Source organism: Coturnix japonica, chromosome 3 (genome assembly GCF_001577835.2).
Source record: "Coturnix japonica isolate 7356 chromosome 3, Coturnix japonica 2.1, whole genome shotgun sequence".
NCBI classification, from domain to species: Eukaryota; Metazoa; Chordata; class Aves; order Galliformes; family Phasianidae; genus Coturnix; species Coturnix japonica.
In genome coordinates this window covers 33,260,158-33,332,246 of record NC_029518.1, presented here as the reverse complement: position 1 = coordinate 33,332,246, position 72,089 = coordinate 33,260,158, and the positions used below count along the sequence as shown (strand labels likewise).

General features: G+C 35.6%; 1 long non-coding RNA gene across 3 annotated transcripts; it reads left to right on the top strand.

The window, feature by feature from the left end:
- The first annotated feature begins 26,411 nt into the window (after window positions 1–26,411).
- Window positions 26,412–54,310, top strand: LOC107311383. Of its 3 annotated transcripts, none has more exons than XR_004306815.1 (10): window positions 26,412–26,496; window positions 29,238–29,392; window positions 30,251–30,371; window positions 32,631–32,742; window positions 37,192–37,299; window positions 42,137–42,347; window positions 47,982–48,235; window positions 49,463–49,671; window positions 50,098–50,165; window positions 54,155–54,310. It is a non-coding gene; the product is annotated as an uncharacterized LOC107311383 (long non-coding RNA). The 3 variants fall into 3 exon arrangements; XR_001554042.2 differs by lacking the exon at window positions 54,155–54,310 and adding an exon at window positions 51,873–52,155; XR_004306816.1 differs by lacking the exons at window positions 29,238–29,392; window positions 54,155–54,310 and adding an exon at window positions 51,873–52,154 and having other exon boundaries at window positions 26,424–26,496.
- The last annotated feature ends 17,779 nt before the right edge of the window (window positions 54,311–72,089 follow it).

The following is a 72,089-nucleotide window of genomic DNA, read 5'->3' as shown; positions in this document are numbered from 1 at the left end:
ATGAAGAATGATTATATTTTAGTAGTAGTAGCAATAGTTGTATTTAATACAAAGTTTCTTATATAGCCTGTCCTAAAGCCAGTGGAACCTTTTGGTAAATAACTTCCTATGATTGAATCCTAGGCTATCTTATTAAAAAAAGAATGTAGGACCTTTTTCACTGTCTTTTCTTCATGTGTGGGAACTTCTTGTGCTTTAAACATTACGGTCTGTCTTCTAGTTCGCCTCTATCTTCCCTTTAATACAGTCCTGTATTTCTATGTCTCTTGTTGTATTAGGCGAAATCGGACCCTCGGGATGTAACGTGAAAGGCCCTCCCCTGCTGGGTCATGCATATGTATAAAAGATAAGGATGAAACTGGATACCTATATAAGAGACCCTCACATTCCAATAAACGCCATTTTACCGCTCACCATAATGGTGTAACAAACAGCTGTGACTTGGTCGGGGCCGTCGATACACATTCACAAAGGGACTTGACTTTCCAAGTTACCAGATCGAGGTAACAGTCTCTGAAGTGTTCTTCAGTGACTAAATCATCCCACACACAAAGTCCTGTGCAGGCACCATGGGTAATCAAGAGATGGGAAGGCACAACCCAAGGGGAGCATAAGGATGCTGAGTGCAAAGTAGTGTTTTCATTTGGAGAAATACATAAAAATGCAGCAAATATTTATGGTTATGTTGTTCCTTGAGAAATATCAGGCAAGGTAATGGTATAAGAACTTATTATAGGGATAATAAATAATGTGTATTATGAATAAGAGTTGGAGCCATAAACATCACTCTTCAGCTACCTGCAAGTATCTGCATTACCGCTATTTTGTAATGTCCTATAAATAAGAATTTTCTGGACCAAACATATAACACATATGAGGTTTTAGGATCAAAGTCACCCATTTTCCTAAAGGGTGATGAAGAATACATTATTTATTGTAAAATTCACGTTATATCTAGTTTTAACTAGCTTTTGAGAAGAAGCTCAGACCAACCTTTAAATTCATAGCTGCATTTGTAAGCTCCAAGAAACAGTGCAATCAATGAGATTTAAATGTCTGCCCATCAGGTTGGATTGTATCTCTCTAGAGAGAAGAAACAAACAGATTGTTTTTCCTCTCAGGAGATATGGAAAGACTGTGAATTGCTTCAGAACAGCACAGAGTTGCCCTTGAAAGCAAAGAGTTTCTGTTTCTTCCTCTAGAGCAGAGCAATTGGTTCTGAATGGCATGGAAAATAGCTACTGGAAAGCAGAGTGCTTTAAAGTTTAAAGATGCAACAAGCAGGAACAACCTGGTAAGCATTATTTGTGCATATGAACAACAGCTTTCAGCCTCAGAAACATTATCACTGTTGTTAAGTACTTGTAGATACATTCATTTAGTTGTGACAGCATTAGACCACAGCTACTCCTGTTAATACTTGCAGCTATTGCTGGTGAACAACTGCATCAGGATAAGCAGACAGCTACTAAAAGCAAATATTACTGTGCCTCCTTATTACTTCTAGTTCAGCAGAGCATAACAGCTGTATCTCTATGCTGACAGAAAAGATAATAACAAGCCTTAATGGATCCAGCTGTTGAACATGCAGTCTTCTTTTGGCACCGTATATCAGGAAGAGATTTCTGGAGTTTTGTTAGTCCCTACTTCTTTTCCTGGCAATTGTTCTTGATAAATTCCCAGAACTATGTCCATCCATTTGATTATCTGGTAATATTGGGAAAGAAGCTGACACACTCTGAATTGTATAGTGCTTCACTAGACAAAGTTTAATGTCATAACATTTTCTTTGCCGAATGTTTACATTCATATTGCAGTATTCATAGAACAGAAAAGTGTCAGCTGTTGGTGAACTGAATGTCATATCACTACTTTTGACTACTTATGTCATGTTCCTAGATGGTGCTTCTAGCCACCAATATGCAGTATATACACTTCAGACTTCTGTTGGAGAAGTTACCAGTAAAACTGCTGGTAGGAAAGCTTCTACCCATTCAAGTCAAGGTAATCTAAACCAGCGTAATGAATAATCCCAGGGACCCACTGTCTAGCTCTGAAACCAATGGGTGTTGTTACGCTACCTTATTATTAAAAACAGAGTGGTTGTGGCCATATGGTCTTGTAGGAAATGTCTCTGGCCCATGACAAATCTCAGATCACCTCCAGGAGTTGTGTTACTTGGCTGCTAGTTTAAAAACATGTTAATAATTTTCCAGTGGTTATGCAGTTAAAGAGACTATGGTTAAATATGATGATGCTGGCACTTTTGAATTTACCGATTTAGATATAGACAGTAAGAGTCGTATTAGTCTGAAAATGCAATTTCAGGATTCTGGGCTAATTCCAACATAAAAGTCATTTGAGTGTGCACACATTCACTTGTGTTCACATTCACTTGTACATGTGTCAAAGAGTGCTGCAATCTACTTTTTAGAAAAGAAAACAAACTTATTTTATTATTTTATTTTTATGGTCTGCCTACTCTCAAAAGTGAGACAAAATAGTTAAGTTTCCCAAGCTCTCTTCTGGTCACCAATCCTGCTGGCAAGATTACTGCAATAAGTATTGTTCCCGTCTCCCACAATCCCTTCAATGATAATGACTGGGTGGAGGCCCATTGCTCAGATACCCATAGGTGTTCCTGACAGTTCCTGTGGATAGGGACTTGCTGAACTGTGACAACTATGAACTCTAACTTTCTTAGCCAAGACAGCAGTGTGAATTACTCTAGCTCTTGCTATTGGTTCCTGAGCTTGAATGCACCTTGGTAGTACACTGGAAGGACACAGCAATAATCAACTTAATGAAGGTTGCTGGATTGTCTGGGCAGCTTCTTCAGACATTTCTACTTTTCTTTTGCCCTCTGGCTCCTTTCTGACTGAGGCATGTATTATTTGGATGATTTGAAAAATTAGTCTGGTGGCTTCCTTCCCAGATCTCGGATTCCCCATCTCTGAGACGATCTGTAATCAGTCGCTCAAGTATCTAAATCTGGGTAGATTAATTTTAATTAATGTATGAGAGCTAAACACACAACTTACCTCTAGGTTCTGGGGATCTTGCTCAGTGGTGCCAGTAACAACTTTGCACCATCTCTTCAACATTTCTAGTACTTTCTACTTGCCAGGAGTAGCTCACCATCCCATCTACTATGCAGGCCTGGAATCCTTAGCATCATCTTCAGCCAAGCCTCAGCCGAAGGCTGGCTCTGAACTTAAAAGATTCTCTTTGCCTAATGGCTCTAAAATGCAGACACCGTTCCATTCCCTCCATTAGATCCATCCCTCATTCTTTCCAAACTTGTGTGTTGCAACATCCTGTCCTCTTTGTCTGACAGAGCTCATCCTGTTCTGCTTACTTTTATCCACTGCACTAGTTAGTCCCACTGCTTTCCCTCTTGAAAGCTTTGGAACTATCTTCCCTTTCCAAGTATCATTCTTTCAGCTTTGTGTTGTCCATTACATCTGACAAACATTTTGGTAGGTGGTCATTACTGGATTTGTCCTGTGCCAGCACACGGGAGACAGTGCAGAAATCACTGTCCACTGTACTTAATTCTTCAAACTGTCCTGCACTTAGTTTGCTAACAGTCTGCCAGGTAATTCCTGGAAGAGTTTAGGAATTAATAGTGGAGAAACTACCAATTGTGGCAGTTTGGATGTAAGTATCCTAATTCCAGGCCAAGTCTAACAGCACGAATGGGACCAGAGCATGCCAGCTGGTCTGAGGATGAATGAAGGGGCTCTGGCATTACCTCAGCATCAATGTTGGTTTTTAGGCTTCTAGGGGTATTAAATAGTTGTGGATTTCTACTGCAGAAAACAGGAAAGTGTAAGGTAAGAAGTAACTGGAAAGTGTAATGAAATTGTCTTTGTTACATATTTTCTCCTGGGACTTAAACTCCCACAGTGTTACTTAATTACTGCTGTTTAATATCCACTCTCAGAACAATCTCAGGGTTCCTCTGAGATTATTTCAGCCACCTTTACCAAAGATTAATGGTCCAGGCAGTGATTATAATTTTATTATCTAGTAATTACTCTGTAAAGTAATTGGGTCTACAGCCTTTCATAATATGGTGACATCTACCTACAAGATGCTTTTTTGTCACGAAGAAGGGGGAGAGATTATTTGAAATGATTCTACAATACTGTCTTCAGAATCATGCTGTTATAATTTCTTCAATGACAGTCTCAGACTTGCCTTTCCCATGTGAAAAATACACAGAGAAATTGTACATATGCTTTATTTGCTGGATCTGCTGTTTCAGTTATTACTATTGATTTAAAAGTTGGCCTATAAAAGGTAAGCCATCAATGGTTAGATACCTAAATCTCAAAAGAGAAATATTCAAAAATGTATTAAGATAGATGAGAGGATCTATTATGAGCAGTGATTTTTGTTACAGCAATATAATCGTGGATATCAGCTATTTCTCTCTCTACCTCATTGCCAAGTTCTCTTAAAAATTATTTTGCAGACACTGGAAATGTCAGACACTGCAAAGACTACAGGATGTAAATTATGTTTTCCAGAGAGCCTTTGATGTCACATATATGAATGATTTGGTACAGTTGTCCTCTGGTGGTTAAACTATTGAAAGCCCCTAATTTACTACTAAGGGCAGAAAACTGAGCTGAGATTCAGGAAACCTGGATTTCACTTCTGAAGCTGTGTTAGCCTTGAGAGAGGAACCTGAGCAGTCACTTCTTCAGTCTTCTTTTCCTTATGTAGAAAACAATGTCAGACTCTACTGATGGAAAGTAAAGCATAATAGATGTAATTGTTATGATTTTTGTTTGTCATAACTGTTATCCTATACCTCACTATGTGTATATATATATATTTAAGAAGCAATTTCAGATCTCTTTCATGAACTGTGATACCATAATGAATTAATGAATGCAGCTGATTTTCTTCTGTTACTGATTCTGATTTTAGGAAAGCATGCAACTTTGAAGACAAAGCATGTGAAGCAGAGTTTTATTACAGGTTTCAGTTGTTTGTGAGTACTTGACAATACTCTTTAATTTTCCAAGCTAGAGGTTGTTCCAAGATCTAAGGACTTGTTGCTATATTTGCAAAATAAAACAGTATTTATATTCATCATAATATTGATTAAACTATGAAAATGGTATTAGAAATTGTTTATTCTGTAACACAATCACCAGCACAGAAAGGGCAATGTGATTCTGGTAAGACTCCTGCTGTCTGAGCTCTCCGTGCATCCCATCATCTGTGACTCAAAGTCATGGGCTCTGCAGTGCAACCTCTGAAAGCAAGCTGCACAAGCCAGGTGACAAGTATCAGTTCCTACTCCTTCTTTCAGGACTGGATCCATCCCTAATGCTAAAAAGCAGCTCTGCGCGTGGAATGGTCAGTGACTGACAAAAGAGAAATCAGAAGGGGGAAGAAAACATTGTCTTTTCATGACCCGATTCCTGTTCGTAAGGACTCAAGTGTCAGGTAAAGGTGTTTTCTTTCTTAACCAGAAACAAATTTTTAAGGCTTAGGCAGTAAATGGTGGAATTTGCTAGAGAAATTTGTAAAATGGAGACATTTCTGTGTTTTCTATATGTTGGTGTTTTTCCAAGAGCTCTGACAGGTACAGCTGATACAGGGAAATGAGCAGCCATATCCCAGCAGATCTGCGTCACCCGGCCCTGCCCTAACTGTTGTATCAAATCACACTGAACCTTTCCTTTCCCATGCCAAGCTGAGTGTGCCTGGCATGAAGCCAGGAGGAACTGTTTCCTTGTTATCAGACAGGGCTGGAGAGAGATCGGCAGTAGTCATTACGAATGTTTTTTTGTCGTATCTCAGACTCCTTTCTCTCCATTTCCTCTATAGTTGCTGCAGTGGAAGGCCTCTGACTTTATTGCAGTAGCTCAGCTAATTGTAAGAGGAACACGGCAAGAGTTGGGGTTAACTGTAATTAAAAGTTCTGGAGATCTTTCTTAATTTCTCTGGCTTCATTTCAACAGAGGAAGTCAAGCTGATATATAATTCAGTGCATTAGTCGTTTTCACTCAAGTAAGTAGTTGATTGCAAACTCTCAATCGCATTTCCCTATGCGTCCCTGACAGGTAAAAAGGCGCATCACAAGTCCTCAATCCTTAGGTACTCACAAATACATATGTGTGTATGTGTGCGTGTATATCTGTATAAATATATTATATGTAAAACTATTCCACCTGTTCCTTTAGATTCAGGCAATGGCTTGTACTTAAACTAGGCAAACGCTTAATTGATTGGATATTTATCCTAAGTTCCCTTACAGTAGTAAGTTGGAATTACACAGAACAAAATCAAAGAACTTGTTTAGTACTTTAAAATCCTTAATGATCTGTAAAAGCCAGGGAATTGTGTTTTGGGCAAGAGCAAGTAACATGGTAGACAAGGATAAAAGTCTGTCTGGATCTGCCTCCTTATGAAAGAATAGAATATAAGTTGTTGTAATGGTGACAGGTGATTTTTCTCCTTAGAAGGCTTCAGTGCACTGGAAATCTTCCATTACCATTTTTACCAGACTTGACTCAAGTTCTGCATGTGAATTATTCAAATGCGAAAGAACAATTTCATTTAGGAAAAAAATACAACAAGTGTTATAGTACTGCTGCACAATGCTTTATCTTCATCTGTTGTGGCTAGTTACAAAACAAACTTGTCTAGAACAAAATCTTATGATTGAAGCTTCTGTATTTCATTGCATCTTTATGACATCTGGCTATCTGTGGCTCTAGCCTTGCTGACATAGTTTGTTTTTTTTTTTAAAAAAGCTTGATCCTTCCAACATAGTTGTACATGAGAACAAAACAACCAGGTATTGGCTTTAAAGTCCAAATGAAACATCCATTGTGTTGTATGGAGGGTGAGAGGTGGGGGGGAAGGGAATAAACACTTAAGTGTTTATTTTTCCTTTATAACTCTAAATTCTACAAGAAATTGTTTTCACAGTGTATTAACTTCTTCAGGTAGATATTAGATGCAGATTTGCTGCACAGTGAATTGGGTGCCATATATGAAACAAATTTTTAGAGAAGGTAGGAAAAATAAAAAAGAATAGCAAAAAGAATACAAAATGGCAATGATATGAGGAGGAATGGGAATTTACTAAATGTAATCAAATCAAACAAAAGAAGAGACACAAGAGTACCCAAAGTACAAGTCAAACCATGACAGTGTGATGGGAGAACGTGCTTTTCTCCATGGTGAGATGACAGACAGAGGCAGAGAGCAGCTGGGGTCCGGTCTGGAGTCCCACCCTGCTTTCTCCTCATGCAAAGTCCTCCAGGGATGCTGCCCCTCCCCTTCAGGAACCCAAAATGCCCAAAATGGTGGTAACACAGAACCAGAACATGAACTCTTTAACTGCCACTGTTCTGCATGATGTTCTGATGTGGTTTCGTGATTTCTGTTGTCAGAATTCCACAACATTCTGTTATTTGAAAGTGTGGGGTGTTTCTATTATTTCATCTAGGATCTTTTAAGATCTGGGTATGTTGTGAGTCACTTTCCCTATTTTGTATTGTTTTCCATTTTCATAGCACCTCCCTTCCTGACTTTTGCAAAGCAAGTTCCTAAGTACTGTAAGAAAGATTGTGCTTCTAATGATAACGTGAGTGATACTTTCAAAGCTGCGAAGCCATGTTAGTAAACTTGTAACACAGGTACAGAAGCTCCTTCTACTTCAGTGGGATCAGGAGTGGAGCCACACTTTAACAAGAGCACTTGATATATGCTCTCAGATTCTTGCATCTGTTTTAAGAATATGAGGAGAAATTTAGATGATGTGAATCAAATGGAGGGAGTTGTGCCAAGGTACATCTACCTAATATCCAGCAGTATTCTACTGCTCATTAGATTGTAATTCAGCCTATTAAAGAACTTTGCACTAACTCAGTGAAAGTGCCTAGCTGACAATAAATACTAAGATATGTAACTTCTGCAAAAAAAGGGCATTTGTTTCTTATATGGCATAAAGAACTGAGAAAGAATTAACAAGCAACATATGCATTGCCTTTAGAAATAAAGTGAACAGAATTTTGTGTAATTCACCTCTGAATATTTGTTAGACTACAACCTGATATATCTTGTAGATAGGTACAGCTAGAAATTTTTGTGCAACATTCACTTATAAAAGACAACACAATTCTTGGAACAATGCACCACAGGCTGCTTCCTCACCTGATTGCTATTAAATGTTAGTGATCATTTCAGTACTTTCAAAATCAAAAGAGGCAACATTAGCAGAGATTATAGCTTTTATCACTTATTGTTTTAGACTGAATACTTTCAGTGTGTCAAGTAGACACTATGCAATGCCATGAAGATGCAATGGCAAGACCTCTGTGTGCCCTGATATCATGAAATGAAGGGTATGTTTAGATTCTGGGTTCATTCCTCTGTTGAAATAACTGAGGAAGTAATGGTAGAATAAAGCAAATCTACCTCTGCTTTACAGCTAAGACCTCAAGAGGAAATTCAGCAAGAAAACACACTTTATCCTGTATAATTTATACAGTTGTTTTCATAACTCTATCATAATTCCAACAAAACACCTTAAGAAATGACTGTACACATGGTTGTACTGCTCATTTTATTTGGCTGTGATTAAGGGCATCAGTCATGTGAGCAGATATAGGTAGTTTCTACAGCATAAAGCAATCAAAATGATTTTTATTGTTAATGAAAGGTCTGCAGATGTGGTCAAGAGTGTAAAAAGATACAAAATCTAAATGCAGATTTATTTTTTTCTTTTCCTTTTAAATTACCATACAGTCCTTGTGTTGTCCTGATTTTCTTGCTGTGTTCTGTACTTGTATGTTTCTTCAGCAGTGAGATTAATAACTATTCCACACCAACTATAATATAAATAGAGATAAAAATATTGTGTAGGTTATTTTTAGGTTTTGTTTTGTCAGAAAGTCTAGTAAGAGCTTCTTAAATGTTCATCAAATCTGCAGGTTGGTTTGTAATTTGAAATATACTTATTTTTAGAAATGTGAGAGTTTGGGAAAAACTTCTGTTATTTTCCACTCTCATTTGTAAGAAGTCAAAAATTACAGCAAAGTAGAAATTGTTTTGTTCATTTTAAATTTAATGTTTTAACTGCCTTCTCTACCTGGGAATGTGTGAATTGGTTTAAAATAAATATAAGGTAGAAATAATTAAAATGTAAAGGTTCTTTAAATAATTTCATAAAATGTAATATTTGTTAAGAGGATGAGTTATTTAAAGTTACTTATTTGGATTACTTATGTTAGAAATGAGTGTCAATAAGTGTCTGCGGCAGTGGAATTTAAAATAGCTGAACCATAAATATATCCTGTTACTCGATGCATATATGTTTCATCTTACTGCAGCATTGCTAGCTGTAAAATGGGAACAATTAAATCCGTACATAATTTGAAAAGAGCAGGGATCTCAAAATAAGAATGCTTAAATAGTTAAAGGATATTGGTATTGCTACCTATCTGTATAATTTGCATTCTGAAATGAGAACATACTATAAAATGCACCCCCCATTTTCAGTCATTAAATCTAGATCTATCAGAAAGGCTGGTTTTATGAAAAGACAGTTCTGATCTAGAAATGTATGTTTTATGTTAATATGTATTACGGAGTAACAAAAGATGACATAAAAATCATAAAGAGCTTCTGTTTTATTTTGTATCACTTGCTATTTTTCATCTTCCTTGGTGTCAAAAATTGTATCATGCTCTGAAACAGCATTACCTTTACAGAGGAGCATATTCCATCTTCACCATTTGAGAAAGTGAATAGTATCACTTACCATTATGCAGAATTGTTTGCTGATTGATAGTATCTGTCTCACTGAAATTAAGATGGGTAATTTTAGCTTGGGCTGAAGGCAGAAATAATTGCAGCTCCACTGGACCTTCATTTGGCATCTTTCCTTTTACTGAAAGATACCTAAAGTAAATCTTTTAATCCTCTGGAGAGCTGGTATACTTACATGTCTACTAAAGACACTAGCAATAGCCTCAACTTGGAGCGTACAAGCGTGTTTGAAGATATACTGGCCTTAAAGCACAAGCACAGTAAGATGTGTTACTTTAGAAAATTAGAACTGCTGCAAACATATCTGCCAACATGGCACATTAAAAATGAAGAAATCTGGTGACATGTTAGCCTGTTTGTATGTGCTCAGCTTTCATGGTGGAGAATTACTGCTGTTTCATTCTTGGGACTCATGTGATCCTGTGTGCTGTTAAGGATGTTAATGTTAATCAGTGTCACTTGTAGTGTTAATGAGTATTATGCAGAGTTTCTCCCTGGATATTGGTAGGTAATTGGACCATAGCCATTAACTTCCTGTATGTCACAAGATATTTTTATAGAGGGTGGAAAAAAACTCTGATGACCAAACTCTGCACTGTTTGAATTATTGATCTACAGTGTCCATGAAAGGTATTGAAAGCCAAGTCTTAGGCTTTTCAAACAAACAAACAAACAGAACTCTTTCTGCTTACAAAACAGGATAGAATTTGTAGACTCAGCAGCAAAAGAACAAAATTCTTTAAGAATATCTGTAAAATATAGAATTGTGCTCTAAGAATATGTTTAATGGAAGTAACTAGCTTAAAGAGTCAGTTTTTCCACCCCATCATTTGAAGGACATTCTATAAGAGGCTTTGCCTCTTCGTTGCATTTCTTTAAGATAATATAGTGGAAAGATAAAGGACAATCTACTGATCTTGAGATACTTAGTATGATTCCACTCCTCATAATATTATTTAATGTTCAAATTTAAGAGGAAAGGAGATAAAGATAGTTACTCTGTCTTCAAACAAACAAAAAACAACAGCAGTTTTCTGATGTGTTTGCTTTTCAGCTGAGAAAATAAAACCAGAATGTTTTGTTTCAACTCAGATCTAAAGGCTTTGAATTGGTCAGTTAACTAAATGATATTTCTTAGCAGTGCCAAGGGTGTTGTTTGGGAGTGCACTTGTCTGTGTGAGCTGAACTCTTAGGAGGATTACACAGTTTAGGACACAGTGAAGAAATCCCCTCTAAATAAAATTATATAAAATGCTTGGAGATGGGAACAGTTATGAAGATATAGCTTGATGAGGTAATTTGAATTTTAAGTCATGTTATGTGCCACATTTTAATGTAGTTAAAATGAAATGTTGTACATCAGTCCTGAACGGAACATCCATTTGTTCAACACTTTTAAAATGAAGCATTTCAGTGTAATTCAAACAAAATTGTCTTAATATATGAAAATTGTTTTTCTAAATTTTGTCTAAGCAAAGAGCTAGTGTTGAAATACACATCTTACCACTGGCTGGAAATCTGAAGTTTGATGAACATCAGATTGAGAAAAAGTTCTTGTTGGAGTAGTCTGAGTTTTCGTGATCCTACTATCTGAATAAAATTCCTGCTGTAACATGCTTGTATTTATATTTCCATTTTGCATACAGTGCAAAGAAAAGAAGTGCTACTTAACATTAATAAGACTATGTTTTTCAGAAGGCTCAAATATATTCTCTGACCTCAAATATTATTTGAGCTAACTGTGGCATTTCTTTAAGCCCATGTGTGGAAGGAGAAAATTTGTATGTTATAATGTTTTGCTAGTGCAGACAGTTCCCAGATCTGTCCTTTGGAGCAATGTTAAGGGAAAAAAGTTACTTCAGTTATGCCAAACCGTCAAATTAGACAGTTTAAATTATAACGTCCCCAACATATTCATTTGGATACCTCAAGTGACTATCTAGTTCCCCCCGGATGATCACTAGTGGTAAACTATACACATCTTGTTAGGAGATTATGAAGTACATTCCAGCGTGCATTGTTCAACCATGTAATGTAACAGATACGCACTCAGCCCAGAACAGTAAAGACTGAAAAGAGCAGAGAGACACTGATAGCTACTTAACATTATTAGAGTCACAGGCACTAGATCAACTGCCGTTATAATTTCTTGCCTTTCTAAAATGAAACAATTATACTTGACATTGTCTAGAAAAGTATCCTTGTTTAAATTTTCTCCAGTTTAAATCACTAATTTAATTTATGATCCATAAAACAAGAATGAATGTTCTAATGTGTTAATGTTAAAACAAGCATATGTTTTAAAAATAATGTTTTTTAATGCTAGCATGTCTTGTTCCAATGCATTGCTAAATGTCAGCTACTCCAGTCTCAAATGATGCAACTTAGCGTAACACCATCGATTTCTCAGTGTTATGCTAATTGACATAAGCTTAGTAGTTTCATCCCATATATTCCACAACCAGTGAAAGAGAATACAGATTTGTGGATTTATTTTATTTAATAGTATCTTTATAATTGGCTTTTCTTCACTACATTCATGGTTAATTAATTCATAAGCCAGTGTGAATTAAAATAAATGTAGTTACTGATTACTACCTGTACATCAGCAGCTCAGAAGTTGTTTCAATTAATTATTCTGCACTTTGTTCAGTGTAAATCTACCAGATGCGTTATCGTCTGTGAGCATTCCTGTTTCTTGAATGAACAGATTTGTGAGTGCTGAGTTTTAATAACTGTGTCCTACAGCTCAGTGTGTGAGCCAAGAAAAAACTTCAGGCTCTGTACAACCTCGTTGTTGTCAGTAAGTGATAATAGTCACAAACTACAGGAACTAGGGATGAGAAGAACAAGATAAACCTTACTGATACATGGTAATCACTAGTTTTGAAAACACAGTTTATCATTCTTTATTTTGGTTGACAGAATATTGTCTTAGTGGCATTTCTCATATTTTCCTCTTATTATTTTTCTGTTGTGCAGGTCTGATGCTTGTATGCAGCTGAATTCAAATTTGGAAACATTACTCACGTGGGGAGTTTAGTGTCCTTGATCAGATTCAAATCAAGGATAGGTCATAGGAAGTGAAAAATACTGCTCATCTGGAAAAATCACAACTTCCTCTAGGAAAACCCTTACCCTCCCTCAAGAACTAATGCCCAAAATTCCACCCTGGAAGCCATTGACAGCCAGGTATGTTGCACACCAAGAAAAGTATTGGAACTTTCTATTGCTTACAGAGAGGAAATCACACAAATGAGCAGGAGGAATAATCCCCGTTTAGTAAATACTAACTTTAAATACAATAATTATTGTTTATGTGGGAAAACTTCTTTTCTTCTGTAACCATAAAAACATTGCATTCAGAAATTGAGTTTATGCTGAAACATTTTGTGTTGTTTGCTGTAAAAATACTGTAACTAGAGAACTGAGCACCATAAATCTTTGTAAAGCTTTTTTTTAATATTTTTTTTCTCATGAGCTTTATATTTATTTTAGAGAATCCCAGAATTGTAAGGGCTGAAAGGGATCTCCAGAGATCGAGTCCAACTCCCCTGCAAAGTAGGCCCTCTACAGCAGGGTGCTCAGGTAGGCATTCAGATTTGTCTTGAGCATCTCCACAGAAGAATCCACAACCCTCCTGGTATATTTATTATTATTATTATGAAAATTTATGAATGGTTTTAGTGCTTACTGTCATATTTAGGTTAAAATATAGGCAGGATTACTCTGTGGCATATTTCACATGGGGAAAAACTATTCCATAAATTCAGAGAGTTTAACATAAATCCTGTAGATTTTCCTCCATGTATTCAACCTGCTTGAGTCTTCTTCAAGCTTTATCACAATTATTTATGTCAGAATTGCCATCATTGCTTGTTTATATAGTCAATTCCAAGTTAAATTTTGAAACAAAAATGGAAATCTGAATTATAACTGAAATTGAAATTAGCAAGTGCTGAAAAATATTCATGATTGGATCTTAGATATTCAGCGCTCAAAATCAGACCATATTTCTAAAGGTTTTTGCTCTATTTTTGTTAACAAGTTAGCTGGTCATAATGAATATGTTGCAGTTTTATCTACCTTTGCTTCTGGATAACTTATTCTACAGTAAGAAATATTTTTAAAATGCATTGTAATAGTGTTAATTATTGCTGTACACCTAGTATGGAAAACCACTGATATGATACTAATATATCTTCAGTTCCTCACCGTTCGTTCTGCTAATGCTTTATATCACATCGGTAGCTTGCAAATAAGCTCTTTCGACTTTAGGTTCAATAGTTTGTTCACTGCAATCACAGTGACAGGGTTAAAAATAGGCATGTTTTCATGATCTGATCAGAGTGCTCTTGGGGATTATAGAGTCCTCTGTACATGTAATCTAATGTATAAAATATTCACTTGAAGACATTTTATGTTACATTAGCATGCATTATGGACACTGACTTTCTGTGTCATGGATGTTTTCAGTGAGACTGTACACTCCTTGACTGCTAATCATATAAATGAGGAGGGACGTACTAGACATATCTTACAGTTAGATAACATGCGAAAATTTCTTTTATATTCAAGTCTATGAAAACACAACATCAAAATGGTTTTAATTTAAGTATGCTAGTGTATATTTTAGAGGTTGCATGGGGTCTGGACTTTTTTTCATCTTTTCATCAGGAGCTGAAGAGAACAGCTCTGTTCTAGAGGCAATTGATTGCATATCAGATCATACTCAGGCTGCCTTTCATTGAAAGCCTTTAGGTTGCACTTTTTTTGTATTAAAATTAAGATCACACAATGTGGATAATAACACACAGATTTTAGTCATAGAGCACACTATTTGGGATCACAGGCCCTCCCATATTTGCTACCAATCTCGTGCTATTTAATACCTTTGTTGAAAATCCGTGAAGAAGAGTTAGCACACTCTGACTTATTGATTTTTTTTTTTTTTCCTAGTGTAATTGAAAAATGGAGTATATCTCTAATGCTTTCAGAGAAGCAAGGAACAAGCTGTCATTGTGAAACTCTCTTTGTAAGGAAAGTGTTACCTTTATCTGTCCGAGTTCCCTGGAAGATTGCAGCTTGGCCAATCACTGAAGTGACACCAATGGGGTGAGCAGTAAAATGGCGATTTATTGAAGCTAACACACACATATATATACCCTATGCCTTTCGTGTACGCCCACTGGGAACGTACACATCATATATCTAGATGGCATGGGGAAGGACCTGATGTGTCACAGCTCGAAAAGCACAGATTTGTCTAATATAAGAGGAAAGATATCAGAGGACTTCACTTTTAATTTGAATGGATTCAAACTTATTGTGAAGTATGTTAGAACACCTACACAATGAATTTTTTTTTAAATTTTTTAATTTAATTTTATTTTATTTTGTGGCTTCTGAGTTGCACTAAAATATGTGGTAATATACTTAGTTCTTCCCACTAGTTTAGTTCTTTCCACTTTTCATTTTCATTTTGAAACTGCCTTTTGTGATGCAACCTGACTTACTAAGAATGCACTTGGGCAAGGTGTTTTCTGTCAAAGTAAGCTGAAGATATAACCAGAGTCCTCTTTGCCACTCCTTTCCCAAAACACTCAAAGGAAAAAGCAGGTTGTTATTTCTGCCAAATTGAAGCTCTATCACTCTGCTTATAGGAAAAAACAACAAAACAAACAAAGAAAAAACCCAATTGTGTGTGTGTGTGTGTGTGTACATATATATATAAAGAATTGGGATATCAATATGTGCTTGAAGATTCATTTTGATTAATTGCATGAGAAAAATTGCAACTGTGTAACAGTCACTCAAAAAATGTTTCTCATGCAATAGCCTCACAAGAAAATTATAAATATGTCAAATCTCCTGAAGCAGGGCTGTGAATCACAGTTTGTAATATACCAGAAATTATGGAAAGCGCTTTTAAGCAAAGGATTTGCTGTGAAGATGGTTGTGCTTGGAGACTATTCTCTTAAAGAAATTCAAAGCTTCTATTTTCTCAAGGGCCATTTCTTCCTGTCCCTGAGTTTTGTTTTTCTGACACCCTGATTCTACTCAATTGTCTCTTGTTTACCCAGCAGAGAAAGTAGAGGTGATTCAAGATTTCTGAATTATTTGTCAGAGAGCAGAATCTGAACAGCGTCTGAACTGGATATAGAGGACATTTTTTGCTCATTCCGAGTTCAACTGTGAGGACAAAAAACAAGATTTGGAGCTGTGTTAATATTTGTAACTAGAGGAGAATTGGATCTGCTAGGAACTGACAAAATAACACTCCAGTTTAAGTTAGGAAATCTGAACAGCTACAGTGCCAAATGCTGCCAAGGAACTGTTTTCAAGAGATTGTCCTAATTAGAACTTGTTCAGGAAGCATGTTCAGTGGGAGCCTTTTTTGGTGGCAATTAAAGAAAACAAGGCTGCCCTGAATCTAAAGGCAGCTGCTTCACAAAATTCTTCTTGGAATGCCAAAGAATTGAGTGCTCACATTCCTCAAGCACGCTATGATTACAAGTAACTGCAAATTTCCGTCATCTTGTAACCTCCATCATCTGATATCTTCTGGGAGTAGAAAGGGCTGTCAGCTACTATTGCTGGACACAAAAGATCCTGAGGAAGAGGTATGCGCAGAAGGACTGGTGGGACTCAGTGCCTGGGAATGCTCACCAGGGAAGTGAAGCAGCCTTGCTGGGAGCAAGGAAGCTGCAAAAAACTATGGTACAGCAGACAAGATGTAGTCTTGTTTGGTAACCAGTGATGGGCTGGGCAGCAGACCATACAGGAACTGCTACTGCTGAGCAAGCTCTTGAGGGGTTATGGTACTGGTAGTATTCAGCAAGGCTACAGGAGAAGTAGGAGTATATCTAATTCTCAGCAAATTAATTTTTAATTTAACCAAGCTTTCATTTTTAATTCAGTTATTATGAACCGAAGCGCAGGCTATCCCTGAATAGCAAACAATGCAGATAAACAGGAGAAAGGTCATTCTAGGAATAGGGTAGGAATTAATAGAAAAAAAAAGGCTGAGAAAGCTATAGAATGAAAACTTGGAATGAAATAATATTTTCAGGCCATGAGTTACTGAAGAGAATATGAAAATAACCCATTAAAAGCACTTGGAATTTGTTAAGTATTTGTTATTTGTGTTTTATGCTTTTTGCTTCTGGTACAATTATGTCATCAAAGATTAGTTTATTATGTCACTTTTGTTTCTGGGATGGACTGCAAGGATTTTGATAATTTGGGCACATTGCTTCCAAAGCCTGTTCTTTGTCAGAATGTTTAAGGAGAGACAGCTTCTCTTAAACTTTGTGCATTTCACATTGTTTTAAGCCATCAGGACACTGGCTTCTCTGCCTGTCACATTCCCCAGATACAGTCCACCTGGTAACGATATATTCATTGGCAGACAGAAGAGAGACTTATCTGCAGTAATTGGAGAAAATATTTTATGATGATTCTTTGATGTTTGTAGACAGTTCAAAGTTACTCCCATTTTAAATATGAATGAATGGAGAAAAGAGGGAGGGAACTGTCATGGGTATAAAAAGATTTATCAGTTAAATAGCTGCTATTATATGCTAAAGCTGCTCTTTCCATATCCTACTATTTCCTTCCAGTCAGTATGCTTGTTTGCTTCTTGCTGAAGTTGAGCATTTTTTTTCAGAAATTCATAAGCAAATGTCACTGTTGGATGCAGAAAGGTACTAACTAGGGTGCAGTCAAAGGAATCCATGAGTAAGAAGTATCTGGTCTTAATCTGATGAGGTATGCTCATTAATTTATCTATCTGAGTTGAAATTCGGTCTCTGTGAGCAGAAACAATATTGCAACACTCCTTTATTAATTGCGTGTGTGAGATAAACATCTTTCTGTGAGATGATTTTCCTTACCTTCTGCACATTAAAGGTCTTCTTTTCATCCTCTTCATGAGGATCCCATCCCACCTGGCACTTCTAGACTGTATACCTCAGGAAAACATTTGAGTCAAAAACTTGCGAAGATATCCGGAGCTCTGGGCTGCCTTCTCATGCAGACAATCTTTTGCACAGTGACAATGTGGAAGGAAGGAATAGCTTAAGTGACTCACTGCATATATAATCCAGGCATGGTAGAGCAAAATGAGGTTACCAGCTATGGACTTCAGTTAGCAGATACACCATGAAAGACCCACCCTGATACTTAACTAAGAAATAAAAAGACTGTGATGTGAGACTTGGTAAGTTAGTAATTGAAGCTTGCGTAGGAAATTGAGAGAAAGAACTAGCTATGTATTACTCAGGTATACCAGATGGTTATATAGTAAGTGGTAAATAAATTTCATTTAGTGCAATGTCTTTTATTTGAAATCCAGGCCATTGAATTTAGGTTGTCGCCTATGAGAAAATTTCCTGTGCTTGGAGGACTGGTAAATTTTTATCAAGCGTTATTTCTGTTATTGTTTATCAGACTTTTCCTTAATTTTGCATTAGTATTTGCTTTCATTACATTTCTTTTACCTCTTCTGGTTTGCCACTCTGCTAGTAATAGTGAAAATGTTTCTTTCTTCTACATAATTGATATTGGTATAATAGAGAAATGATCTGGAATGTGGCCACTCACTATTTCTGCGAACATAATAGTAGTCTCAAAAGAGAAGAAATCTGGGGGGCAACAGAAAAAAACCCTAGCTACTTCATCTTTCTGCTCATAGAGGTCAGATAGCCAGATGTCTTACCTGATTGTGCTGAGCAGTTATTTTGAGTCAGTGACCCACTGAGTTATATATAAGTAGGATTTAATACCCTTGTTTCTCTGGAGAAAAATAATCTGTCTCTACCTCTCATCTCTTCCATATGTGCCAGTGCCTATTAGAGAAAGAACTATGGCTGGGAACTGATTTGCTTTGGTAATATAAGTTTAAACAAAGAAACAAACAAGCAAAACAACAACAACAGAAAAATAATGGTTTTGGACAGTTACTTACATCAACTCTGTGAGGACACATCTACAAGATGGAGACCCCTGTGCAAAGATAAGCTTAAAAAATTTTCTTTTGCCTACTGCACATCATGGTTGTGCTGTCCACAGTTCCAGGCTGGTCCATGTGTCACCATGATTATAAAAAAAACCCATAGTTTATTTACCTCAGAAATAGTGCAAGTGATTCAGTGTTTTATTTTGAGTTGTGCTTGGCCTTCTTTGTGATTTATGTCTGTTCTGTACAAAGCCAGGGTGGGATCCTGCTGCTGCATGACCAGGTTGTCGAATGGCTGGCAGCACAGACCATCTTGGACTGTGTCAGTAAAGAAAGCAGTTGTGATTGCTCTTGGGTAAATTCTCCCCCATTATCCTGGCAGACGGTGTGTTTTTATGTTTCAGTAAGTTCAAGATCTTTAAAAATTTATGTGACTATTTTCCTATTAGAAAATAAGGAGGCAGACTGTTTTCTAACATCTGCAAGGATCTCTTTAGCTTTGTGAGATCACCCGTCCTAAAATTATTAAGAACCATCTTTGCAGAGAAGGATGTGGAAAAAATCAAAATGTTGAAAAACTGTACTGGAACATATAGTCAAACAACTTGGAGTTGGTGTTCAAGCTACAGGGCTGTCCCAAGGTTGTAATTTAAAAGTGGCTCTGAGAAGTTAAATTTCTGTAATTAGCAGCTCATCTTTGCTTGTTATTTTCCTTTTTGTAGGAAAGCCAAGTCTGGTCAGATACTAACAATTCAGAGTGAAAAGGAAATGGCCAGCAGCATTAAAAATAAAATCCTGCTCACCGAAAGACAGTTGCTGCTTCTGGAAAGGAATAATGCATTCTGAGGCCAAGGGAAGAGGAGGAGCCCAGGAAAAACTCTGAAGAAGGGACAGGGATAAATAAGGCAAGTGGAGTTGGTAACTGAAAATACAGAAAGCAGGAGAGAGGAATGGCAGCAGTGTCAGACACTGCATTTAAGTCTTGAACAAGCAAAAAATGAATATATGCATAAAGATTTTATATATATATATGTATATATATATATACACATATGTATTTAAATGAAAAGAATGCGTATATTTGCCAGATGCTCACACTTCGGCAGTCGGGTTGAATGAATAAACAACAGATCACTTTGACCCCAATAATTAAAAATTGTTCTGAACTATGATTTTGAATCTTTGCTCATTCTATAAATACCAAATTCTTCTTCAGTAACCACAAAATTGTGTAGGATATGGGAAAATTCAAATTCCCATGAAGATAATACTTTGTCTGATGCAGATGTGGTCAAAGATTAAAATGTTGAACAGCATATGCAAAATGATTATATACTATATTCATAACTGGGTTAGTGTTGACAAATTCAAAATACTACTGAAAACAGACTAGCATAGTAAAATAGTGTGGATAAGGCTTATTGGAATGCTCTGTCTGCGTGATGCTTCATCAGAGTTTGTCTTATTCATGCTGTTGAAGCAACGGAAAGCTGCCAGAAGTTACGAAGGAATGGGCTAATATTGTTTCCCTATTTTTTTTTTTCCTTTTGTTTTAAGCATTGGAAATTTTAAATCAAATACAACAAACAATACACAGATTACAAATCAAATGATATCTTCTCTATAGTCAATTTGATATGACAGACTGAATTTTCACAGAAACCTACAATTTGAACATAATTGGTATAACAAACATCTGTCCATAGGCTGTCATTCACCATTCCTATGTAAGCAGCCAGAGACAAAGGAAGCATGACTTACAATCCATGTTTGATTGCTGGAATGTGTATGTTCATTGTGGGTCAGAACTCTGCTGTCATTCTGCCTTTTCTGTGCTATGTGAGGGAGTTCCCCTGATTTGGAGAACTCATGTGCTTCATGAAATTAGTATGCCAGTCACCATGAAGGGTTACAGTTAATTCTCGTGCCGTGTTTTTGCTTGGTGCACCTCCTGCTACATGCTGGAGGATCTGCATTGCTGTCCCAATTGAGATCAGTGCAGGGCACTGTATTTCAGCCTTCACAGGCTCTATGTAAGTGCATCTCAGGTGTAACAGGTAGAGCCCAGTGATTTCTGGTTTTGGAACACAACCACCACTTAAGATTTTACAGATATTCACTAGGATGAGAGGGATTAGCCTCATCCCTAATGACCTCTAATCCCATGACCTCTAATGAGATCATTACTGATCTCAAGGACACTCTGGGGCAAAGGTGACACTTTGGTCATAGCTCCAGTCTCCTGAATCCCACATGCATGTTCTAAGGGTAATAAATTCCCTTATCTGTGATTATTCACAGCTGATGATTATATAAATGAAAACTTGTGGCATTCATGTAATTTGTTACTGCCTTAACTGCTCAGTACAAGTGTTCTTTCAGAAATCATTATTTGCCTCACATACCAGTGAAATTTCTTATATGATTTCAGTCTTGCTCCAATTCATTGGACTTTGCTTGCATAAATACTGTGTCTTGACTGTTTAAACCAACATAACTCATTTTGAGTAAAACAAATTGTAGAGTGATTGCCTCAGAAAGGCTGGTCAGCAGATGGAACTGAGCAGTGTCTTCCAACTGATGTCATCTGGGAGTGTTAAGGTTTTTAACTGGAGCATGTGCCAAAAGAATGTGTGTATACTAGTTTGGCAAGCCTTCTGGAGCATTCACTCTCATCTGGTTATCTTCATAGTGCCAACCATAGGCCTCTGGTTGGGATTCAAAAGCTTGTTCTAACAGAAAAAAAGGCAAACAACATAGTTCCAATCATCAAGGAAAAGACTATGTGGTAATTTCTTACTTTGTCTTCCCTTTTATGTTACTTCCATCTACACAGAGAAGAGAGAGATCATTGCCAAATTGTGTGGAAAAGCATTCACTGAATTAGTTGGTATCTATTAATTAGAACTGGAGGAAAGTGAGAGAGCTAAAGAACACAACAGTTTCACAGAAAAGGAATTTTAGTTTAAATAAAACAGGAATATATATTTGAGAGGTGTTATCATTTTTTTAAATTTTTTTTTTCTTTCTAGTTAGTTGGATCCATTTGTTTAGTTCCTTGGTTTTTTAAGAGGGCTATGAATTTAAGAACTTCACTTTCAAAGCTACTAATCCTGTTTACTAATCAGTGAAAGCAAAAGGAAAAATAAAAAAGGGGATCTAACATTCGCTGCATTACAGTGTCTGAGTGGACTATAAAACCAGCAGTCAGCGCCATCCTGGTGAGAAAAGACCTACCATTGACAATGAAGAAGTAATCACACTCTAAGTCAGACACTGCTAAACTGGGTAGATGAGAAAATCTTGTTCTGTCTTGTAGTTGATACTGGGATAACAAGTATATGGATATGAGTTAATTTTTTAATGGACATGAAGATCAGAATGTCAAACACTCTGTTTATTTATTTATTTATTTATTTATGCTGATTAATAAAAAAAAAAAGAAGAGTGAGATATAACTTAGCAAGGCTTCAGATGTGACTAGTGTTTGAGACAAAATTCAGACATGAAAGAACAGCCTTATGTTTAGGAATCAGTAGAGGATGAAAAACACTCTCTTTGAGGGAACTAGAATAAGGCAGTTCTTTGGAAAACAAAGAAAAACTATAGGAATTTCTTTCAGAAATTGAAAGCAGGGAGGATGATTTCATACACATCACTTTTGTAAGCAGTGAAGTTGTTTAAATGAATGTTTTGACTACAAGGGGGAAAAAAAAAAAAGAAGGCCAATAGCATCCTGGCTTGTGTCAGGAATGGTGTGGAGACCAGGACTAAGGAAGTAATCCTGCCCCTGTACTCAGCACTGGTGAGGCCCCATCTCAAGTACTGTGTTCAGTTTTGGGCACCTCAGTATGGGAAGAACATCATCTTTGACATGTGGAGCTTTATCTGTATGTCTTGAATTTTGACTTCCAGTGTAAAGTCAGAAACTACAAGTTGTAAACTAGGATAGTCAAAATAGGCAGGAAGGCAGGAAGGAAGGGAGGAAGGGGGGAAGGGGCAAGTCTTCTACTTTAAACTCTGGTTTTGTTTCTTTTTATTATTATTTAATACACATCCTAGAAAGTACTGTAATATGTGCTTAATTGCTTACTGAAAGGAAAGGAGAAGCTGAGTTATAATATATATTTGGGAGTAGCACAAAGGTATCTATTTTTACTGCTATTCAGAAAATGTTTTGCTACTGAGCTCCCCTGCTGCATATTGCAAGGAGAATTTTCAAATGCATTTCCTTAGGATTTCCCTATAATCATGAGAGCAGCATGATACTACTTCATGCTAGTTTTTTGGTTTTTTGATTTGAACATGGAGTTAATTATTTGTAGGAAGTGATTTGTCCTTAAAGCCTTTTTGAATACAGGTGAAGTGCAGAAAAGTTTAACTAAATTTGTGCTAATGAAAAATTCTGTATGTACCTTGATGAAAGTATGTATTGAGAAATACATTTTTATTATTTAAATACTACATATTAGTTCATATAAATGTATAAAATACATTTGTTTTTATATATTTACATTCACATTTAATCTGTTAGTATCTCTTACATTTCTCTTGAGATGAACTGTTTATATCCATGGCCTTCCAAAAAAGGTATTGAAATCTTTCAATAGATTCTTAGCTACAGGAAAGAGAAAATTGCTGTAGGATATACTGCAATATATTATAAATTGCTACAAGTATGGAGCAGTCTGGCAACTGTACTGTCAAAGTTACTTTCCTTCCACTTCATTTTGAGCTAATATCTATTGAAAACCAAGTGGGAAATGTTCCTTCATTCTTGCTGCTTTGAGTCATGTTTGAGAAGTTTTTTGGAATAAGATGAGCTCTTCCAAAATGGGTAGAAGTATTGCTACTGGTTATAGCTGTAATGCTGAATTTTGAATACCAAGGTAAGTCACATAGGTAAGAGAAAATAATTTCATACCTTTGTCCTCAATCCCATTTAAAGATTGGTCAGTCCCAGCTGTAGCTCATTTGACTGCACAGTTCACACTTACTTGCGTCTACTGGGTAGTAGCTAGCTGTTCTATTTTATGTGTCTGTTGTCTATGGTGTCTGGCTTACTGTGAGGTAGCATTTTGCTTTGAAAGAAAAATTTGTCTTTTTTAAGTTGATAACCAAAAAGCAGCTGAAGATGTGCACTACTTCCTTCCACTTTTAAGTTTTCATATAGAATGGGCGTCACTTCAAATTACAGCAGATCTCCTAGCAGACAGAAATATGTATGTCAAATGGTGAGTTGCGCCACAGAACCATGATCACATTAACTAACATAAAATCATACTAATATTTAAATCAGTTATCAGTTATCACATACACAGGTACTTCTATGTTTGGTGACTCATTCCATGAAACAAAGAGAAGTACTCATTTTGGAAAAGCTTTGAGTTCTTGTATAGTAATATTCTTGGTATACACTCTCCTTTTCTAATGATTTTTGTGAAATCTCCTATTCAGCTTTTTCCATATTTTATTTTTACTTTTCAAGTGCAGGTAAATTTGATTTGACTTTTCAGGACAAGAAGCAATCAAGCTGCTGTTCAAATGCTGCATCTATGTGTTAAGCTCAAATCCTTCATTTGGGGAAAGTACTCAAGCAAGTACTTAACTCTGAGAACACCTAAAATCCAACTTGTTTCAGTGGAAACAGGCTCATGGGTACTTTGCAAAGCAAGAAGTTTTGCCATTTAGCCACATGATGTCCCCCATAGTTTAGCCATGCTCTTACCTGTTGCTTTAGGTTTAGAATTCTTGCAGAAAATAAGTCTGCAAGTAGATTAGATGAATTCACTCCTCTTTTTTTGATGTTTACTGAAGACTTATAACTGGCTTGAATGGTTTTTGTCTAACTTTAAACATAAAATCATGATCTCTATATAGTTTTGACTGTGATACTTTCCCATGGAATACTATTTTATTGGGAGTAATTGATCAATCTCACAAGATTGTGCAGGCAGTTTCTGTACAATTACAATTTATTCACAGAAAATTTGCATGCAGATGTTCAATGTATGTTACAGGTTATTTTCTTTACTTTTAGAAGATAAGCCAGAGGGGAAAAAAGCCTCAAAATCACATATGGATTTATATGGTCTCCGTTTTTGCTCTCTGAAAGCCCTTCCTATTTCAGTTCCTCAGTAAGGAGAAATGCCTATCCAAAGGAATTTTAATGGTTTCATTAATAGATGTAGAATTAGAGATGAGGTACTAATAGTAAAAGCAAACTTCACTGATGAAATAGAATGGTCACATTTAAAGGAATGTGTTGCTTACCATAATGATGTTAAGAGGACATAAAAATTCCTGCAGAAATGAACCAAATTCTGGAAAATGTTTTGATTTTTGAATAGAGATGAATGCTGCAGGTTCAGTGTCCTAACAGTTATGATGCAGTGGTCCTCACCTGTTTTTTCTGCAAAACTTCTATACGTACAGAAGAGAAAGAAAAAGAAAATGAATAAAGTTGTCTTTGGACAACTTTGGACAAACCCCAGCACTTTTTATGAGCATCTCAAATATCTGTACATGAGTAATTATTCTATAATTGTTATTCTGGATAAAGTGCCTTACATGTTCTTTCCATTTGAAGCAACATCAGAGATAAGGCATCTCAAGGAGCTGCAGCGATTGGATTTTAAATGAACCTCCCCCTTCTTTGCTCCTTACTGGTGTATCTAAGCACACATCTCTTAGGGAAGGCATATAAAGAGGAATAAAAACAACGAAAAACCTAGAGGTTTGACAGAGGAAGTAGATTTCTTAAAAATGCAGTTGATAGAAGACTATGCAACAAGTAGACTTTCTTTTTAAGGTAATTTTTTAAATGGTAGTTTGGACTTTTTGTTTTTAGAAAATATTTTTAACAGGGCATCATAAAAGAATGCTGTGTCACTCATATTACTTCAAGAAAATGGAAAGGCATACTCAGACTGATAAAGGAATTAGACAGCTTGTAAGTCCTAAAACAAGCAGAAGGAAGGAAATCTCTCTTCAAATTTTCAAAATTATTTATGATTGCAAAATGAAAAGAATTGCAAAGGCATATGGACTTTTTTTTTAAAAGTGCAAACATATTACAGGTTTAAACACCTCCAGTTTAGTGTCTTAAATTCAAGTTTTGTTTTTAGCTTCATAAACTACAATTTTATTTGTATTTAGTATATCACTTGATTGAATGATTATGTAAGTTTACTAGCAATTAAAAACATCTGAATTTTCACATATGCTATTTCCTTCCATTGTGAAGTGAGTCACATTGCTAAGTTGACTGCATTTGTGCAGACGGTTCTGTACTTCGATCACAAGTGTCTGTGGGCAGGACCGTGATTGCTACTGTTTCTACACAGCTTCAACATTTCTGGAAACACAGTAATGAACTGTGAATAAGACTCATAGCTTAGTCTCATTCAACTGAATTTATACAAGTTATTAAGGCATCCAAGATCAGATTCCAATTACCCTGTACTCTGTGTTGTCATAGACGAGGAACATTTATTCCCAGGTGGTAGCTGTTATCAGGTACATCTTACTCTGCTACCTGTCTAGGGATGTGTCAATGTGGCACTATGTCCTTCCTCTCCTCTCAAGTGGAATTACTTGCACTTCTGTTTAATGATAACCATCTTCAAATAGTGAGTGCTTTGTCTTGTCATATCTCTACAGACTACTGCTGTCTTGTTGATAGCTGTGCCTGTTTGGCTGCAGTCCAGAAGATACAGTGGTATGCTGAAGAGGTATGAAATTTTTGTTTTGTTGAGTTTATTCCTGTGTTATTTTTTGAAGTACTGTATAGTTGACTGAAAGATTAGTGAATATTGAGTACAATTTCTTGTGTAAACATTTGTGCTTAGATTTGTGGATTTCTCCAGGAGCCATGTGGAAAAATAAAAGCGTGTGTGGATAGCTATAATAACAACGTATCCATTGCAACTATGGCAGATAATGTTGCAAAAAAGGCCATCCTCTAAGTGTGGACATAAAACACTGTATAATAGATAAAAACAATATCAGACTCAAGTAGAGAAGACAAGGCAGCAACACTGTATCTAAACAGGAGAACTAGGACTGTAGTAGAACAATAACCCAGAACACCTTTATCTATTTCTTCAAGTTAATGAAATAGTTTTTTGCTCAGTTTGTGTTGTCTCTGATACCCTCCAGCCATTGTAGAGGTGAATATGCTTGTTAATGGAGTTTGTTAAAATTCAGAAACTGCTGATAGATTTCTTATTTGAAGATTTAGAGAATGCTTGATGCTTGAATGTAGCTTTTCTTGCTTACCTTAGCAGTGTTACATCATGAACTGAACAAATATGACTAGAAGGATATCTGACAGCAAATACAATGCTTGACTGCTACAGGAGTTATTTGGAGACATATTGGCATTCATAAATCTTGAAAGGCTATTCCCAAAAGACATTTGTTTCTGATTTTTGGAATGCAGAGTGATTAGTGGATCTTACACAGGCAAAGACTCCAGAGGACAAGTCAAGATCTTAAAGATAAAAAGTAATGTGAAGCAAACTGAGTGGCACATCTTTTTCTTTTTTCTCCCAAATAACCTTTATCTCCCACTTTTTGTTGCTCACTGATACAGATAATGAGCTTTTTTTTCTGTTATGTAATGTCTCAGAAATCATGTTAGTAAGTTTTATAGTCATGAACTGGGAAAAGAAATTTTCTCCTGGATGTTACAGCACTTTCTTTTTCTTTCTAACTTAAAGATATCTATTTCAGTCTCTTTCTTCCATCTCATCATATGATTCAAGTTTGCTAACTCATGGTTCTATAAACTGTTGCAAGAGGATGTACTGAGTGAGAAGTTTGGTTTAGAGTGTTCTCATGGGATAGGATGGGTTAGCAGCACAAGATGCTTGTGCTTTTTTGGGCCACAGCCATCTGTGACACCACTGCCGCTGAGAGTGATTCTCAGTCTTCTGCTCCACCTGACATGGAAAAAGAACATGCGACCAACTGCAGATGGATCTCTGTCTAACCGTTTTGCTGACAAGCTTTTCGTCACCTGCAGGACATAAACAGAAAGCAAATGGCAGACAGTCAAAACTCTGTCAATATCTGATGAAAGAGCAAGTATTTTTAAATTATTTTTAATGACTATTTGTTTATTAAATAGTCTTTTCATCATTCAGGTGTAACATTTTTTTACTAAATATTTTTGTCTTGAAAATCATCCAAAGTTTCAGACAAGTGAAGAAGGTTCATTTACTTAAAAATGGAGAGGTCTAGAGGGTTTATTAATTCATTGTGATTGTATGACAGAGACTTGGTCATTTTGAATACTTGTCTCAGATTTAAATCATATTATAAAGCATATCTAACTTTTAGGCTATAGAATGGCATCAGTGAGGTTATTAACAAGCTTGAAGTTGTTATAGTTGTTATTGAGCAGAAAATTTTATGTGACCAATTAAAATGGGAACACGGCTGTATGTCTTTTTAACTGGCCATCTGCTGTCGTACTGACAGCAGAATATAAGCCTGCTTTCCTCAGTCAGTGTGGGAAGCAGAATAACTTGAAGGAAGATATTGTAGTGAAAACATATAGCAGCTTTACTCTGAGAGGAAATGAACTGAGAAAATATCCTCCAACTGGAATTCTGTTTCCATGTGAAGCAGGGAGAAGAAGGCTTCAAATAGTTAGTCTGTTCCTAAAGGGTAGAAAGGCTAAGAATTTCAAGTAAATAATTTTATAAAAATAAGATTACCAAGCACATGCTATTTCTTTTGTCATATCTACTGTCTTAAAACACTTTGAACAGAGTTGTGCTGCCAGAAATCTGTATAAGCCATTTGTTTCATAGTGTACAGAAACTAAGGAAGTTTAAATTAATTAATTAATTAATTTAAAAAATGCATTTAGGTGGAGGCAGGGAATGAATATTTCCTTTGCTTTGTTTTATAGTGGGCACAACTTGTGGTTAAAAATAATACAGTATCCAGTAGACCAACTGTTTTCATTGGATGTGGAAAGTGTTACCTTTTCACCCTCAGTGGTAGAAGTAATTACATTTGTTTGCATCAGAAAGGAACTTAGTTTTCTCATCTAAATAGTAAGTAAATTGTGAAGTTTTTCAGATTCTGACACTTCAAAGGAAAATGTCAGCAAATTTAGAACAGTAGCTTTACACTGAAAAAATGCATATATTTTTTAAAACTTCTATATTTCCTAAAATCAGAGTTTATATAGGTTTGTTACTTAGTAATTTATGGTTAATACCTTCGTCACTTAATTGTGTGGTGATGTTGGCTTAGGGTAAGCATGTAAACTACCTTAGGAAAAAAAAAAAAAAAAAAAGATAAAAAAAAAAGAGTCTTTTTGTAGTTTAACTGTATTCACAAGCAACACAAGCAATTCTCTTCCTATCATCTATCATTTTCTTAATAAATAAATAAATAAATAAATCTTGTCTTTTTTCTTCCTTTTATTTATCTAATAATTTAATGGCCATTCCAGGCAGAAAGGGGTAGCTTAAAAACAATTCACATCACAGGGAAAAATTTGCAAGTCCATGGGAAAAATGTGTCAACATGAAAGACCAGCCTCATCAATGCTGCCTCTTGGGTAGAATTTATTGTATCATCTTGAATGCAAAGTCTGCTCTCTCTGAGGTTAGTGCACAATTATTTAGATACTGTAAACTAACAGAATAAGCATATTTGCCAAATCCTTTTCATATTTGAAAGAACATACACTCGTGCTACCAAGTGGATCTGCTCACAATTATCAAGATACTATTTTAAAGGAATGTTTTCAATCAAGTAACTATAAGAATAGATATTTGTTTCTATTATTAAGGAAACACAAACCATGTTGCCTGCCAGAGCATTATTTTCTGTGCAGTCTCTATCCTGAATGGTTTCTTAATATAAACTACTACATGTTTTACCATATGCAGTTTTCCATTATAATTCTGTCATTCACTTTCAAAAATAGCCTTTCAAAAACTTTTAGAACACATTTTTTTGGCCTACAGGGTTATGCATTTTCTTTTCTAGCACTCATTTATTTTGAATAAATAATGATTTATAACAAAATAATTAGGATTCTAACAGAATGGGTGCTTTCTCTGGAGTTATAATGTTTTATTGTAAAATATATTAAGATTAGGAGTTATTTCTCTATGTATATCAAGATTCCCTTGCATATTGCCATTGTTGTTAATAAAAACTTACATCCATACTATTTTGTGATTGGAAAGAGAATTTTCTGAGAATTCCTGGGTTAACTAATACTTTTAATTCTTAGTTTTTAATTTTAATTGAGAAGTAAAAATATTTCCAACATGATCTCTGAAAGCTGCTGATTTATATTCAAAAACTGATGTAGAAACAATTAATAATGCTCTTTCATTATAAATTCATTAACTTTTCATTAGAAAAAAAAATGACAATATGCAGCATTTAAGATGAGTAACAAAGTCATATCTACAGCACAGCTTATTTAACATTTTCTTTGATTTCTTTCAGGAAGATGTCAGTGAATACCATGAGCAAATCTGAATTCAGGAGCTGACCAATGAAAATTGGAAAGGTTTACAGAGTTTAAATTACTGCAAAGTTCCTGTTAATATTTGACCAAACAAGCTTTGTAAGTGACAATTATTACTGATACTTCTAGAAAATATTAAAGGAAATGACATTTCCTTGTGTAAGAAGTTTGTCTAACAGATATGTCCATTTTTCAATCTAGGACACTGATTCTTAGTTTCAGACTTAGTGGAAATGCTTTGCTGCTCAGAAGATCGAGTTTTGTTTGCTGGATTTCTCAGCACAAAATTACAAGCAGTAATAGTGATCCAGCCTTGCAAATAATTACAACAGATTTTAATATAATTTTGTTGGATTAGACTTTACTGAAGTTGTGGACAGTTTTAGTTGTTTTAGAACATACTCCATGAAACACTTGCAATTCCTTTGTTGTCTAGCAATAAACCACGCCTTTGCAAATATCCTTTTGAATCAATTCACTATTCAGCTGCAATACTACGTGTAGGAAGAGCAACATTTTTCCAATCAGATTTTTGTGATATATTCTGACTTTTTTTTGGTATGAATTGGCATAATGAAAGCTCCAAAATCAGAAGGGAATAATTTACTAATTCCCAGGGGAAATAATTGGCATAAGATAATCAATAGGAAAAAGTACGTTCTTCAAGTAAACAGCATGTTTTATAGAAACAAGGAAGGATAGAACTGTGTATTTTCAATTTTATCACAAACACTTTATAGTGCCTTTACATATACATAGACTAATTAATTCAGTGGATTGTCTCCAATGCTAAATCTAGTCCTTTTCAAGTTGCATGAAAATACCTACTGATTTGTCAAGTAAAGCTCTGGAGTATTTAGCCAAGCTCAGAGATCTCTACAAGTTGTGTACGTGTTTTGTGGATATAATCTAATGACTTTTAAACTGTCTTTGACATAGATATTGTTTCTTTTTTTTTTAATTGCTAGTCTTTGATGAGTTTCTGTGCAAGAAATATTGTATTCGCTCTGATTCCCCATTATGCTCATCTCTGGTAATACTTAGATTCATATATGCGTGCATGTGTCTATGTACATAAAGAGCCAGTCAGAAGCATAATAATTCCATGTAGGAAAAAGGATTATATTGCTTATCCCCAAAATGTAACTACCAAAGTTTTGGAAGACTGAAGTATGTCAGCAGTGGCATTTAACAATCTTTCATCTAGAAAGTATCTAGATGAAGAGTGATCATTCAGTTTAACTTAAAAGCTCAACCATCTTGATATTTTTCTCTGAAATTTATCAAAGACATGATTAAATCACTGAGAGTGCTGGAATGTGCAGGGGAAGGTATAAGGAATAGCTATTTAAGACTCAGTGTGGATAAGGTGAGAAAAGTGCTGTGGGGCTAATCTGTGACACTGCTGAACCTGTGGTTTTGTCAGTCACTGCAGATATCATCATGATTTTTTAACACCCTCTCTAACACTCCTGAAAGACAACTGAGGAGTCATGGTCAAAGTGGAAAGGCAATTAATTTTGATGGTTGAAAAGCTAACAAAATAACTGTATCTAAAAAATGGAAAACTTATATCAGGATTGATGGACATATCAATAGATAGTGTATTAGGATAAGAGACGGAAAGAGATGCCTTACCTTTCATGAACCTAAGAATATAAGTGTCAAGAAGAATCCTGATGTACAAAAAGTGTGAGTTGTTAAGAAAAATATATTATCCAAATATGGTCATTTATTTTAAAATATTTCATTAGTATTTTAAGCATTTTCTTTGGCATAAGTAGTTTTTTCTAAACTTAATCCTACACTCCTTATATTGTTTTCTTTTGTCTTATGATTGCTAAAGTTAGACTTGGATTTGGAAAGTAGAAAAGAAGTAATTCCTTGGTGTCTTGTGACTAAAATATAGCTTATTTGAGGCATGTACAGTCAAAGTCTGCTATTTTTAAAGGGCAGTATTCCAACTTACCCTAAAAGCTTCAGATCTAATTCTGAACTGACCTGGGGCAACCCCCTTGCTGGCTGAAGGTCTAAATTCAATCTCATATTTCATTCTCATCTGTAAAAGTGGTTCTATGTCTGTATTATCCTTAAAGAGAACTGATACTGGAGCATACATTAATAAATAGCCCAAGAAGAAAAGGAAGAAATTCCAGGTGTAAATCAATTATTAATAAAATGATGACAGTTCATTTGGCATAGATGATACAATGTCCTGGCCAACCTGACAAAAAACAAATATTTAAAATGCAATAAAACTATATTAATATCACCCTTAATGTGATTGTAGCTTATGAAAAACATCTGGAACAATAAGTGGTAATTGAAAATATGATTCTGATTTATTTTTTTTTCTAGATAAATTCAGAGATGAGACAGAATGTGGGTTGCTTCTTGTTTAGTTCTGTTTTTTAGAAGAAAAATTTAGACTGGAAATCAACTTTTCAGGAGTAAAACTTATTTCTGTTAGGTAAGTAGATCCTGAGCTTTTCTCCAAATACACAACATTAAATGTCTGAGAATGTCGTATCTACTGATAATGCTTAATGTTTTCTTCATACACAGAAAGTAGATTCTATAGAATTGCCAGAAAAATAATGTTCAATACATGCTCACTGAAATGCAGTGGAAATCAAAGCTTTTTTTTGTGCAAGGTTATACTGTTTTATTTTTCCTTGGTTTTAAGTTCAAAGACTGCTTTGTATTGATACAGTTATTTGCTGTTCTACTTAGGAAAGAAAAGATACCTTACCAATACATACCTGGTTTTACAGGGACTGTGCTTAGAATTTCAATGGTATAATAAATTCAAGGAATAAGAACACTAAAAGACAACTTAAAGCACAAGAAAACTTTGTTTTCTATTGATTTCATGAGTATATAACTCTTTTATAAAGCGTGAGAAAATGTTAATGCATAACTTTTTCCAATAAGAAGGAGCTGTTTAGGGGATATGTCTGAATGAGAGACTTTAAATAAAACAGAAGAAAACCTAGATATTTTGGCATTAACTACTATTCTTATGAACGTGTTCTTAAGCAGCAAAGCATTTATTTTAAATTCTTTAAGATCATTTTCTACTCTGGATGGAAACAGGAATGGTGGTTTAAAACTCTGTCCTGAAGAACAACATTAAACTTAAACTACCTTAGGTTTTACCTGAAAAAATGCTTTTCAGTCAATCTGACTTTAACTGAAAAACTTAAGAAAGTAAAATCAATATCTTGGCTTCGTAGGACATGACATTTCTGATGCAGCACATCTGAGTTTTAAGTGTAATTTTAGACATACTCACATACAGCATCAAAGTAAGAAATACTCTCCCTCTGTCAGAAGTGTTTTCAAGTCTCATGTGCTTTGTCAACAAAATTTTTTGTGTTTTCCAACAAGAAATGTAGAATGACAGCTTGATTATTTACTTGATTCCTTAGGTTTTCACTAACAATGTTGTATTATAATTTGCCATTTTTACCAGCGTAAATGTGTAAAGAAATCACTTTCAATGTTTCTGAGGCTTCATAAATTAGATTATATGAAAGTAAAATGTCTGCCAAGCATTCCTTATGCAAAACAGCCAGTCTTGATGTTCGTAATGTTGTCTTTTCATCAAATTAGATTTCTTTGAAAATTCAACACAGTGGATTGTACGCATGCCTAGAGATAATAATCTCTTCAGGTCAGTCACCAGGAGAAATGTAATAGCAGTATAGTATAAATATTTCGTTCCATTATTTATCAAAAAGCTTTTGAACTTAAAAAATGTCTGCTGTTGCACTGACTTAAATTCTTCATTTTCCTAATTATAACAGTTAAGATCACAAACAAAACTAAATAATAATAATAATAATAATAATAATAATAATAATAATAATAAAATCAAAGTTTCAGAAATCATGACAAACACAGGCCATTGTCTACTTGGAGTTATTAAGTTCAGAATTTGAACTGCACAGTCTGTTTGAGGACCTTGTCAAATGGTCCATGGACAATGGACCATGTCAAATGAGGAAAATGCCATGTTGATACAAATAAAATGAACCAAAGAGGCATAAACAGAAACCATCACCTTCACAAAATAACACATTTGTAGAAAGAGAACAGAAATACTGTTTAAAATATGCACCAACTCTACATTTCCCTTTTCAGATGCATTGCTTGCCTTGATCTCTGCAGCAATGGCTTGCTTCTTCCAACACAACGTTAAGGAATAGCAATTGAAAGCCTCTGATAGCAGCCCATTTTTTTTCATGCTTTGTGATTTGCTTATTTTATTGTCATTAAAAAATAAAGGGCTAGTCTGGCTAACAAATTTTTATCTATGTTCTTCTCATGTTTTATCTGTTCTTCACACTCAGGCACTCAGGTTTTTTTACTCATCTTTGTGATCAGTCTTTACAGTTTTTAAAAGCCTCAATCCAAGATCTTCCAAGCCATCAATCTCATCTGTTCTGGGATTCTTAGGTCTTTTTCCATTCCCTATACTTGTTCACCAGTCCTCCTCATACTCTTGTGATGCTTTCTGAAAAGCCTATGACTTCTCATCAGTCCACAAGGAGGACAATGTACACTTACCAAACTCAAACAAGAAGAGTTTGTCTTAGCTGTGTCAGGGTATTTTCTAACCTTAAGAGGCTAGTGTGAGTGGCAGAACTAGGAGAATCAGACCAGGAATTTGAGTTTAATAGGTTCAGAGGCAGAAATCTAGAGTGGAAACCATTTAATTTATAATGGGTTAATTAACTGTTGAGCCACAGAGAAAAACTGCTGAACAATATCCTGAAGAAATCATGTAAAAGAGAAATCCTTGTCGTGGCATATGTTTAATTACTTTGTGCCATCAGGAGACCGCTAAGTGGCTGAACCTGTTTCCTGGATGCCACCATCCTTCTTCATCCTTCCCTTCATTAATGAATGGTTAATGACAACAGAAAAAGCTGAACAGTTATGTCAGGCAGGAAGAAGCTTGCTCTGTACCAGATTTTTTTTTAGCATGACAGTTCAAGAACTTTTAAACTTTTAACTCTTTGCTCTTTTGTGGGTGTGCAGATGGGAGTATATCACATAATATGACAAGAATGACTCAAGAAATGGATTTCATTCTGTGAAATTACTCATATCTCCTAGTCTAGGGAGTAAAGGACAGTTCTGTGCAACAGAATTAGGTACTGTTTCTGTGCCTCACTGGAGAGATCTGTTTCTGTGCTTATGTTCTCCTCTCTGAACTTTAAACATGCAAAAATTAACCTTTCATCTGGAATTACTCTTTGCCAAGAACAGAACAGTTTTAATAGACAAATAATGGATTCCACAGTAATGAGCACTAATGACTGCAAACACAAAGAAATTAGGTTTAATTAGTGCTCTGTGCAAGTCATTACCATTTTAAAATAGTGTAAAATATACAACTTAAATAATTACTTTATGTACTAATAACCTAGTGGTGACCACATCTTGCTAGTTAGGGGAGGCTGTCAACTTATCACTGTACACTGTAACTCAGGCAGTGTGCAGATTCATCTGGGTCATCCCAGGTCAGTGAGCACTGCATACACTCAAAATATGCAGGGAGTGCTGTGTCTTGCAAAGTCAAATATTTAAGCATGGATTTATTTCTCCACTCACTGGATAGCGGGCTGCAAACAGTTCTGAGAAAGAGCATGGATGGTCTCTTCATCAGTTGTGCTCATCCCCAGAACTGACCCAGGCAACGTGATGCAGCTTCAAAAGTAGAAGAGAAGGGTTTGAAAAGAGAGTATGGTGATGTTTTAACTCAACTTCAGGAAAGCAAACATGATGGTTTAAAATAGTCCTTATCTTCTAATAACCCATCTTCCTCCTTAGCACTGTTTACAGATATTTTGGAAGCGAGAAGAAAATGTGTGTATATGCCTTCATCACTGCAGTTTAGTCTGTTGTACTGCTGTGATACTAGCCTTGCTGGTGGCTAAAGATCAGTTGTCAACAGGGAATGCATTCCCTTCTTTTTCTGCTGCTGTTATTATAGCAGTGTTTGGCAGAAAGATAGGGTAAACAGATGGGAGAGTAACCTCTGAAACTGTCTTGCCTAAATTCACAAGATTCATCTGTCAGAACCCTCCATGACTCTGATTATTAATACAATACGGGGCTTGAGATCACTCAGAAATTCAAAATATTCTGCTCACTATGGCCAGCTGATTATTTTTCTATCTATTCCCTTTCCTGGCAGTCACCAATGTGTTGCAACAAGATAAAAAATGTTTATGTTTCTAAACTAATTAATGTGAACCATTTAAATCAAAGCTCTGGGAGGCTGAAGGGGGGGGGGGGGGGGGGGGGTGGGGAGAAGAATGCTTTATTTATTCTGTGATTTAACTTCACCAAGAATTAAACTACTGAAGTAGAAGAAAGAGAACCAGGAACTGTCAATGAAAATGACAAGGAAATGAAAATTGGGAGATGATGCTATCATGCACCATAGAGAGCAATTTTTAAGGAAAGTACATTTCTGAAAATACTGAGACAACTGACAGTCCATACAAACAAAACTGAGTAGATTCTGTGGTTTGGAGAAGAATTCTTACATATTTCAAGAACAAAAATGGGAGTCCCAGTTGTAAACAAAATAAAATTGGAGAGATCTCCAGGGGAAGTAAAGCAGAATAAGCAGTGAAAGAGAAAAGGTGAGATGACACTTCTATAGGCAAATTGGAGCTGTGCTGATACAAGTTACTAAGGGCCAAAAGTATAGAACTGAATGAAAGACTTAATGTATGGTAAGACAAACTGGTCTAATTGAAGCAACCCTTTTGAGTGAAAAATGTGCTCATCTATGAATAAGGAAAACTTGTCAGATTTCTAGATACATGCCAGTCAGCTTTCTTTTCACTCATTCAAACCCTAATAGTCTGTGAGAGATTTTCTCTGGTTTTATGTTTAGAGCCTGCTGTGCCTGTTCATACAACCCTATGTGGAGAAGATTCTGAGAAGAAAAAAAGAAGAAGAAGAAGAAAACATAATAAATCTGAAGTGATACGATATGTCCCAGGTAACACTGGTGAAGTGCTTTGCAACACAATCTATTTGGGCTGGTAAGGTGAGCTGGTCCAAGTTAGCAGAGATGCAGGTGCTGCCATTTGTTGAACAATCAGGGTGGGGTAGCCTGTGGGGATGACAGATTTCATGGAAGCAGGCTGGATGCAGGATTTCAGCCTTGAATACTTGGTACTTGGAACACCTAAATGTTTACATAGATGTTTACAGGTGTACATTATAGCTACTGAAAAAATATTAAACACAACATTGAGAGATGTTACATTTCAGTGAAACTGAATTTCAGCTTTACAAATAGCACTTTAGAACAGAACTTAGAACTGTTGAAAATACAGTAGAATTATAGAAATGACCCTTCATTGAATCAGAGATGGTGATAAAATACAAAAAAATAAAGGAGTTGGGCTCAGTCCTTTAATTGTTGGGACACAAGATCAAGACAGAATCATCTCCATCAAGTGTTAGGGGAAAATATTTTTCACTATATTTAATAGGAGAATTTCAAAGCCGAGGAGTTTGTAGATTGCAAACAATAGTTGAACTACATCTGACCCTAAAGTTGACAAGCAGTACCATCTGAATGTAAATGTGAATAAATCCAGGTCCAAGAAAATTAGAACTGAGTTTTCAGCAGTTCTAAGTACTAGGTGATAAAACTGTGGTTACTGTGTTGCAAGTAAAGGAACTTTCACAGGTGCATCCTTCCTGTGGTCCTGGATGTTTCCAATTGCATAAGGTAACATTTGTTCACTTAACAGATTATATAAAAAAGTGAACTGTTTCTAATGCAAAGGAACAGATCCACCCTATTCTTTAGAGGGTTTTTGTTGTTGTTGGTTTTGTTGGTTTTGTTTGTTTGTTTGTTTGTTTTTGTTATTATGTTACTTTCAGTAACTTGTCTCCTACTTCCAGTTCTTTCTTTTCATCACTATCATTAATTCAGTCCATGCTGGAGAGTTTCTAGAGTGCTCTGCCATTTGTTTTTGCAAGTGATTATATGAATCGGTCAGCTCTGGCAGGGAAAACATGAATGTTTAAAATGAGAATGTTTTGGAGCACTGCAGTTCATCTGAAGTGTTTGCCTGGAACTTATTAGTAGTAAAAAATCTTATCCAGAATTTTTACATTCAGAAATCCGTGAAATTTATCAAACACTTTGGCTGAGTGAACATGACACCAGTCCAATAAGGCTGTCATCTCATGTTCAGCTGAGCATCGACCAACACCCACAGGTCCCTTTTCTCTTTGCAGTCATCCAGATACTCAACCCCAAGTGTATAGCGCATGGGGTTATTGTGGCCAAAGTGCAGGACCCAGAACTTGGCTTTGTTGAACCGCATTCCTTTCACCTCAACCCAGTGATCCAGCCTATCCAGATTCCTCTGAAAGGCCTCCCTACCCTGAGGTGGATTAACACTACCTTCCATCTTGGTGTCATCTGCAAACTTACACTCAGTTTCCTCATCTAGGTCATCAAGGAAGGTATTAAACAAGATGGGCCCTAGTACCAACCCCTGGAGGACACCACTTGTAACAGGTTGCCAGAAGGACTTTATTAACCACTACCCATTGGGCATGGCTCTCTAGCCAGTTCCTTACCCAAAGGAGGGTATACATGTCCAGGCCATGGGCAGCCAGTTTCCACAAGAGAATACTGTGAGAGACAGTGTCAAAGGCTTTGCTGAAGTCTAGGTAAACTACATCAACCGCCTTTCCCTCATCTACCAGTCTGATCATGCAGTTGTAGAAGGAAACGAGGTTCGTCAAGCATGACCTGCCCTTCATGAACCAATGCTGGCTGGGCCTGATTCCCTGGTTGCTATGCACATACCATGTGATCTCACCCAAGGTGATTTTTTCCATAACTTTCCCCAGTACCGAGGTCAGGCTATTAGGCCTGTAGTTGCCTGGATCCTCTTACGGCCCTTCTTGTAGATGAGAGTCACATTGGCAAGCCTCCATTCCTCTGGGACCTCTACAGTTAACCAGGAGCACTGGTAGATGGCAGCTCAGCAATCAACCCTCTCAGCACCCAAGGGTGAAACCCATCCGGTCCCATGGACTTGTGGCACTCCAGGTGGAGGAGGAGCTCTTTAACTATCTCAGGGCAGACCTTATTGCTCTCTGTAACTACCTGAGTGAAGGTTGTAGTGAGCTGGGGGTCAGCCTCTTCTCTTGTGTAACTGGTGATAGGACTAGAGGGAATGGCTTCAAGCTGCACCAGGGGAGATTTAGGCTGGACATTAGGAAATGCTACTTTTCTGAACAGTGGTCAGGCAGTGGAATGGGGCACCCAAGGAGGTGGTGGAGTCACTGACCCTGGAGGTGTTCAAGGAACACTTGGATGTTATGTTAAGGGACGTGGTTTAGTGAGAACTATCAGTGATATGTGGATGGTTGGACTGGAATATCTTTTCCAACCTTGGTGATTCTTTGAAGATAATGTATTATTTTAAATTACTTGATTTATCAGTGATCTAGATGAGGGGGTTGAGTGCATCCTCAGTAAGTTTGCAGATGACACCAAGTTGGGAGGGAGTGTTGATCTGCCTGAGGGAAGAAAGGCACTACAGGGGGACCTGGGTAGACTGGATAAATGGGCTAAGTGTCAGATCCTGCATTTTGGTCACAAAAACCTCAGGCAACCCTACAGGCTCGGTGAAGAGTAGCTGAAAAGCTGCCTGACAGAAGCAGACAGTGCTGTACTGATGCTGAGTTGGCTGAATATGAGTTGGCTGTGTGCCCAGGTGGCCAAGAAGGCCAGTGGCATCCTGGCTTGTATCAGGAATGGTGTAGTGAGCAGGACTATGGAAGTAATTCTGCTCCTGTACTCAGCACTGGTGAGGCTCCATCCTGAGTACTCTGTTCATTTTTGGGCACCTCAGTACGGGAAGCACATTGGAGTGCTGAAGCAGTTCCAAAGAAGGACAACAAAGCTTGCCAAGGGCTTGGAGTATATACCCTGTGAGGAGCAACTGAAGGAACTGGGGCTGTTTAGTTTGGTGGAAATGAGGCTGAGGGGAGACCTTATTACTCTCTCCAAATACCTGAAAGATGCTTACAGCAAGAGTGGAGTTGGTCTCTTCTCACAAGTGACAGGATAAGGGGAAATGTCCTCAAGTTGCACCAGGGTAAATTTAGGTTGGATATCAGGAAAAACTTCTTAACAGAAAGGGTTGTTAAGCACCAGAATAGACTCCCAAGGGAGGTGGTTGAGTCACCATCCCTGAATATGTTTAAAAACCATCTGGAAGAAAGGTTCAGGGACACAGTTTAGCAGTGAGTTTCTATTGTTAAGGTAGTATGGTTAAGTCATGGTTGGACTTGATGATCTTTAAAGTCTTTTCCAACCTCTAATTCTACAATTTATGCTAAATACTCACTGTACTGTATTCTAGCACATCAAACTATATAAATACTTTCTAACATCTTTATAAGTACTATAAATAACAGTTGGAAACCTTGATCAGATGGGAAGTAGGAAAACTTCATTTTCTGTGATTTTGCATTTACTGAGCTCAGTTATAATTAACATAGTCCTGATTGCTCCGTATTTCAAAAAAAGTGTGAAGGCTGGATTCATTTATCCTTTACTGCACCACCAGATACTAAATCTAGGATTTGCTAGAGATCAGAAGATGACAGTTCATTTTGAGAGCTAACACCAATTAAAGAGAAATTTGTCCTGTCCTCCAATCTGTCCCTTGTGTGTTTTTTGTCAACCTACATATAAGAAAACCAAAAAGAGGGATGCAGAAGCTGATGTCTTTCTGAGTGATTGCTCTATTTAATTATTACTGTGATTGCGCTCCAGCAAGATTTATCAGCTTGTTAAATATTAAAATTTTGGAGTTATATTCATATCTTAACATGATTTACAGATAGTAAATTCTCTCTAAGTATTAAATTCAGGATACTTAGTCAAGTACTTCAGTGAAGATATAGTTGCTAAATTTAGTTATAAAATTTATTTCTGATAAAGTCAACTGGCAAATTTAACCAGAACTTTAATCAACTTTTTAATGATTCTTGCACATGGCAGAGCAAAGAAAGGCTAACAAATTATATGTTCTATCTGTTCTTCCTGAAAAACTGAATGTATGATTTAGCACAGTGAAGTACAAATAGATCTGAATTTCGTTTGTGTATCTAGATCCTATAAAGCAAGGTCTGCATAAATTCATAAGGAATATTTTGCTTAAGACATTGTATGGCATAATGACTACTTTTCTTTCCAAGAGTGAGAAAAAGATCTGAAGAGACTCTAAGGTTATCAAACCAGAACTTTCTTTACATTCAGATCTTGTTAGCAAGGGGTTGCTTACAATAAACTATATGCAATGACAACAAGGCTTAAATGTTGAAGGAAAATCAAAGTTAGAGCAATTTTTCTCTGACGTGCTCTTTATGTTTATATTGGCACCAAAACCTTTGTGTCTTGAACTGTGGAAAAGTGAATTCAGGTGTTATAATGCAGGCAGGATCTAGTCTGTATGGAAAAAATAAATAAATAAATAAATAAATCATAGTCTTTTGTGGAAAATCCACACTTACAGAATCCATAACAGCTTGGGTTTACCTCAAAGAACTAATGAACTGGAGTGCTGGAGACTATTACCTCACGCTGACATCTTTGTAACTCCAGCAACTGAGTTCTGAGATCTGTAATTCTAAGATCAAGAAGAAAATTCTTCATCTGCTGTGAGGATACAGCTAAGCCACAGGATGAAAACTTTCCTCGGCTTGCTTTCTGTTAGCTTAAATTTTTTTAAAACAATTGTACACACAGCAGTTGTGCTAACTCTAAGACATATTTTTTCTCTTCTTTCCAGCAAATGTGAATTGTGAATCACAAAGAAGGAAATGTATGAGAGCAGCTCTGAAAAGATTTTTTTATGTTGGTCTATGGCAACAGAGGTGGATGATGGTGGTTTCTCAGTGGGCTGAACCTTCCTGTCAGTATCCTATTGCTGTGTGACAGATTGCAACAGAAGAGCAGATGGACAAAATTGCATTTGACATGGAAGTGTGTATACAGTAAAGGTATGGAATTTAATTCTTCCACGCAGAAAAAAGTTGTACCTACTGACATTCACTGACACATACTGAATGGTTCTACAGATTGAAGAGTGAATTTGAACGTAGTGAGATGGTGTGTGTGATGCAATTCAGCAGTGGTGACAGTGACAGTGGGTCACCTCCACTGGTGCTGATTTTTCAAGTATGGCATAGGGAGTCTTGTTTACCACCCACAAGAACACATAGCTACTGATGGTGACTACATTGAAAAACAGTATTTTGTAGATGATAATCTGCTCTAAAAATTAGTGTTATCATGCTCTCTGTGTCTGTTATAATTTCTATGGAAATAAATAGGAGGTATTATTTTCAGAGTAAATGGCACATACACGGTTTTAAAAACATAACTTTTGATACTGATGCTGTTTAGTGTTCTTTATTCCTAAATGCATTTGCAGGACAATTTTAAATTATATTGATCCAGGCTAAGTGGAATCGTGCCTGGAGACTAAGCAGATGTTTTAGCTGCCACAGAATGCAGTTTCCTCCTTTCCCAGACATGATCTTTTAAAAAGAAACACAACTTTTTGATGGTTGCTGGTTTTTCTTTAATTTCCAGGTGCCTTGTAGTTTTTCAGTACTTGATTCCAAAATTTAGAAAGCTGAGTCTTATAATATAAATGACAGCCTATTCTTTTAATATTTCCTTTGAGAATTGTAAGGATGTAATTGGCTTATGTTTTCAAATATTTCTACAGGTAATGTTTATTTTGAGTCTTGCAAACTGGGCCAACCACTGAATCTTTTCCTTTCAGCATCTGTGGTTTCAAGAATAATGAAAAATAATTGAAAAGAAAAACCAAAAGAACTCAGTGAAGCTGTTTCTGCAATTGTTGAGCTCAGCTTCATGAATGAGGCTGTCAATACCCTGAATGAGCTTACATCAAAAATAGGTTAGAGAACAATTTGAATGGGGAAAGTCTTGCTGAGGAATCTGCAGAACAAAGAGAACTTTGTGTCTTCCACTTGACTGAATCTTCATTTCTTAGTATTGAGGCGACATTAACCTGTTAGGGTCCATCCAGAGGAGGTCTGGGGCTGTTCAGCTAGGAGTAGAGAAGGCTCTGAGGTGAGCTGCAGTGGTCCTTCAGGTTCTAAAGGAGAGCTACAGGCAAGAAGGGGACAGACTCTTTAGCAGGGTCTGTCATGACAGAACAAGGGAAAAGGTTTTCAAGTTCAAAGAGTGTAGATTTAGGTTAGATAGAAGGAAAAAGTCTTTTACTGTGAGGGTAGTGAGGCACTGGAACACACCACCCAGAGAGGAGAGAGGTGGTGGATGCTCTTTCAAGGTGAGACTGGATCAGGCCTTGGGCAACGTGATCTATCTGTGCGCATCCCTGTTCATTAAAAGAGAGTTAGACTAGATGACCTTTAAAAGGTCCTTTTCAACTCTAAGGATTCTGTGCTTTGAACTAACAAGTGAATAAACCCTGAAGTATTAAGATGAGATAACTGTAAGAACAAAAAATATTAAATAAGATTTCCACTTTCAGAAAATATATTAATTTAAACATTTTACGTTGTTGTCCTTATTTTTTTGAAATGAGTGCACTTTACATGCTGTCTTTTATACTTGTGGAGAAAAAAGAACGAAGAGAGGACAATGAAACTTTGAATTTTGAGTGACTTAAATTATTATTTCTATGGATTATTATTTTTTTATTTTTTTGAAGTCATATAAGATTTTTGTTATAAAAGTAAATGGTACAAGACTTTTCCTTAAGATGTCGTAGCCACTACCACATAGGAGTCAAGTACCCTTGTGTTAGGGATGTGCAGTCTGCCATGCCAAATGACTCTTTGCTAAAAATTGTGCTAAGTCTAGGTGTTTTCCTGATAAATTTTTAACAAGCTTTCTAATTAGATGGAAACCGTGTTAAAAAACTTTGTGTAAAACTTAAAGATATCTTTTTGTTGTGGTAGCTGTGCCATAGGTGCATCTGTTTTCATGAATAACAAATTCTCCCTGGATTGCTTGTTGAGAAGAAGGGAATATATCTTTACATTTGTTGTTTCTCTGTTTAAAAGTCATGCTTAGTGTCTCAGAGTTCATGAAAAAAAAATTTAGTCACCAATTCTGTAGTTATTTTTTTAAGAGATTGTTCTCAATATGCTGACAAAAGGTCAGTAACAACCTTGTGCAAAGCTCCTTTTCTTAGTTGTCCAGCCTTCCCTGCAGCAGGTTTCTCTCTTAGCACCTCTGCACACCAGAGGTATTATTCCTCCTAAGAGAACTTCTCTTTTTGTTGCCCCCACAAACATCATCCTATCTGAAGTGCTGCTGCAGTCTGACTTACTGACTACTGCTTTCTATTAATTTAGTCAATCCTTTCACTAACCTTCCAATTAAATGTCATGCAACATCTTACACTTCCACTGGATTGATTGTTTGCCCACTTTCACTTAAGGAGACTTTCTTGTTCAGTGTGATAGATTACTGCCTCTTTTTATTAGTTTTTCTATTTGGTTTAGTGGGTGGATTGTTCATTGTTCATTATTGCTAGCACTTGACCACTTTCTACAATTATAAATGAGCCTGTGAAAATGCAGATTTTGAATTTCTGCTGTAAAACCAAAATAACAATAAACAAAATTACTCTAATCAAAAATATTTTCTTCTTTTTGAAGAAAAATCATGAGAAAAAGCACTTAGTTTAATATGAAGTGTTCTGTTTAACTTGAAAAGCCAAGTAAATATGTGAGCTTTCTAAAAGAAGTGAGTTATAGCTCTTCCTTGCTCTAAAAGCTTAATAAGTCATACTGCGACACATTGTGCACAGGACCATGGTGAAGATAATTTAGATTTGCACTGCAGCAAATGTTAATTTTTAGACTATGTGTATATATAAACATGTATGTATGCATAAGTCTATATCTATGTATGCAGATATAGGCGTATGAACTCATAGTTACTTATATATTGTATTTCAAGTACTGTTTCATTGCTTATTCATGTGAAAGCAAAACAGGAAAGTTCAGATCTCTTCTCTCTCCAGAGCAGAATCTCTGTCAGCTTAGAAATGCCACCCAAAGCCTTTCCAATCTGGGAAGTGTAGGAGCTGACAACTGCACTTGCACTGAGTGCTTTGACAAAGGATCCTCAGTAAAAGTGGAAAAGTCATTCTTCTGCTTTACAATGTCAGTAAAAAATATTTTCAGCTAATATCATGAATTGAACTGAATTTGTTTGCCAATGCTAAGCCCAAAACTGCTGCATTGAAACATATGCACAGTTGTTTAAGGTAGAGTTAAGAAGAGCCTCCGTATTCTGTTATTTATTATTGAACCTTATTTCCTACTGCTTATTTTGGGAATCCCTAGCTAACCAGTCTTATACACTCTGTATGCTTTTACCCACTAAACTCCCATTTCTCCTGATCGTAACTATACCTGTTTGAGTTTTAAGGGTCTTTTCTTTTAGTTTAATCCTACGTCCACTACTTTGTCTGCACTTTCCCTGTTGTCCATGCTGTTTCTGACTTTGAAGCATCACCCCTTTCAATTTTTCTTCTGACTTTTTTTCAGTGGTTTCTTCCTCTCTCTTTTCTTAAAACTTTGAGAACTCTTTCTTAACTGCTCATTTTACCTTCTTCTAAAATGAGTCATTAAACATGGGATGATTGCTTACTCTGCAATATACCAAATGCAGAATGATTTGTTTAAATATGAATATCCTTATGCGCACTGATAATAGAAAATGAGTCATTAATTTAGCTATTGTATTACTGTACTATCCCGTCAACACATTCTTTCTTTTTAGGTATGGAATCCTTGGTCTTGTAAGTATAAACTGTAAGTGCCTCTCTTGTAGTCAGAACTAACAGAATGGCATTTGCAGTTCATACTCATCAAACCTGTGCAGTTCATCTCAGTTTACCATTGTTGTTAGATGAAACCATGGAGTAGACTTAGAAATCAAAAAATCAGAGTTTATGTTAACGTCTAAAAATGTCACTCAAAATACTCCTGTAAATGTGTTTATATAACTTTGGTGACAAATGGTTCTAAAAAAAAAGTACTTAACAGTATAATGTGGTAGTTTGCTGACTAACAGGTGAACTTATAGAGCAATTTGACTAAAATGTTATCTCTTTGGAGAAGAAATTATCTTTTGTTGTATCAAATACGCAAACTCCATGAGGACAGTATTTGTTTAGAGTGAGATTACTGCACAGTCATGCCTTTGAGGCAGTGAATTACAGCAGGAGCACTACAAGGTTACCAGAAGTATAATGCCTAATAAATTTCCTGGAAAATCAAATCTGATCTGTTTGCTCTGAGGATGGTACTCTGAGATATGAAAGGTCTAGGTTCAGTTTCGGTCTCTGCTACATTTGCCATAGTCAAATATTGAGCAGTAGGCACTGATAGTGCTCTCTGATAACAGCAATAGGACCTGAGGGAATAGCATGGAACTGAGTTAGGAGGGAGCCAGGTCAGGTGCCAGGAATCAGCAGAAGGCTGTCATTGTGGAACAGGTTGGCCAGAGCAGTGGTGAAGGCCAAAGTGCTGGAGTTCAAGGATTGTTTGGATGATGCTTTCAAACATAGGGCTTGGATTTCGAGTGGTGCTGTGTGGAGCCAAGAATTGGACTTGGCAATCCTCATGGGTCCCTTCCAACTTGGTATACTCTATTTTCTCCTGCCTTGCAAGGGGCTAGTGAAGATGGGTCCATTAATGTGTCAGAGTTATCTAGATCAATCAATGACCTTGATAGGGTGGCAGTAAACCCATGGGCCTGCCAGCCCCAGAAAAGAATGAAAAGGGAAAGGAGTAGGGAGATGGGAGCTGGACTCAAGGAAAACAAACAGAGCAGTGACAACGATCTAAGGAGGAAAACTTATTTTACTAACTATGATATTGGAATGCAAGATAACACAATATAATATGATCTAATTGAAATTGGGGCAAATAAAATAAGAGAGAGAGTTTCTGAAACTGAAAGGCCTACTTGAATGAAGGCATGCAGCTTGGAAACACACCTACACCCACTGCCAGCCAGCAAGAGAAAGAGATCCCATGACTTCCATGATGTATCTTCCTGCTCTGACCGTGAGGTCCCCTGGGATATGTAGTTCTTGTTAGTCCATGGAACTGGAGTATTAATTCTTTAATTACCCACACAGCATGTGATGTTATGATGTGGAAAACCAATATCAAAATTACAAAACCATGACATAATGTTTGAAGGGGGCAGTGCTAGGGAGAACTTGAATGTCAGTGCTCAGTTGAGTTAGAGAGCTCTCTTAGTTTCTTGTAGCATCAGAATAGTGTGTCTTTATTGTGTTCAACGTATATCTTATATACCATTCACTTACAAGCAAGACATTCCTGTTCCTCTAACAGTTCCTCTAATCAGTTAATTGGTCTTAAATTCTCCCAGACAACAGTGATAAAGGATGAAAGGTTTCTCCAAAGTAACAGGATTAACAGTGCATATCAAAAGAACCTCCTGTCTACATTTGGATGCAAACAGACACTGCTTGCTCTTGTCTCACACTCTGGTCTTCCAGGGTTTCACAGTGATAAGGTCTACCAAAGAATCTGATAAGCTCTTTGGTGACTTGCTCACAGTTACATCTTCACCCACACTTGCAGTAAAAGCAATTGCCTGAACATCCATATGAAGACTTGTCTGGGAACTGATGTATCATGGCCTGAACCTCTGACTGGCCACCCGAGGTGAGCAGTGAGTCAGCTGTGGGAGCACAGGTGAAGGCAATTCACTTGTGTGACCAGATGGCACAGCCTGGCTCACCTCTCCTAGACCCATTTAAGGACTGACTGCCACCAGGGAAGGATCTCTTTCTGGAGATTGCTTCTCTTGGAGTTTTCCCTGTGAGCCTACACAGGTGAGTATTTTCCATTTGTTTTCTAATTATCTCTCTCTCTCTTTCTCTCTCTCTCTCTCTCTTTTTTTTTTTTATTGATGGTACAAAACTAGATGTGAGAGGTTTTCTTAGTTTAATTTCTATGAAGTTTATACTATCTTTTTCTACTGACACTTTGATATTCAGAGACTTAGTGTGATGTTGCACTCATCCAAGGATAAACAATAGAAGTGAGAAGTAGATAAACAAGTGTTGCTGACTCAACAAGCAAATAAAAAATGAAAACTATTCCCTTCTCACTCTGCAGTGTATTTAAACAATTTTTAGGTGGCAACATTTTTCAAAACTGTGAAACTCTTCTTGACACAGCTCTCTTGAAAACTACAAAATTAACAGAGTTAATGTTATCCTTGAATGACAGTTCTCATGTACCGTATACGCTGTTTGGCATATGAATGACCAAGCAAAGTGTTAGATCTATGATCTGTTTTTATGTTCTGGAGTTGCAATTCCAAATGCTATTTAAATTTTAGTTTTCTGCCCTCAAAAGCAGCCAAAAAAGGCACTATATAATTACTCAGGAAAATCAATCCAAATGGAGCACAGTGGTGCTATGTTATGGACATCTGTTGTACTTTACATCAGAAATTTTACATTATGGAATAGTCAAAAGATTCCCATGGCTAGTATTCAAAAATACTATGGCACACATGGCAAGTTCAAAAATTGCCAGTGAGCCATGGAATCTTCTAGTGCTGAACTTCAATTTTTCCACTTAAAGCATTTTTAAAAATGCTGGATAAGCGAAGAGATGAATTTGAACACATCTTGACCATGGTATTTAGAGTTTTGAAGAGGAAAATTATTAGTAGAATGCCAGCACCATCTTGGTGTTTTCAGTGAGATGTAGTGGTTTGCTGGGAATATTTCCCACATTACTTTCTAGAAAGTGCTCCAAAATACTAATTTTTACTCTTCTTAAATTCCTTGTTTTCTGTAAAAATTATTCAGAATTGGTGCTATCATATAAGAAGCCCTGTGAGATAATTTCAGATTATCTTCTATTTCAGTTATCACTTGGTAGGATAATAAATTCTTCAAACTATCAGTCTCTAGACCTAGGAAGTTATGGTTCTGCATAAAATTCTTAAGAACCCATTCATTAATATAATGAATGCCTTTTATTCACATTAAATGACAAGATTAACATTTATCAGCCATTGTTCTTCTTTTTCCATTAACTTTAAGGTGTCTATTAAATGATTTGAGATCAGAATGGCAGAATGAGGTGCAATTCAATACAATGTGAGAACTGGAGTTGATATAATAAGGGTTAATGAAACAATTGACTTCTCTGGCCACATGTGCACCAGACAGTAAAAAGTGTGAAAGATGCCTACTTCTACCTGCAGTCTGATGGCTGCTAATCAAATTGTATACAACCAAACACAGTGAAAGTAAGTTGACAGTAATACACCATGGGATGCTTTCTTTGTAGCAGCCTGGATTCTGTTCAGCATATAATGTGGTAGCATCCTGTGGGGTGGGAGAGAGGAAAGATCTCTATATTTTCTTAGGAAAAAGAACAAAGGTCTTGACCTTATATTGTTTAGACTTTTCAGCATTGTTGTAATGCTGGTTTGTGATCTGTAGGAGCCAGGACAGCATTCTATACTGTGCTTGGCCTTTTTGTATTATAGATGTATTTCTTTGTTTTTATGCATCTTGCTGCTTATTCATATTTTTTCTTTAAAAAAAAAAATCTGCTGTTATCAAGGTTTTATACAAGCTATGTTACAGTATCAGAAGAAATGTTATTTGGGTATAAAAATTGAATGTATATTATTTAAATACATTTATATTTTGCATGTGTATTTTCATAGGAAATATCAATTGTATGAATAAAAGGAGTGAATTATAGCAGTGAGTCTGGAGTAAGGAATTATTAAAGGTAAGAAGAGTAGAATTTTGTCCTTGGCACTTGCTCATAGTAATTTCTTTAAAATCTCATTGGATATTTGTCAGGGCATTTACTATTAATTAACTAAGGCAATACTTTTCCTCTCAATAGTCACTGAATTTTAACATGAAGAATTACTGTGTCAAAAAGCTGCCTTGCTAAGGAAAGTAGCTTTCTGTTAGGTCCCTCATGGAGGCATTCATGCTAGTCCCGAACCACTGCATGGAGTAGAGCAGGAATAAAACCATTGTGTTAACTGCAAAGACTGTACTGAGAGCACAGTGTGCAGCTCATCCTGTTACAGGTGACCTTTTCCACATTATGCATCCTATTGTGCAGTCATAAAAAGACAACTGTTAAGATCAAGTCCTTGACAACTTAAGCATTGAGTTCTGTATACAAAGGTAACTAATCAGACATAAAAGGTATCTTGGGCATTCAGATATTCCTTAGTTATATTTCTGGGCAATCTGAGTCCCATGTACAGAAATTCTTTAACACTAAACAGGTGTTTAGATAGTGCCTTAGTACTTGAAGGTCATAAACAAAGGAGAAATTTTTTTACTGTTCCTATAGATCGCATCTGATTTAGTAAACTTTTTTTTTTTGGAGCAGATTCTCTAGCTTGAGCTGAATACAAATAAAACCAAAACTTACGCTTTGCTGCAGCACATGCTTTAAACAGTATCTTATACTTCAGTATAATATAATTCAGTCAGAAATGTAATACTTAAAATATTTTATATTATTGAGACACCTAGCTACAGACCTAGGAAACAAAGAAGATTAAGTCAAAATTACAAATCAGTCTTTCTTTCTTAAGTCCTGATCTGTTGCTTGTAGTTTTGCAAGTGAAGAACGTATTGAACTTGAATGTGTGTAATTGTAGGATGGATGTGTTCTAAATTATATAAGTATAGAAGACTAGAGAGGCAAGTGCTCCTAGTGGGTGCTGCTCACTTTTGGTAGTTAAAAATAGATTTTTAAATTTTTTTTTTAAACAGTCATATGTACCAATTTTAGACCACCTTGAGTGGGCTCTGTACAATTAATGTGTTGGAGTGTAAAAGTCAGAATGTGAGTTACTGTGTTCTCATTGCTGATCTGTGAAGAATTATATCATTGAGTACTTAGATTAACTCTCTTAACTTGAAGTCTGCCTGAAGTTCTAAACTCACCTTTTCTGCACTTTTATTTCATTATAATGGCTTAATCCATTTTCTTGAGATCTAAATAAATGATCTGCTCAAGCATCTATTATGAGCCCATTTCATTTATTACTTATAGATTCCCCACTGAACAAGTTATAAGCAGAGTATTTTCCAGCTCCATTCAGTTCCATTTCTTTAAATTAATGAAAATGTGGTTGTTTTAACTTATTTTTACCATTAGAAAAATGTTTTCCAAAGTATAACGCAGTAGAAAGTATCATTCGTTTTCTCAGAGGATAATGTTCATTTTATCCACCCAAAAGAATATGTAATACAACTTTTCAAAGTTTTGACAGTTTGGGAATTTATCCACAGTACATTCTGAATGAATTTTGCTCTGTGAGTAACATCCCAGCATGTTCACCTTTAATTAAAACTTTCCCTTTGAGGAGGAAATAGTATCAATCCACAATGGGAGCTATGATTCTGGAAAGGATTCCAGAATTTCTTTTTCTATGAGGCTTTCAATTTGTTTGCTTTTTTGCAGAGACCCTCTACAATAAAGCATATGGACGATTATTCTGCGAGATGGTGTGAAATCCTCCACAGTATCAGCTCCAAGACATAAAACCTCTGAAACAAATTTTATTCTTATGCCAAAGAATCCGTGTTACATTATGGTACATACATTATGGTGAAGCTAAAAATAATCAGCAAAGAACTGTGGAAAGTTCTTAGCATCAGATTAGTTACAGAAGATTTTCATGTTTGTGTTAGGTCAGGCTGGGTATGTCATTTTTTAAAATACTGTATCACAGAATATTGTCTTTCAGGTATTATAACTGTTGTATTTGCAAGAAATAGCCCAGACAAAGAAACCAACAGCTTAGTGAACTTCTGAATCTTTATTGGTATATACTGAAACTGTTAGAAAACAGTAACAAATTTATGGAGTCTGGAGGTTTTCATGTGCCTGGGAAGTCTCAGTTCAACATGGATTCTAGTGAGGAAACAGTGACAAGGAAATCATGGGTTGTTTTTTCCTACTCCCCCCTGGGTCTAAACAGCTAAGATATCTCAAAAGAAAATCAGGTTTCTACCAGTTATAGGAATGGCAAAGAAAATTACATCTTTCAAATTAGGGAACAATCCAGAATTAATTAGGGGATTGTATATAAATAAAAAAGCTGAGAAAGGGGTGCTGATAGTTATTACTGTAGAAGTCAAAATAAATGAAGTTCTTCTACAGTACTTGCCCTTCAGGTATCAAGTTATACCTGCAGTGTTACAAAAACCTAAGTATGTAATTTGTCTGTATTAGGAAAGATTTATATTTTAAAGAATACATCCAAGTGTCAGTTTTAAATTTTGTCTGCTTTTTCTCTTTATTTGACAGGTAAAGGAAATAATTTTGCTTAACAAGTGTTCTCATTTTCCTTTATTTGCTATTGTAACTATCTCCCTTCCACAAATTCCTGCCAAGTTATCTTTGAATGATGAATGATAATTGGATCGCAGTGCTAAAAAAAACCCAACCAACCAACCAAACAAACAAAAAACAAAAAAAAAAAAAAAAAACACAGTGAAAGCAGAAAGATAGCCAGGAGACTATTGTTATATAGTTGCATGATTTAAAGACTCATCTATGCTGCTAAGTAAAACAAAGATTAAATAGCAAGCACAAACATCTGTGATTCATAGTAATTAGGTCATCCACTGTCTCAGATTGTTACAACCAACTCTCTCCATCATGTGACAGCCCAAAGAAATATGATTAAAACTTAGACCTTATACTTAGCCTAATGTCTATGAACCTAGGAATTTCTGCATGTTGACCTGAAAAGGAGCTGAGAAAACATAGCAAGCCTGCTTTGGAAAGTCCAAAACTGCTATTACTAAAATCTAATCATAGGCATGTCTTAGAGTATACCTGTAAAATGTGTAGATTCTTGCTTTAAGAGTAATTCACGGTGGTCTAACAGTTAATACTGAGAGACAAAACACATTATCCTTCATTTTGATTGCACTGCATCACACAAAATTAAAAATCCTGTTCATTTTTTACTATGAGTTGGAATGATCAAGGAATGTCTAAATTCTAGTCAAAAAGTCAGCCAAGGTCCAAAATACCATCTGTTTTCAGAAGCTGCGTGATGTTCTGTGTGTGATTATAGTTGATATCTTACAGAGAGTTTTCCAAGTACTGTGCAATAATCCTGAAATATTTGTGAAATAATTGGCAATAGCTTTTTAAAAACATACCTTGTGCTCTCACCTTTAATCCAAGACCTGTTCTAGAAGACATGTGTTGTAAATACCTTTATGTCACAACATAGCAAAGAATTTCTATAACTCTCTGTTTTCTGGGATTCGTCTTGTGACTAAAGACGTGACATATAGCAGTGACTGACCTTGCAGGGAAAGCCTCAGAATAGTATTCTGAACATAAACAGACACAAAAAAATGCTGTCCCTCTCACTGATGTAGGATCTAATATGTTCTGCTTACTGTCATGTAGCCATTCAGCATTTAATAAGTAGGAGTGAGATCCAGTTTGGTATTATGTATAAGTTCCATGTTGCTTTTTTTTTCCTTTCTTTTGTCTGTCCATTAGAGGGAAACCTACCTGAACTTATATCTGTAATTGTTTCTTTCCCAAAACTGCTCATGAGAAATTGAGGGGTCATGGCCAAATGCTTTCTCATATGCAAAAAATATACATCAAAACTAACATTTGCGTAGTCATTTTATGTGTCATCCAAAGGAATGAGGAATGACATTGTAGCTGAGTCTACCATGCTTTCTTGTTGGATTTCTCTTTCATTTCAGTATTTCCACAGGACATTAAGCCAAAGCTGCCTGGTGATTTCTGTATGACAGTATCTTTGCACAACTCGGTACACAGAAGCAAACTTTCTGGAACAAAAGGAATATTCCAAGTTTCTAGAAAAAACGGCTAATTGGGAAAAAAAAAAAAAAGAAAAAAATAAAGTGAGTAAATGGATAAGTCCTCAGCTGACTATGAATACCCACTAGATCTCAATTAAGAAAATACCTGCTGTTGCTGAACTTCTGTTATTGGAATTGAATAGTCAGGTCAGTTTTGAACAGAAGAGGATTCAGGTGTAGAACAGCAGGATAAATAAATTTGCACTAACCTTACCCTAAACTATTATTCTTGTCTGTCGTATTTCCTTTCTCTCCTTCTGAACACTGGCAAGTGTATATCATTGTTGTATTGTTGTAATTATTCTATTCACAACTGTAGTTCTTCCCCAGTGTAGGAGAAAAACTGGGCATGTTTTCAACAAATCAGATGAAATATAAACATGTGATAATACCACCATTTGAATGACTTTACCTTTTTTTTCCACTGAAAACATTTCTTAGTTTCCGCTTTGAAAGAAGCTTGCCTACCCCGTTCTCCTTTGCTTAGTGATTGATGCCTTTTGTAGTCTCCTGTTGATTGTACTCAGAGTTACATGTTTTTTCTCACACATATGCCTAATCAAACAACAGATTTCCATGCTCTGAAGTGGGTGCCAATTTACACAGGGTGAAATGCAGTGTGCTCTGATGAGATTATATCCCATTTATCTCAGTTAACACCTTTTCCATTGTTGTGTATTACCACATGACAGACAAACTTTCTTTTCACGTATCAAAGTAGGAATTTCAAGGCTCAGGGAAGAAAATATTAAAAGTGATGGGTGAAGCCCAACGTTTTCTCTTTATTAGTGTTGCATCAAGTGAAATTTTGATGTCTTTTACTTCTGAGTCAGCAGTGAGAAGTTATTACCTATTCATCTGGTTATGGAAACAGCATGCAGGCACATAGTATCAAATGCTTTAAAAATGTTTTTCCTTCAGAATCAGTAATGCTGAACAACTGCACATTCACTGCTTTTCATCATGTTCTATTTCACACACTGCTTCAATTATTCTCTGTTTTTTCATGGGTTAGCATTTATTGCTATGTCATTGATTTCTTTCTAGGTTACCTCCTACAGTGGTGGTAGTAGGCACGACACAGTGGTTTCTCTGTGGCACCAGTTCAAAAGAAGCTCAAAAACAAATAAAAGAAAATACTAGTTCTACGATTGAAGTCAGGAGATTAAGTGATACTGGACAACTCATCTCTGAAGAAACTTCAGAGAGCTTTATTTTTGGCAGGTAAGACTCACTAACTGTGCTTTCAAAATATACCTTTTAAATCCCAGAACATATGAATCATTCCTCCTTTGGCTTATGCCAAAAGGCTAGGGAGGAATAGTTTATGAAACATCAAAAACAAAGAGAAGAAAAATAACATATGGTTAATGAATTTACTTAAAAAGCAGGTTGCAGAACTTTATTCCAGTAGTATGTAGCATTGTTAACTTCTTGGATGCTGTGATTTCTTCTATCTTTCCTCAGGAACTTAATGGGAGAAAAAAACATGGAAGGAAAAAAAAAAAAAGAAAAATGAAAAACTCTGCTTTTATCCAGCTATGATTTATTGCATTTGCTGAAGTACCATTCTTCCTTGGCAGTGTGCAGCAGTAGCATTTTGGTCTCTCAGAGAAGTGATGTTAAAGCTTATTTCTTTTTCCTCAACTTTAAAGAAAATCAGACCACGTTTTATTTGTTTGTTTTCTTGTTTTCTATCAGTTCTTCAAGTACAGATCCTATTGAGTATCCTAAGGTTTTTAACATTAAATTAAATGCTTGGTATTAGATTTTTATGTTAGCTTAACCACAGACTGAAGTGGGCAAGAGAGATATTTAACTTATGCAGAAGAATCACATTTTATTTCTCCCTTCTGTGTTATGAAAATAAGATTTGAATTTAACTTTTAATACAACTATATATGAATTATTTATTGTGGTGTACTTAGAGCTTGACTGGGATCCTTGAAATTACTAAGGCTGTTCTAATATGTAGATGTAACCTTCTTTTTTTGTTGTAGTCAGAAAATAAAAATTAAAACTTAAAGTGTCTGTGATATAGAAGCTTTAGTGGCTGACTTCAATCTGAAAGTGTTCTCCCTCTTTTCATCTATTTTGTTTTCTGCTTAAGTGGAATGCATCTATATTTTTTGCATGTTTGGCATTTCACTTTTACTGAGCATGGAGTTTATTTCATTATATTTTTTATAATAATTATTGATTAATTTCCTATGCATCCTCATTACAAACATGGAAGATAAGTTTTGAAACTTCTGAAAGAAATGTGGAGATTGCAACACACAAGGTATGTCTTACATTCAAGATACAGATTCTTATGTGATTAGAAAGGTCTTTTCATGTTCATATGTAACAAATGCATGATGAAGGCCTGTCTCAGATGTGTAGCGAGAAGATTGTTTTTTAAACTCCAGCATTCTGGTCTTCTACATGTGAAGAGTGGATATTAGAATCTGCAGTGTGAGCTAAAGAGAAATAAGTAAAGCTCACATTTGGACAGCACGAATGGAGGAATGAGTAAGCTTACAGAAATGGTTGATAGTGGCTGCAGGAGTACCATACAGACAGAAGCTTCTGCTTGTGCAGCATACCCTATGGAAAGTGAATTCATGGTTGTCAGGCTGGGACGAGGACATATCATCAACATCCTCTGGAGGAAAACAGCTGAATCTACTAAAATGGGGAAAAGAGAGGAAAACAGAATGAACAGGAAGACATACCCTAAGTTTTCATGGAACTTAGAGGTCAATGAGAAAGGCACCTGCCTCTGTGGGTTTTCCCATTTAAGTATTTATATTGGATTCAACTATAACTGGAAGAAGGGGGTCTGGAATTTAGAGTCCCTTCTTAACTTCTGACAGTTGGGTGGAGACAGAAGGGAACACTGCAAAGGACATCTAAAGAGAATCCCAACCAAATCTCAGGTCAGTTTATTATTACTTTCTGAGTAAATTAACTTTTTTCTCCATATCAGCTAGGAACACCCTCAGAAGGTCATTCAGTTTACCCTCTTATGACACCTTCTTCTTTCCCTACAGATACTTTTTCAAGCCTATCCTTCTTCACACTTTTTCTCTAAAATGTCTGGTCAGCTTTCTGAGGGTATATGTAAACCCATCTTTCTTGTAGGTCCTTTACAAGTCTGTATATTGGGAAGGAAAAATTAAAAAAAAATAAAAATAAAAATGATGACCTGGTATCCAATATAGTCAAAGTAAGATTTTATGGAACTGCAGAGGCATTCAGAAAACTACACACTTTCTCTTTTGTCCTGAGTCCTGACCACATGTTGTTCTCTGATTCTTATCATACTGCACATCTTTGGTATAAGGTGCACAGTAATGCTACAGTTTGCTGTTTTTGAAGATCTAACCAAAACAGTAAGTTAATGTTCCAGCATATAATAAATAAAATAAAGTACTGGATTATCTGGGTACTGTCACAAGTGAAAAGTGCTGTTTTGGCTTAGAGAGTCTGCCCTGGCTTGAAACAAGTGCACTTCTCCTCAATTTGTTCATTCACCTTGTGAACTGTAAGAATTGACTTATGGTTTGCTTACTCCACTAGAAAGAAGCTGAACTCTACAAATACCTATTCTCTGACAAAAGCTGATCTGACTTGCGTCAAGCTCAGTGGCCAGTGACGTTGCAGTGATTTATTCTTTTTTCAGGTCTGACGGTCCCATCAATCATAACTAAACTATCTGAGATGAATGAGTGGCCACTTTACAGAAAACTTGCTTGACATCCAGCTATGCTGTTATTACTCTTGTTAGCATTTGTATTTCATTCTATCTCTGTGATCACAAATTTAGTCTGAATAAATCTGTTACATGAAACTCCTTGCTGCTCTTGTAACTGATATCTCTAGCTGCTAAAAGTACATACCGCATAGTGTAGTTGTCAAAAACAAAACTAAAAAAACCTTTTTTTATTGTGGTTGGGTGAGAGACCTTGTGACATTTGAAGATGAACACGAAATAGAAACAAATGTATTTACATTTTTTATTTGTATGTGGTTTAAGTGTTATTTTTCATTGAACATGTATGTCTATGTGCAAGTTTAGAAAAAGAACAGAATCTTTTAGTGTCCAATGAAGAAAACTTTTTTTTGTATCACTGTCTCAGCTGCAACAGCACCAGTTGAATGACCTCTGCAAAATGTAAAGTTGTCATGCTGTTAGATCATCTGGGGTGGTATCAGTTCTGGTTCAGATTTGCCCAAATGTACTGAACTTGAATGAATTTGCTGCTTCTGCCTAGTTGGATTTCTGAGAAGATAACTGTTGGCTCTAAGTAACTAATTTAATAAATAGAAACAGATTTATTTAGAGAGCTAGTAGAGGATAGGAATGTTACCTTTACTGTCTGCATAGTTTGAATAAAATCTCCAAGGTTACATGCACCAAAATGTACAATATTTATCATGTTCATTGTCTCAGTGAAATAGCAAAGAAAACTGGCGTTACAAACAGAAGAATATATTAAATTGCCTTGTTCTTTCTCTCTTCTAGCTGGACAGTTCCATTGTTGCCGTGAAGCTTGCTGGATGGAGGAGGCTATTGACTGATGTGACACCTGCTTTTTGTGTGAGTGACAAGGGGATCAGCCAAGGCTGGCAAAAGGAAAACTCATTCTTGGCCTGTGTGCTGTCACCTCAGCTTTAGGAGTCAACCAAGTAGTGAAGATTAATTCAAATGATGAATACTGCCTACATATTCTGTGCTCAATATGTCCTTCATTTAGAAATTAGAACTGCACTGCTGTAGTATGTGCAGGCCTTTTCACCAAGGATTTCTATCCTGATCTGAGAAGTAAGTCTCCTCTGGATGTCACCACTGTTGATCACCCACAATCATGTCCTTCCATGCTACACATGTGGCACATTCACTGTCACAGTTCACTGCCTTCCCTTAAAGAGGAAATGGCTTCCAGCAATAAAATTGTTTTTGGAAACCAACTAATAATTATCTTTTTTTTGTGTTGGTTTCTTTTAGTAAATATTTGATAGGAATAATTATAAATATGCAAAGATTGTTCAATTTCTACTTTAATATCACTTTTAAATGACTGCTTCATGTATGAAAAATGATTAACACCTCTTTGGAAATTGGGTTTTAGCATAGTATTAAGAAAAAAATATGATTTTTCTCAAGTAAGTGTGAAGTCTTCATGAGAGAGCTTTAAACCCAATGTTAAACAAGCAACTAAATTAGGAGTCTAGGAGGATTTAGGAGGATCTAGGAGGAGATGCTGTGCTTTGTTCCATTTATCTGATGCACATTCCTTCACCAGAATATGACCCGAATTTACAGACTCTGAATGTCAAATATACTGTTACTGAATTTGATGAAATTAAAACATGTGCAGGAAGTATTTTAACAAGGTACTAACTGCTTATATCCATGGGTAAGTAATGTGATTTTAGAAAGATAAACTTGGAAAACTTACTTTAAAATTTCTCTTTGCATCAAGTAGGTCATTTCTAAAACTGGGGCAATGCTGCATTAGTAAAATACTGTGGAGATTATTCAAATAGTATTGAAGGAGTTTAATCAAATGATTGGTAAAAAGCGTTAAAGAGAAAACAGGCAAGAATCTAGTTTCTCACTAATTTTAAGATGCCTTGTAAATTATACTGTGTTATAGAATATGATTATTTTGCAAGGAGTATGTAACTACTAATAAAACTAAAAAATTCACAGATTTTTCTTCTTCAAATATCTTAAATCATGTAAAGTCTCAAGTTATTTTATTGCAGATGAGCATCTGTTACTATTTGTTGGGCAAAGAACATCTAAGCAGTAATAATTTTGTTATTTGCCAGTTCAAATCTCAAGACAAATAATGCCAGAGTCAGATATGCAGAATATATTCAGTAAATAGAAGACTATGGCCAAAAAACCAAACCAAAACAAAGCACGATCCAGACATACTCTTAGCTGATTGCACAGTGAGAACAGAATGTAGCAATAAATTAACGACTGTCCTTGTCCCTGGACTTTCTTGTGGCAGGGGTGGAGACTCTGCATTGTTTCCAAATGCCACTCAGCCACTTGCCTCTCATTGTTGTGATAGACCTCTACCCTGTTAGGACAGAGTTAGTCTTTACTTCTATCCAACCTTCATTGAAATTGGCAATCAGATATTGTAGTAAATAGATTTATCTCAGTTTCTCTTACCAGGTGCTACTAAAGGTTTCTCTTGGAAAAATAACACTACATGTATTTTTATAAGACTAAGTTTAATTCATGCTGTTATTTATTTTCAATGGAGCCTGGATGTGCAAAAATGTCAAAATCACAAGATTATGTACAGTCTGTACCAACGGGCCAGTAATTAGTAGTGAGGATCATGAGGCCTTTTATTGTACAGACCTTTTGTTGATTTGTCAGAGAAAAACTTTCTTTAGTACTATTCTTATCTGATATAAAAAATCATCACAGGTAGCAGTAAATAATTCTTGACTCTAGTTACCTAAATGAACTTGCTAAAACTTAGTGAAATGTCTGTAACAACACTCAGCAGCACTTGCAAAGAAATCTTGTGCAGTAGTAACAAATGAAACAGCAATACTTAGTCTGACAAGCTTTAACTCCAGTCACTGCCAGCCCATTTTCAAAGTAAAAAAATGCGGCATGACTCAGGATAAATATTATACGGATCACTTTGAGATAAATCATTCATAAAGAAAGGGAGAGGCTGTTCACCAAGATTACCATTCCCATTCAAATGTAGCAAAATGTTAGATTTTACATGGGCTCATTTGTTTTCTTGAAAGACATTTGGATAAGCAAAAACCTGTAGATCTCTCCCTTTTGGTCCCTTTGTTGGGGCAATGGCTACCACACACAAAAAGGCTGTGTAGGCAGTTTAAGGGTAGCTTTAATCACCTGCACAGCTCCGAAAACTTAATGTAATGTGCGGCTCTGCCGTCAAGTCTCTGTAAGCCCAGCAGCCCAAATGAGGTGGAGGCAGGTCAGCAAGAGCTGCTCTTTGGAATGTACTCACCATCAGTGTTGCTGAAAAGATCTTCCAGCTCCACAGGTCTACCTTTAATTTTTGGATACTTTCCCACTTCCTTTCTATTTAACGCTTGAATCCCTGAACTGCAATCTTACATTGACTGGCTTATGTTTGCTTGCAGTTTTACTTACCTCACTGGGTTTCCATTAGTATCTTTTCTTACTGTGTCCTCAGCAGGAATAGTTTTCTTAAGCTTTTCTCTTTTGTTTGTGCTGAGTTTACACAGTAATGCCAGGTCATTGCTTGGCTGTGGATCAAAGAGCATTGATCATTCAGGAGAGAGATCGCCAATCTAGCAGGTGACAGGTAGGCAGTGTGCTCCCATTGCTCTCTCTGTGTAGCATTCTCACTTCCTGTCTTTCAACAAAATATCCTAACAAAATTCTTGCTGAGTTAATTATGTCATTTTCTTAGAGTATTCTGAGATAAAGTACTATCTGACAAACACATGATAATATTTATCTAGGGAAGCTTTTCTTATCTTGTCACTCACTTGGAATGTATCTTTAAAAGAAAAAAAAAATAAGGTAATTAAAAGAAAATATCCACATCATTTATTTCATTATAAGAGAATGAAAATAAGAGCCAGAGTGTAAAAGCATATGTCAGAGGTCTATAATTTTCTGTTCATCGTCTTTGAGGACATAGTAATTTGTTTTCCTCTGGTTTTAATTCCAGTGTGGGATGTAAGGAGAAGGAAGAACAACCTCTTCTGTGCTTTCTGATTTCAGTGCCTGAAATGCTATCTCATCTTCATTAATCTTCTAGCTTTCACAGCTGAACTTCCAGATAAAAAGAGAGTTTCTTTTATTGCTTGTCTATGCCATTAGCAAAATCACGAACTTCTCTCCTTCTTTTCTTTCTTTCCAGAACAGCAGGAAGTTGTATTGTTTCTCTTCGAGTTTTTCTGGAGAAAGGCGGTAGAAAGGTATCTTTCATCATTATGGGTCATTAGGGTGCTGGCTAACTACAAAAAATATATACATACAATGATGTGACAAGCACTAGTGCAGAAGAAATTGCCTCCTAATTACACATAAAACTGTAAGGACTTGCACGTGATACATGTTCCAAAGCATGTCCATTCACATTATGATTAATATTTTCTAGTAAAATATCATTGATTATTCATGTGGCCATCATCAAGGCCATTCGTCCTTTTAAGTTCACATTATTTCTTATGAGTGATATGCTTTGTTTTGTTTTCAACTTCTATGCTGTTATCTAACTATTCATTGATTGCTCATGTCAGACTTTAAAGATATTCAGTGTCAGCCTTTTAGAGAAATGGATTCAACTACTTAAACAACATGGGATAAGTCAGGATGCAAAGTCAGTGAAATAGATGTTAAGAATTCTGGTGATTGAAGCAGTTGAGAAACACTGTCTCTGAAATATGGTCATCAGAGAGCTCAACTTTATCAGGTTGTTTAAAAATGTTGAAGACCACTTTTCACTTTGCTTATTTTATTTAATGATATCAATATTATCGAGGCTATACTGGCAAAGAATGATTTTAGTCTGGAGGTTTATAATCAGACAGTTCACCTTTCTATCCTGTGGGAATTATACTGAAGAACTAAAAGAAACAAGCCAACAAACAAACACACACAAAACCCCACAGCTTGCCTTTTTGCATTCATTTTACTTTTTATTTTCACGTTTTAATCATTATGGAAGAATATTTGGCATATGGACAATTGCTTTAAAATGTAATATCAGAAAATCTACTGCTGCTTCATACTAGCAACTCGTCATTAAATAATCTACTGAGAGAAGATTATGAGTCTTTATGGTAATGTGAATAGAATACTGGTCAGTGTGATAGTCTTGTCCTTGACATTTAAAGTAGTTCTATTTTACTACTTCTATTTTACTACTATCAGCTGATATTAGCACTGATTTATATTTTATTTAAACTTGCAATGGTAAATACTCTACTGTATTTAATATGAGGCATTTTGACAGGCTCTTAATAGAGAAAAGGCTATTAAATATCTATCTGTAGGTTCATCTTTTCAAATGGATTTCTGAAGGTATTAAAATCANCTCTTTCTCTTTCTCTTTCTCTTTCTCTTTCTCTTTCTCTTTCTCTTTCTCTTTCTCTTTCTCTTTCTCTTTCTCTTTCTTTTTCTTTCTCTTTCTCTCCCTCTTTCTCTCTTTCTCTCTCTCTCTCTCTCTCTCTTTCTTTCTCTCTTTCTTTCTAACCAGTATCTAGAACATAAAGTGAACACCTGCTGGTTATTACAACCACAAACTTTCTGTCTTAGCAAGAACAAAGCAAAGACAGATAGCAAATATCTCAGCTGATGGAAGTATGTTCTCCTTTAATGGATATGTAAATGTATCCAAATAGCTCAATTTTTCCCTTCAGACATCCATTTCACATGCACATTTCTGTTCATCAGTTAGACAATCTGCAGCATACACTGAAAGGCTTCTGCTCTTCAATACCATCATTTGTATGCTAGAATATCACTGAGCAGTTACCAGACATTAACTTCATAAGTAGAAGTAAAGTCTGACCTGACTGGACTCTTTCAAGGACTTATGCCATTAAGATACTTGTTGGCTTGTATACAAATAATTCTCACTAATCTTGTAATTTAGTATGAGGTTGTTCATATTGTTTTGCTGTAATTATCATATCTTACCTTACGTTAATGATATATCCAACATGCTATACAATTTTTCTATACCAGCATTCTCCTGTGTTGGTCAATGGAAGAGAATCATAGAATCACAAGGTTGGTAAGGACCTATAAGATCATCTAGTCTAACCGTCCTCCCTTCACCATACCTACAGGAAACCCCTAAACCATATCTACAGAAATCCTGTTAATATGTCTCAAATATCTTACTATCAAAAACATGTTCTGCTTTTATTAAGGTGGTTTTAAAATGGTGATCAGTTTTCTTGGAACTGAGCAGAATCCAGAAAAGCTGAGAATTAGCCAGCCTCCTTCTCCACAACAAAACTGATGACTAGCAAAAATGAGCAAAGGTACCTGATTTTCTTTTTAAAGTTTCAATATTTTCCCTTTCATTAATTTCTGCTAAGATTCCCCACTTACTAATATGACAAAGAATACCATGGGTAGAAATAAATAAATAAAATAAAATAAAATAAAATTTTTTAATTTCTAATTAATTTCTAATTAATATTATTTCTAGATATTAGTATCATTTGATCTCAATTTGAAAGCAGACTGAAGACATTCATAATAAAAATTCTTTTAGCCATTTGGATCGGTTAGCCTTTGCATTAAATAGTAGAAACCCTAAAATTAGTATTTCAGATACAACTGCAGTTAATAAATAATTCATGAATGAGACTTGAGTGCCTTGAATAAATAAAAAATTACCCATTTCAAGAGGGTGAGATTGAATAATAAAATAAATACTGTTTTAGATCATTTCATCAGTTATACTTTAATGAATGCTACTGACAAATTTATCTTCCTTATTTGGAAGGAAAGAAGAAAATATGTTTATCAAACTCAAATATGTCATGGGAATAAAAATTAATTTTATGACATAAATAAAGATGTTAAAAATAAACCTTGAAACGTAGATGTTTTTCAATAAAATAACATATCTATTTCAAGGTGTATATATATGATATTTTATAAAATAGTTTTTAATGTTTTGTATATATTTTTTCTATGCTATTCAGATACCACAAGCATCATGCCACATATAATACTGTTTGTCATGATGTGATATGCAGAACAGAAAGAGAAAGAAAGCCTACTAGGGAAGATGAAACAGGTTTACAGGAAAACTAAAAATGCAGGAGACCAACTGTGTTTACAATATATTAAAACAACAACAACAAAACCAAAAAAACAGCTGAAGGGCTTTCTGAAGAGAATGCTGTGCATTTATTTATTTATTTATTTTGTAACTGGAATAATGCAATTAATGAGATTAAGAAAACTCTGCTAAAACATAGGAAAGGAAGATGACTAAAAAGAAGAGAGCATTTTAATACAAGTTTGAAACCTTTACAGTATTCTCCTTCAATGAAAAAAAAAACATTTGTATGAGCAGAATATGTAAATAGTAGATACCAGCTGATTAAAAACAAACAAACAAACAAACAGCAACCCATGTTGAATAACTCCAAATTTAAGGAGACGAACTTTTTGAATTGTATGTAGTCATCCACTAACATATAAAATATGAATTATAAAGCTTTAGTGAAAATATTCTTAAATCTGAATTAATCAGTCTAATATAGGTAGATTTGGAAATTATACATTTAATTGTAAAGTATTAATATTATTTTTTATTTTACCTTAAAGAATAATAAAGAATACACTTAAAATAATTAATTTCCAGCAGCACAAGAATGTCACTGATATAAACATGAACCAGCATAGTCAATCAATCCTCTCTGAATCTTCTTTTTTTTTCTTTTTTTCTTGTAGCCAAGATTGTACATAATTTTAATTTTGTATTTAATCTTCCAGTAAACCCTCAATGATATCCTGTATCAATAGGTGTGATAAACAGCAATTTTTCCATATTTAAGGCAAAAACTGGAATTTGGCATATGTTGAAGATTTTTCCTCTCCAGAATTCTAAATATCCTCACGTGATTTTGCCTTATTTGTGAACTCCTTTTTACTGGTAAGTTTTCTGATGTAGTTTTTTAATTACTGTGAAGGCAAAAAAAAAGGATGAAGTGAGCCAAGGAAACCTAGCTTTTCATTCCTTGTTCAGTCAGTTTGAGACACCTGACAGTTAAAACTGAAGCCAAGTGCCAGCAAATCTACTAAGGCAACTACTTGCAATGGGAATTTTGTAAGTCAATACAAGAAAAAGTTCCGTACTTCTAAGTGATTTACTTATTTTCTTCTTTCTTTCATACCCTTAGAACTCCTGTTTTCACTTTCAAAGGCTTGTTGCTCCTAGCACACTTGGCACATCTATGATACTGTTACTGATTCTGTATCGTACAGCTGCATTATTTGTATCTCTTGTTCCTGCTTAACAGTTTTCTACAGTCTAACAAGATCTTTTTAAATTTTTAGCATTTAGATTTCTCATTTTACTCTCCTTGGGTTAAGATGCTCTCATTTGCAAAGTAAGAACATCATTATCCATCTTGATGGATGATGGATGGAGTTAGCATTTGTTGGAATCAAGTGTAGTGTGAGCAGTAAGAAAATGTACATGGCTATATGGGAAAACTGGAGTTTCCTTGTAAGTGGAGGTTTTCAAGATCCGAAAAATCTGTGAGGAATGATTTAGGAGCACTCACTCCAGAGTACTGATAGAGAATAACTCAAGGCATGGGCTGCATGTTCTAAGATTTCATCTCATCCTACAATTCTCTGAGTTGTGTGCTTTCTTGAAGTCAGTACTTTCACAGATGCTTGTTAATTTATCTACAGAGTTGTTCAGTATGGCAAAACTCATGTCTTATTAAGCAATCCCTTTGTGATCAGACAGATTCTATAACTCATAAAAATGGTAGCTGTCTGGACTAGTTCCATTAAATTCTAAGTATTTACTCACCATTACTCAATATAACTGCAGTGTTAGCCATTCAGACATCACACATGTACAGGTGCACGAAGCTGTATCCTACTGTGAGCATATTAACCTTAAAAGAAAGCCTCCAAGAAAACATTAGCTACTTACTTTCGACATATTTTGCATTTCCACACTCATCTCCAGCACTGTCAATCTTACAGTCAGCTAAACCCAGTAGAGCAGGAAAAAATCTCTCCTATTCCCCTTCACTTTGAGCACTTTAATGCAAACAAACTCAGCAGAAGAAAAGTCAGTTTCTTTTGCGCACTAAACTGTCCAAGGCATCAGCAAAGGGGGGGAAAACTGCTTTCTTGACAACATGACCCTTTTTCACTGGTTCCATTGTTGTGCTTTTCTTTTTTCTTCACAGATCTGCCAGCTCTTCCCAGAAAGAGACTCTAGAACTGACAGGAGGAAATTGAATGCACTTTAAATCTGAAATCTGTCATCAGAGTGGCAGTCTTCACAAACTCAACTTTTCAAAGCAGGAAATGTATATTTGCATGTGTTTTCATAATACCTAGTATAATAGACCTTTAATTTTCACAAAGACCTCTGAAGCCTTGTGTTATAAATATTTCATAATCATGTAGCTGTGTCTTCATCTCTGTCAACATTGTCTTCAAACATGCAGGAAATATTTTTTATCACAGCCAGCAGCCACTTAATATGTGTATCAGGAAGGACTTTAGTACAGAAGGCTTACTGATCACCTGTGGATAATTTACTGCTATTTTGCTTCACTCAGCCATTCTCTTAACTGGAAAGGGGTGCAGGTGAGACTTCTTCAGCTATAAGGAGTGGATTTGTATTAGCCACATGAAGCCTTGTTTAAACTTGCAAAAGACTATTGACACTATCAAGTCAGATGCCTGGCTGGCAGGTATAAGTCCCTTATATAATGACTGAAGCATCCAGAATGTAATTCAGTACATTTTGAAAAACGTCAGTTCTTTAGATTGTGTTGAATGGAGGATTTTAGCAGTAAAAGCTATATACGGAAGCTCTCTTTAGCTCTCATCAACGCTTTTCTTCCTACTGCTGTTCTCCAACTTATGGCTTATGGCAAAGTTACTTCTCTGGCAAATTATTGAGCTGTATGTTAGAAACAAAGGAATAAAACTGATACAGCACTGCAACAGTACCAGAGACTTGGACTGAAAGGCAAAGGATCCAGGATTGTCCCCTTTTCTTCTGCTGATGTATCTGTAACACTGGCATGGCCTTTCCTTCTGTAGGTAAGGAGATAAATCTAAAACAGAAAGTATGAAAACCAGATTCATTTGAAAAGCACTTAGCTCTTCGATGGAAAATAACATAGAGATTATGATAAATAATAATTTTTATATGTATGTATTATTTATTATGTATGTTTCTGAAACGAAGATTTTATTTACAGTGAAAATTTGTAGGCCGACTATAGATTCTGCTGAAGTAGTAGATTAAAGATATAAGGCACTTAAACCTTGATAGTTCAGTAAAACACCAGTTAAAATGATTTCAGTTTTTCTCTCTTCTTTTCACCTATTTTTTGTGAGACCTGCTTTGAAGCTGAAAACTATGAACAGACTTATTAGTTATGTTTTATCACAGTAACTAGAATGAAATACCTGAAAAATGCTGGTCATACCACTTTTCTACTGATGATAATGATGTATAACATGTAGCTAAGAATTCTAAGAATACTGATGTACTCAAATGCTTGCTTACATATATATATATATATCTGTAGAGGGAGAGTACTATCCTAAACCATAGAAGGTGTACTGTCAGTTTTTGATAGTCCACAGGAAGATTACATGCTAAATACTGCAGAGAGAATGAGGCACTGTTATTTCATGAGACATTTGAAATCAGATGGTGTCTGTAAAACACTTAACTATATATGTATGGATATTATACATATGTAATATGCTTATTATATGTGTGTACAAATACTTAAATATATCAATATGTAGATGCATTCCATAGAAATTATTTATATAGTTTTATATATACATTGTGATGTGATCACTGCTGCCTCACAGACTGCTACATTCTCTAAGAAAGCAAATGATCTCTAATACAATTTATCTATTAGTTAATTACAGTATTTGCTTACTTAATTATCAAATGTATAAAGATTTCTAGATTTGAGAATTCGTAGACTTTGAGTAGCTTAGTTTGTAAGTGCTTCATATTACCATATTCCCATTGGAATGGGAAGAGGACATGAAATTGAAACATTAAATTCAATACAGTTTTAAAAATATGTACAATCTTTACACAACAAATAATTAGACAGTAAAACTCCTTGTCAAAAGGTTGTGGATAATTGCCTAGTAGGATGAAAACAGCTGAGTGTAAATGAGTAATTATTATACCCTGAGTAATAGTATTAACAAGACTGACAGTTGATAGTGGATAACAATACTCATTCTGCAGGATCATATATAAGCTTACCTGTTTAACAAAGTAGTAGAAATATTCCCTGCAGACCAGTATTTGCATAATCATCAGTTATGTATTTGGAGAGGCATAAATTTTAAGTCCAAGAGAGACTGTTATAATCATGTCACCTGACCTTTGAATAAGCGTGTGCAGCAGAATGGCATTAAGTCATTCCTGACTCAGCCCTTGGTTACTAGCTTTATTTTAGGAAGAAGTATTTTAAACTGTTTTTTGGAGGGTTTTTTTTTTCCCTAGTTTCAGACTCTAACTTCTTATTGGAAAACTGCTGGAGACCTTTTCTTGCTATGCTGTTATTTGGAGAGAATAAAGAATCATTTCTACTTCCAGCTCAGGTAATTCTTATGAATACAGTGTAGACACCTTTTCACATCCTCTTTGTTAAGCTGTAAATCTTTCGTGGTTGGATTACTCTGTCACAAGAAAATGATCATAGTTAAATATATGTGTATGTGAATATAATATAAGATTCTGGTTTGAATATTTTGAAAATATGAAGATTTTAAACTGTGAGTTGATAAAATCTCTAAATCTAAAAATCGCTTAGATTATTTTGAGACATTTCTATTCAGTACTGACTTTTTTTTCCCAGTTTTTAAATATCAGTTGCTTGGCACTAGGGAAAAATCTTTGCACCGAGGAAAACTGTCTTTTGACATTTAAAAGAAAAGTAGAGAGGATTATTGCAACAATTTATATTCTTTGCAACAGCATATGAAATTCAGGTTTCCACATAACATATTCAACTTTTCAAAAATACTATTTTTTGAATCATAGAATTACTCAGGTTGGAAAAGATCTCAAAGACCATCAAGTCCAACCGCAGCCCAACCATAGTACCCTAACTCTAAAACCGTAATGCTAAATCAACATCTCTGAGCACCACATCCAAACCAGCTCTTAAACAACATCCAGGGACAGTGACTCAACCTCCCTGAAGAGCCTGTTCTATTGTTTAATTCTGGAAAAAAGAAAAAAAGAAAAGAAAAGAAAAGAAAAGAAAAAGAAAAGAAAGAAAAGAAAAGAAAGAAGAAAAGAAAAAAAAGAAAAGAAAAGAAAAGAAAAGCGAAAAGAAAAGAAAAGAAAAAAAGAAAAGAAAAGAAAAAAGAAAAGAAAAGAAAAGAAAAAGAAAAGAAAAAAGAAAAGAAAAAGAAAAGAAAAGAAAAGAAAAAAGAAAAGAAAAGAAACAAAAAAGAAAAGAAAGAAATGAAAAGAAAAAAGAAAAGGAAAAGCAAAGAAAGAAAAAGCAAAGCAAAGAAAAGGAAAATCCAAATTATTATTAGAGATTTAAATATCTGTTTCTCCCTGTGCTACATATTTTTTGTCATCATGACAGTTTTTCAGCTCTTTTCACAACGTCCTTCTATTTTTCACTATCTTTTAAGAATTTGCACAGTGGAGGCATTATTCAGCTGATAATTTCATTGGTTCTTCCCAACACTCTAGGTTCTACTTCTCCATTTCTACCTACTGGTTTTAAAATAATTTTTCTCTATTTATGTACCTCATTTATTATATATTTAATTTATATATATATTATTATATATAATATATAAATAAATTTAATTTATTTATATATTATTTATTATTATAAATTTTGTACCTCAAAGACAATTTTTTGTTATAAATGTTTGCTAGTGGCACACTGTTTTCTATCTGCAAATAGAGATCACAAAGTAGTTATCTATATGAACTGTAGGTCTGATATGTTTGTATAAGGTATCTATGCCTGTGAAAGGTATGTTGCAAACAGTAACAAGGGCGTATTTAGTCACTGGCAGAGAATCAGAAAGGTCCTAAAACTGTGGCAGGTCTGGTCTTAATCCAGATAATTCAATCTTTCAGAAAAGGTAATTATCATTGGTTTCCAACTGTGCAATCTTTGGCTTAACACTGTAAGGTATGTTCAAAGGATTTTCAGGAGGAATTCTTTTTTCATCAATATCCTTATTTCTCTTTATGTTGTGTGAAAATGGGACTTTCATTATGACAGGAAGTGATATGAAATAGTTGACATTTGTTTATCCTTCAAAGTCTATTCCTTTTTCTAAGGGAACATAGTTTTTTTATGTGTCTTAAGGAAAGCATACTTTTTTCACAACATCAGCATTTGTTCAGCTGTAATCAAGATTGCGTCAGAATTTAGTAGCTTATAAAGTGACAAAGATCTATGCACTTCTCAACAGAAACTAGACAAGCAGTATTTTAATCAATATATTTTCAGAGCTATTTCCCCCAGATAGGAAAACAGCAATATATATTTTTTAAATTATGCACTGTTTCATTCTCAAATATTTCAGGCCGGAAGCCACCAAACTAAAAATAAAATATGGCACTTTCTACAGTAGCACTGAAACTCAAGGCTAGCTGAGATCTGTTTTATTAGTAATATTAAACATCTCCAGACGTAGATTAAGAAGTATCTTTAAAAACCCACCTAAGTAGACATTTACCTTGTTGTGAGCAAGAAATAGATACAAGCTTTTGAAATTTTGGCACTAGGAATTCAAGTATCCTCACCTCTTTATTTGACTCTTTGCTCTCAGCTATTCAAGGATATATCAAAGAAATTCATTCAAAGAAAATGAGCTGTTAAGTTTTTTTTAGAATACTTCCTACAAATTTTTACCTGTTTCATACAAATACATTCAAGGATCGCTAGCACATTCAGAGCTTCATCTACTCATATCATTGATAACCATGCTTTTGAAGAAGTCTAAAACATGACATGAGAGTACAAAGTTGAAGAGTTTTGTGGTATTCCAGGAACTAGAGAAACCTTTGATGGCTGAATAGCAAGG